Raw genomic sequence first — 70,665 nt, 5'->3', positions numbered from 1 at the left:
AAAATAGTTCTGATATAAAATCAATTGCAAACATATGTGGAAGAAGTTTTAATAGTTATATCAATTATATAACTACGAAGTTATATTTACTTTTAGTCGTTGGATCATTATTATTAAACTGTTGTGATTAATTTAAAAATTAAATAAATTATCTGTAACGTGTGTTGTCAAAGAAATTCGGACAACATCAAATAATTGATAAATAATGGATATTCGAAAGAAAATAGAAAATACTCTACTTAGAACAGCGAGTATTCAAAAGAAGCAATCTTTACTTGGTCGCAAGAGAAGGCTACTTAATCATCGCATATATCCCGATATATGCGCGACTTGTATAAACCTTTCTTGGTCCTGCTTATTTTATATTACGCAAGGTGTAATATTGTGACTAGATTCTGTCATGGTCACATCCTCCCGCAAATTCAATTTAAGCTAGGTTAATTCTAAAGGAGCTCATTCTTGACAGCTCATCAATCCTCTAAGAATATGATTCCATGTGGTAATTTTATAGAAGTCTGATCTACACATTTTTAATGTAATCATTTATATATATACCATGTCCCATTGCATGATAATATGTATTTATCATTTTTTTTTACAGCAATAAAAATGTACAATTAAGATGCTTTCAAACAAAAAATGTACAATTAAGATACTTTAAAAAAAAAATGTACAATTAAGATGAGCCATGCCAAGTCATAAAGTGCCGCAAAATCATCTACCAATTGGGTTTAAATAGCATTGACATCACTCCCCCACCCTTAACTAACAGCTGCATCAATAAATAACACTTTCTCACCTTTAACACCATATTGGGTTTAACAGTTGTCAGAATTGTCGCCTTATGTATCCACTTCCTTTTTTCTTTATTTTCTTTCTATTTTTTCTTAAGTAAAAAAAAATGTCCAAAAAAAAGACAATATAATTACTGCATGTAATACAAAAATTTAACATTTTCAAACAAAAGAAAATCCAAGAAGGAAAAAGTTTCAATGGGGATAAATTCCATCATATTTTCTTATTCTTGCTTGCTTATATATGAAGATTTATGAACTTTAATTGATTGGCAAACACCTTTCTCCAACAAAAAGAAGAAAGTCATCTTTGTTCACGATCAAAAAAATCATGGAAAAAGATTGCATAATTAAAACCTTTAGCTTAAGATCAACCCCATCATTATTTCTCACTTTCATTGTCAATTTTCAAGTCATGAATTTATAACCCATAAAATAAATAATAAGTGAAAAAGAAAAGAAAACACATTTAAACAATTTCCTAATTGCCATTGCCGGGACCCTCACGACGGCGCCACCCGTGTCTTCCGCCGGAATTCGCACTTCCGAGAGTGCCACAAATTTCTAGTCAGTTTTATTGTTTTTTCCCCATTTGACAAAACGACTTGTCGTTTCAACCTCGTTTACAAGATTGAGGACGGAATCCAAACCTGTCGTTCTTCAAATCATATTCTACATAATAATTCTGTTGTTGAAAACTACCCAAGATGATGGCCGGTCCGGTGCTGATTTCTGGGCCGGCCACATTGTTAGTCACCATCGTTAAACATACAATGCCGGAGCTAGACACCAAGGCAAAGTAATTCTCTACTGGCAAAGCCATTTTCGCACCGCCTTTGAATTGGAAAACCAATTCCGGGAAATTCACCGATTTTTCCCGAGAAATATCGAAACAGGGGCTTAAACCGGTCTGATTTTCTACTTTGAATTCTCTCTTGTAATGACTCATTTGTTTAGCGAATTCCGCCGTTACGGCTTCGTAAACAGGCTTCTCTAAATACGTGAACGTTGACCCTGAATCAACTATAGTACCGCCGTTACCGTCAGATCCCGGGACCAAGTACTTGTACGGAATCTTAACTCTCTTACCGCCGACGACGATTTTTCTTATGAGTACGTAGTAGTACTCTTTAAATGCGGGGTTTGAGGTTGATGGGTTCTTCTGAAACGGGCTGTAGCTGATTCCACCTTCTGTTTTGTGATCGCCGGAACGGTACAGAACAAGATCACTGCTCACTGAAGTGTCATCGAACTGGCGAGAAACTAAGCAGTGAGAGAATTTGGTGAGACCCAATTGGGAAGGAAGCGATTCGATTCCGCGGCCGAACCCGGCGATTCCAGATGGCTGACGAATCGAGAGAAAGGAGCAACCGATAAGAACATTCGTGAAAGCTTTTTCCGGGAAAGAAAGTGTCTCGGAAAGTAAAAGCCCGGCTGTTGAACCGGAACCGTACTGGATTATATAAGCAGGGCAAGTCTGTGAGCAGTTTCCTTTTTGGTCGCAATTATTGCATTTTACATTAGAGCCGAGTACCCATTTGCATTTGGGATTTTGACAGCCGATGAGTTTGGAGGAAGAAGAAAGCTTGGGCATAAAAGTTTGGATCTTTGACGGGTCAATGTTTGGAAAGTTACACCTGGAACAGAGATACCGAGAGGTACAAGGGAGCCAGACCAAACTACTACCCGTGTCCATGACGAAGGAGGTGGTTTGTGGGGGTGAACCGAATTTGAGAGATATAGAGTAAGCTCCATAGCTCCGTGGAAAGAGAGGTGTTTTTGTGACTAAGGTGGAGTTGGATTTTGGTTTTTTTAGATGGTGAGCTCTGGAGATTGATGCAGAAGCTAGGAAATTGAGAGTTTCAAATGGATCTGAATGTGTTTGGGGATATACGGAGAGAGGAATGGTTATGGAATTTCCTGAAGAAGAAGATGATGATGGCAATGGTAAGAGGAAAAGTGAGAAGAGAGTGATGAAAGAGAGAAACGAAGAAGCCATGGATTTTGAGTCCTTCTTCTTCTGATGCTCAGATAGAAAGTGAATTCAAGGCCAAAAGAATTGCCTTTTTGTACTCTTCACGGGTCTAGTGTCCTCTAGTCTAGCCTATACTGTGAAATACAAAAGAGAATAAGTATATTTATTTATTTTAAATAAATAAAAAAAAAAAAGAGGTAAAGGGACGCAACGGTAGACAGAGAGAAGAGTATCATGTTCGATTTGATCAACGTAATTGCAACTCGGATGAGTCAAATTTACCGGAAATGCCACTGTCTTTTCAAAACGTAACGCAAGTGGGGTGAGGGCAATTTTGGTAACTCGAGAGTCAATTTTGTGGAAATTGTGGCACGGAAATTGTTTAGGTAATTGTAGCCGTTTTAAGTACGTACGTAGTTTTTTTTTTGTTTGTAAAGCTCATGAATGAATGATTGTGAGTGAAATGTGAAGAGTAAAACAATCCCGTGGTGGGATGGCATGGTGGGACCCATAAATAAGCAGAAGAAGAACTAAAAGCCACTGTACAGTGTGGAAGATATGCCAATGGAGTGGGATGGGGTGTTGGGGTTTACTATTGACGGTCCACAAAAAAGGTGGAAACTTGGAACTCAACACGTGATTTATGGCAACCATTCTATCCTGCATTGTTGTCGTGTCTCTCTCACGTTTCTCGTACCCTTTTTCTTTTGCAATCTAGCTGCTACTACCAAAAATTTATAGGAGTAACTTAGAGCAACTCCTCCTTGGGATGTCTTCAACAATGTTAGATGAGATCAACATATTTTTGTTATTTTTTTAATAGATACTTAGTAAAATAAATGCCAAATAAATTTAAAGAGTTTTTTTATTTTTACACTTTAAAGTAATTTTTTTTTTTGTATTTTTATAGAAATTCATATAACAATTAATGGAGCAACTTAAATTTCAATTAAAATCTAAATAGCAACTCCCATAGAAATTATTGGAGCAACCACCGACCGGAACAACTAAAACCGTAAATTTAAAGAAAAAAAAATAAAAAAATAGTGTATGAAATAATTTTTTAAAATTAAAATACTTAAAAATGACATTCTTACTATTTTATCTATTTTTTTTATTATTATTATTTTCATAAAGAAAATTTAATCCCTTAGTATATATACATTAAACAATAATACACTATTATTTTAATAACAAAATTTTTATCATTAAAATATATTTTTTTTTATCAAGAAAAAAGAAACTTCATTAAAATATCGAATTAAACCAGGGGTAGGGGTCGATACCCAGTTGGTCTAGCTGCTGTAACTCAACGACCGCATAGAAAAATCAGCCCAACTGAAAATAGATTTCACCACATTGTGAGAGTAACGTTCCAAAAAGAGATGATTATGACTTTCGTTAAAGTTGTCACAAACTGGACAACTTAGAGAGCTTAATTCAATGTAAAGCCTACTTAACATGTCACAAGTGAGCATGTTTGTGTTGATAGTTTGCCAAAGTATGAAACGATGTTTAGGTATATTTAATCCACACCAAACATCTCTGTTATAGAGAACCGGAGGCTGAGTGATAGTGGAAAAATATAATTTTGAAGCTCTAAATTTACCTTTTTTAGCAGCAGCTCGTATCTCTTTTTGAGTGAATTTTTGTCGAACCTTGCAAAGCTTTTTCCAACTAAGAGGGAATAAGAAGTATTCTCAAAAGAGATCATTACCCAACTAATAAACTTTGAAGGAAAGCAGAGAGCCTTCAAGAGATCTTCAATAAACATCCAGTTGACTGTATTATAGGCTTTTCGGAGATCAATTTTAATTGTGCACCTTAGAGAAATGTTCTTCCTACTATAGCATCTCAAGATGCCTTGGAGAATAAGGATATTATGGGCTATGGAACGACCTTGAACGAATGTTCTTTGATTTTCTTGCACTATTTTAGGGAGGACCGTGGAAAGTCTTGAACATAAAAACTTAGAGATGCACTTGTACATAGTATTATAGCACTCAATTGGCTGATAATTGGCTGCTAAAGTAGGACAATCAACCTTAGGAATCAAGGTAATGGCAGTACTATGAAGCTCCTGGAGGATCTGATTAGTGTCAAAAAAATGACCAATGGCTGAACAAATTTCCTTCCCCACCTCAGGCCAAATATTTTTATAAAAACCAGACCCAAGTCGTCCCAACTTGGAGATTTGTTGCTAGGAATACTGAATAAAGCTTTTTTAATCTCCTTTTGTGTAAAAGGTTTCAAAAGAGCAAGTTGTTGGTCAAGCGAGAGCACTAGACCCATGGCTATGCAATCTTTATTCACTTTTAAAGAAGGTGTGTCTGAGCTCCCCATGACACTTTGAAAGTGACTAAGAAAATGAGTAACTACTTCAGTAAAATTATCCACCACTGTGCCATTAGTATCTGTAAAAGTAGCAATGCAATTTTCTTCTTTCCTCTTTTTTAAACAAGCATGAAAAAAGGTGGTGTTATCATCACCTTTTTGCACCTAGTTGATTTTACTCCTCTGCCTCAAAAATTTGTGGTACATTTTTTCCTGAGTTTGAAAGAAAACAACAATTTTTTTCTCCTCTTACAGGTACTTGATGTTGGGTTTTATGCCCTAAATAAAACTCTGTTTCAATGTAATCCAGATTATTCAATATCAATAAAGTAACAGAAGTAATTTTTCATTCACTTGTGTATGTTTTGGTTCACTTAATCAATTACTTGTCTATTTGATTTATAAATTCATCCAAACCCCTTTTTCACATACTTGATCGTGTTTATTGTGTTGTCAACACAGTGGAAAGTAAACATGACTATGTGAATAAAGTATTCCTAGATTTATCAGAACACTGGGTTTTACTGATATGACAATCTACAACAGAGTTTACTTACATTTGGAGAAATGTTATGTTCTTTCCAGAACATAGGTTAAAGTAAAGCTCAGGTTGGATGCATGGAGTATGCATTGGAATGGACCGATATTGAACTTTGAATTAGATTTTAAAACTTACCGTAAATATCTATTCAATTCAATATCATAAGTTGATCCTAGATCACATGATCGAAATCCTGATATGGTTAGGCTCAATTTCAAGAGTATTATTCGTGTTCTTTGATTTGTTAGTTAAGCCTAATCTTTAGTCTGGGCAATACATATATTTTGGGAACACGGTAGTGCAATTGAGTGGGAGCGCTAACATAAATATGGAATCTATAGCTTCTATCTGGCGAATAGTAAGCAAAGGGTGATTTCCTTCGAGCTTAACCAAACGAGATAAATGATTGAGTACTCATTTCACTTAGTTGAAATATCATTTATACAGGGTCAAGTGTTTTAAGGATAAAATACATTGTAGGGTGTTACGGTAATTTAGTCCCTTTACAGTGTAAATCATCCATATAGAGGATCATTGATCACATTAGGATTATAACATTGGATAACTAATAATGTGTCTATATGGTGGAACATATAGAGCATTCTATATACTGAGAGTGCAATTCTGAGTTCTATGTGTGGATTCAACGAAGAATTAATAAGTCAGTGAATTTAAGTGGTAAATTCTAGATCTGGTTATTGGAAGCTCGGATATATAGACCCATGGTCCCCTCACTAGTTGAGATGATATTACTTGTAAGACTCATTTAATTGATTTTAATTAATCAATTAAAAATTCTCAAGATAGACTTGTCTATTTGAGAATTTATCACTTATTAAGGGCAAAACGAAGAATAGAGATTTTGAAGGGCATATTTATTAATTAGGAAACTTTAATTAGTTTCATTATTAATAAAATAAATGACAATATATTATTTGATAATTAATTTTAATTATTAAATAATTAGATTTGACATTTATGTGGTTGAACAAAGGAATTGACAGTTTTTAACAAAACAGGAAACTATCAGTGTAGGAAAAGGAAAGTTGGAAAAGTGGCAAGCCTTGTTTCCACAATGCCTAAGCCGGCCACTTAGCTTCCTTTTCTCTTTGATTTTTTCAATTCCAAATGTCAATCATAGCCCTGGGTGGTCTTCTATAAATAGAAGGCAAAGGCTTCAGAGTTGAACAGAACTGTACAACCTTTTCACAACATTATTCTGAAAGAATTTTCTCTCAGAAAATTCTCTCTGAGCCGCCACCCTCTCTCTCTCTTCCTTCACTGTTTCGAAAAGTATAAGTGCTAGAGTAGTGCCCACACACATCAAGTAATACCTCAATCATAGTGAGGAAGGCTGTGTAGAATTCAGAAACAACAAAGAAGGACTATCGGGCTCAGATCTTGATTATACTCTGCTACAGAAAGGAATCAAGGGTTAGAGATTTGAGTGGGAGGAGACATATATTCCGCTGCAATCACTGTAAGATTTCTGATACTCTTATGTGTTTAATTTCCTATCGTTTTAGAAGTTCATATTTAGGTTGTTAAATCAACATACTTGTGAGTAGATCTAAGATCCTAGTAAAATAACTTCCAACACTTGATGTCTCTTTAGTTCGCCTAGACATTGAGTTGGGACTTTTTATACTCATCTTTGGCTTACTCATAGATCTCCCCGATATCACCAATGAACTGCCTATTAAAAGCTTTCAGTTTATGTTTAAGTCTCATTGTCTTTAGCTAAATTCCTTCAAGACCCTTACAAGCCATTGATTTCCTCCAACTATCGGTAACGGTGAGCCTAAACTCTATATGATTAGACCAAAAATCAAAGTATCTAAAAGGTTTTACCTAGGGATGCACACGGGGCGGGGAATTGGCGGGGAGTGCTCCCCCCGTCCCCATCCCCGTTAAGAATTTTAATCCCCATCCCCGCTTATTCCCCATCAAGGATGGGGCGGGGAATCCCCTAATGGGGCGGGGACGGGACGAGGAATCCCCTAATAATAAAATAAAGTTTATAATGAAATTTTTAATATACAAAAATATTAAACTACATAAAAATTAAAATATTACACATTAATTATTATTTAATAAACTAATTATTATCCAAAATATAACTTAAAATTCATAAAAAAGATACTAATATACTAAAAAAATGCAAACATAAATTATAAATTATAAAATATTATTAAAATATAAGATAAAATACTAAACGGGTCCCCGTCGGGGCAGGGAGTGTGATCCCCATCCCCGCCCCGTTTAACATTCGGGGATAAAAAGTGATCCCCGTCCCCGTCCCGTTCCCCATTTAGACGGGGAATCCCCGCCCCATTAGGGGCGGGTCCCTGCGGGGCCCCATCTCCGTGGGGGAAATGTGCATCCCTAGTTTTACCTCTATTTTTCAGTGATACTAGAAGCCACAACACACAGGTAGTGATCTGAAGTTGTCTCTCAAGAAAAATGAGCTACTGATTGCGGGAAGATGTCAATCCAATCTTCATTATGAAAAACATGATCTATTCTCGAATAGATCCTAGCTTGCCCCTCTTGATTGTTAGTCCAAGTATAATTTGATCCCGTCCTTTTCAGCGATCCCATTAAAGCTTGGGTGAGCCAATTAGTAGAATCAAAAATCTCAGCAGTTGTGACTTTGTTCCCTCCACTTCGGTCATCTTGAAAAAACACTGCATTGAAGTCACCTAGCACCATCCAAGCTTTAGTAGGAAAATTCAAGCTTCGAAGGTCCTGCCAAAGGTTTCTTCAATCGAGTTAGCACCATAGACAAAGGTAATACAACAATTATTTTGTTGCCTAACCATCTTGACATGGCAGTGTATTAGTTGAGAAGTTTCCTTTTTATGATGTTCACCTTAATAAAATCTTTCCTCCAAACTACCAAAATTCTACCATCAATTATAGCACTAGAATAAAAATTCCAGCTAGTGAATTTATTCATCATGTCTCTAACTCTATCTCCTTTTAATTTGGTCTCAAAAAAGGCTCCAATCCTAACTTTATTCAAACAAAAGATATCAAAAACAATCTGTTGTTTATCTTTATTATTCAACCCCCTCACATTCCAACTTTCTATATTACAACAATCCATTAACCCAACATGGACAAAATAAATCCTTCCTCTCTTATCCCCTCCTCATGCCTTACTATAAGAGCTTCAAAAGAATTCTTAGTGGCATGGTGTTCCTCTACATAACCTCAAGTAGTACTCTTAGGTTTAGACACAACTTTCTTTGGCGTTTTCACTATTTTTTGGACACTGGATTCCCCAACAACATGATCTAGCTTATTCGCATCCGGACCAGGATCAACTATCGAGCCTCCTTCAGTAGCTTGATTTCCACTTTTTACTAAATCTTGATCATTATCTTTCTTCTTGACTTCCTTATTCAGATCAGCCTTTTTCTTGCTCACCCCTAGTTTTTTCTCAAGTGGTTTCTCTGTCTTCCTACAATCTGCATGAATGTAACCAAATGAGCTGTATTCTTGCATTTAGCAGGCAGCCATTCATAGTCAATAGCCTGATCTACAAATTACCTAACTTCATTAAAGTACCACACGGATGTCGGAGGGCTTTCTAAGATATCCATTTTGACCAAAACTCTTACAAATTGGATTCGAGTCCTATCTTTGGTAAATTTGTCTACCATAATAGGATTCCCTATTGTGCTAATAAGAGCACTGAGAGTCTTGCTTCCCCAGTATTGCAGGGCAAGTCCATGGAGCCTAATCCATAACAACACAAATTTGACTAATCGAACCGTATCAAGATCAGATGACCAAGGCCTCACTATAATAGGTTTTTTGTCAAATTGAATCATGTCGAGTTCCAACACCTGATCACGAGTAGTATCATCATTAAACTTCACCATTGTAAGCCCCATTGTCATTATAGCCATTTGAGTAATGTCAAGATGACCCCAGATTCTTCGAATAAAACCCTCAAAAATTAGTGCAGGAACATTGGCTCCAAGAACCATACGAATCACAATCGAACTCCAGTGCGCCTCTTCAATCTTTGCTTCCTCAATATCTACTTTAGCGATTTTTAATCCATTCATAGCCAAAGGTTTTGTAAAAGAAAGCTTAGGGTCAGAATAGAACAGCTTACCATCTGTGAATTTCTTCCATTGATTCTGAGCACTTGAAAGAAAATCCTCTTCCCGATCTACTTCCTCTACCCAATTTAAGCTTCTTTCAGCCTTAGCATCTTCATCAACGTACAGAGCTTTCTCCGAATCTTCATCGACGTCAATCTCTTCTGGTTGATTCATGTCCATAAAGACATCCATGACTTCGTCCTTGGCTGGAGCTCCACCATCCTCGATTCATACTGCATGTTTCTCACCTGAAATCAGCTTCGACGATCTCGTGATCGACTTTCTAAGAACTCTCTTCTTCTTCACCATGGAAAGAGAAAGAGAGAAGCTAGATTAGCCTTTTCAAAAAAAAAAATTATTAGAACAAAAAACACAAAAATAATTTGAAAAGGAGATAAAATAAATTAGATTATTTTTAGATAATATGAATATTTTTGACGTGTCACTACTGAAGATCATTTTATAGGAGTGTCATCATGTAGCTACACATGAATTAATTTTGCATGCTCTTAAAATGAATAAACTACTTCTACTATTCTTATTTTATCTTAAATATTTAGACTTTCTAACTTGTATGGCACTATTTGTGGCATACGTTGCATCTGTAACTGAAATTATTTAAATTATTTTTTAGCAAAAAGAAATACTGAATAGTGTTAGTATCCATGTTCTACACTCTCTTAAGTGTTGATTGAGTTAACATGTATCATTTTATGATGAGAATTGCTAAGGAGTATTATTTTAATGTGTCAAACATTACGAAATATGCAATACTAGTGTATTTGAATATCGTATCCCACGTATTTAGATTTAATAAATAATATAAAAAATTACTAACTAATTATAAAATGTCACTACATATAGTATTGCACACCTCAGTGTGAGAATTATAGATAGAAAATTCATAACTTTCTGATAAAAAAACAAGAAATTGAAGGCTTCTTTCTTGGGGTGTACCTTTTTTTTTTTGTTGCTAGAGACTTTAATTATGTAGTCTATAACTTGGCCAAATGGGCAATGACCAATGAAATTTCTGTGTTCACATAGCAAGCCCTAAAAGTTGATTGCAATGGTCTTATTGCCAAACTAATTTGTTTTATTATTTAACTAGAAAATACTACCGCATTTCGAATGATTTTTATAAGAATTGAGAATTTCTTGTATTAAAAAATATATTTTTTTATATTAAATATTACATATTATATTGTTTAAATTAATAGTTATTTTATAGTTGTGATACCACTTAAATTATTATAAAAATAAATAAGTTAATATATTGTTTCCTGATTCATAGTGGAAAGAATTAAGTCACTAAGGTGCCGTTTGGTAACACTTTTGTTTTTTAATTTTTTTTAATTATAAAATGAAAGTAAAATTTTTGTTTTTAAAAATTTATTTTTGAAAAACAAAAATGCGTTCTGTAACCACTTTTATTTTTCAATTTTAAAAACAGAAAACAAAAGTGCGTTCTGTAAAGTTCATTTTTATTTTTATTTTTTGATTTTATTTAAGTCGGATCTAGGTCCGGGGTCGGATTCGGGTTCAAGTCAAAAGTCGGGTTCAGCGCTAGGGCCGTGGGGAGGGGATTTGGGTACGGGTCTGGTCGTAATCTAAAAGATTGATTAAGAAAAAAAAAACTGTTTAAAAAAATATTGAAAGTAATTTTTTTGGTTTTTAAAATTTTGATTTCTAATTATAAAATTGAAAAGTAAAAACAGTTTTATAGAACATGTTTTTGAAAAATATTTTCACTTTTCTACTTTTAAAAACAGAAAACTGATTAAAAAAGTGTTATCAAACGCCACCTAAACTATTACGGATGTAAAATATTCCTCTAAATTATTTTTATACTGAGTTGTGACCTTCTCATACACTCTATCTTACATGATTAATAAAAAATGATTTTGACACTTTGACGTGTTTTTATCAAATAAATATACATAATAAATAAGTATTTTGTCTGTTATCACTAAATGTGTTTTGCGCAATTTTTTAGCAATTGAGAATTACATTATATTTAAAGAATTTATATTTTTATATTAAATTTTGTATATTTTACAGTTTAAATTTCTAACTAATTTATGGGCCAATAATTTTAAATTACATTAGAAATAGGGAAACTTACAAAAATACTAGAATTTGGGTTAATTTTTACAAAAATACTGTCACACAGAAATTTTTTCAAAAATATTATGTTTTTATAAAACACCAGTAAAACACAAAGCATAACAACTCAAAACAACAGTAAAACACTAGTAAAACACTAGTAGAACATCAGTGAAAACTTAACACATTATACTGCAGTATGAAACTTATAAAAAAATACAGTAAAAAAGTAAAAAATACTGCTAAAAAAAATAGCAAAAATTAGTATACCATGTAAATTTCCCTTAAAAATATTAAGAGTTATATAAAAGGTGAGACTTTTTCTTTAGAAATATTAATATCATCATAACTGATTTATAATTATGTCTCTTAGCTATTTATAATTTGAGTATATTGGTGTCCACCAAAGTTGCATTATATTTTAGGTAATTAATTATGTGAGATAAATATTTATTAATGTAAAAAATTTGTTGTAAAATATTTTTGGTTTATGAAAAGAAATTTTATAGATTTATAAAGAAAATGAATGAGGAATAAGCTTCTATACTCACTGTTATTATGTAAAAGTATATATAAGATTTTATAAACATTATATATACATGTAGTATATATTCAAACAGCCTATCATTGTTATTATATTTTTACAGTTTATTGAATTGATACAAATACATAAATATATTAATTTTAACATTGTGTGATTAATCTTGATGAAGCAACTTTAATGCATTGTATTTGACAATATCATAGTAGAAAAATTTATTAGCGTGAAGTTTTTTTTCATTATTAATAAAGGTCCTAAGTGATTATTGTACTTGGTTGAATTTTCTTAAAAAAATACAAATATATTTTGTAAAAAAAAAAATATCACCATCTAATTTTTCCTTTATTTATATGTTATAGGTATAATTTCTACTTTTATAAATTTGATTTGTCATGGCCAAAAAAATCAATAATTAAAAAAACTATGCGGTATTGGTAATGTTATGGTTAAATATATTTTGATAACCAAACACATACAATAATTCCACTTCTAAACTCTGTTCATTTTCCAGTTTATACTACTTTAAGAGTAGATGATTTTAGCTAAACAAAATTTGTGTCATTATTTCAAACTAAAGAAGGTAAGTAAGAAAGTTGACCTAACATCCACAAAATTTCAAATTCAAAGTAGCTTTCTATGTCTTTCTTTCCCAACAAAACATACTCCAACCCATGAGATCTTCCTCTATATAAAACCCTAAACAATCCTCAAACACCATAAACTCAACATCCCAATCAATCATTACACACAATTCACAACCATTGTGCTTGAAAAATCTTGAGTTTTGATTTGCATAATGGCCTTAAACAATTGTTTCACCTTAGTTTTATTCATTGCTTTTGCCTTTATGAGCATTGATAATGGGCTTGCAGCTCGTAATCTTCTCCAATCAACAGGCCCAAATTTACCAAAGCCCAATATCCCTTCCATACCATCTCTCCCGCAGCCCAATTTGCCAACTTTACCAAATGGGCTAACTATGCCTCCGCTTCCAAGCTTGCCCATTGGGCCCACTATCCCAAAACTCAGCTTCCCACCTATGCCAAGTATAACCTCGCTTCCAAACATGCCCAATATCCCATTCACAATGCCAAACATTCCATTCCTTTCTTCTCCACCACCATCCTAGATTTCAAAATTTTCTAGTCCTTGAAGATGATGAACATGTTTTTATAAAGTCTAAATGTTGTCTCTACCTTGTAGTTAGTAGAGACCATATTATTTTTATTTATACTTTTTGTTAATTTAGATATGTTTGTGTTATTATTTAATTACAAGAAAATGTTGGGTTTTTTCTCTTGTACTCTTGTCTACTCTGAGGAGGTGTGTTTTTATTATTAGTCTTGTATTGTCATATACATATACATATAACAATGAAATTTGAAATTATTTGGAGTGTTTTGTAAGCATTGTATGCTGTCCCTTGTACTGCATTAATATCCATTTATATACATTAAATAGAATAATGCCATTTTTTTTAGTATTTTTATAAGGGTAAATATCATTTTGGATCTTATATTTTGCAAAAGTTACAGATTGGACCCTGTGTTTTGTTAAATGACAAAATGGACCCTGTATTTTCTAAAATAGTAAAAATAGGACCCTGAGCTTAATTTTTGATAACTTTTTTTTTTAATACAACCAACTTGAAGACAATGCTTAATACGAACAGATACAAAAAATATAAACAGTTTTGTCATATAGTACTTTTAGATCGGATTATAATTAAACTTTATTTTGACAAAAAATCAATTCAGGATCCTATTTGTACTATTTTAGAAAATACAGGGTCCATTTTGTCATTTAACAAAACACAGGGTCCAATTTGTAACTTTTGTAAAACAGAGGGTCCAAAATGGTATTTACCCTTTTTATAAATTAAAAAAAATATATATCACTATAAAAAATAAGAGGAGTGCTAAGGAGACTCTCTTTTGCACTCTCTTTTGCACTCTTTCTATCAATTAGTGACAAATGTCATCTTTTGAAATTAGTGTATTTATACTTAATAATTAGGCATAATATTATTACATTATTACATTTATGCCATTACAATAAAATTATCTTAAATATTTACTTATTAGAGTTGAATATAAATATATATCTTAAACAAAATTATAACACCGTTAAAAAAAAAACAAAATTATAACGTATGTTTAGAATTTATTTAACAATTTAAATAATCATATAAATAGTAATTGAAGCTATTTTATTTATATGCTTTTTACAACACTTATTATTGTTATTATTATTATTATTAGTTTAATTCAAAACACATATATCACTTGTTTTGTTTCAATGTAAAAAGAAAATAAATCAATATATAACTATAAATTGGACACTAAATAAATTAGAAAATAAAAAAAAAAAAAAAAAAGAGGAGAAGAATATGAATTGTTTGAATTTAAATTTATAATAATTGGTTTGATAAAAAATTTATTTAATTAGACAAAGTAAACAGATATAAATAGAAAAATAAAATAATTAGATAAAGTAAAAAAAATTGATGAATTAAACGGATAAAAATAGAAAAAATATAATAATAACATTATGACAACTATTAATCCGCCAATTGAAAATCTTTTTAATTTTTTTAAGAAAAATAATATAAATAGAACATGTTGCCCCTGAATTCGCCCAAAATACGTGGACCAGTCGAATAGGGACACGTGGATCAGATAACTTGTAAATATTTGATAAGTCTTTGTACGCCACAAGGGAGCACCCTGGGCATAGGTCCCGGAGGAGGCACCCGGAGTACAAGGTACTCCCAGAAGCTCGCATAGGACGAAGCCTCTCCGGGATGTGTCAGGCCTCTCCTGAGCAATCAAGTCGCATTTAATGCCGCATGGGAGGAAGCGTGTTGGGACTGTAACACGCAATAAAGTCTGACGGCACAACCCCCAAACAGCAGCGCCACAGTAATGATCATTTAAGTCTAGCGACGGCTACTCTGCGAAGAGTCGCGTCAATCACAAGGCAAAAAGGACATTCCTCATAAAAAACCCTACATCACCTAGGGATTTGACCATGCATCACCCATGGTATATTCATTGGGAATACCCAACTTTATGGATACTTACAGATACATTTGTAAGAACAATTCTAGGGATTACCCCACCAAAACACTATAAATACCCCCTCAAAGCTCATTTAATGGGGTCGAGAATCTTGGGTTGCAAATAAGCAAGAAGAGCAAATACTCACCAAGAACATTCTCTGTATTTATGAGGACAACCTTCCCTCAAGTGTGGAATCTGTATTAAATACATCCATTAATAACAAAGACTCGTGGACTAAGGCTCATTAACGCCCCAACCACGTAAAAATCCTCATCTCGCTTTCTTACAGCTCACTACTATAATCATATTTTAATAGTTGCCGAAAATCTCGGTCAACATTTTGGTGCTTTCATTGAGAGCTGAGGAAAGCTGCTACATAACAAGCATTTGACTTCACAAGAATGGTGGAGACAAGAAGTACACGTCAGCCTCGCCCTCTGGAAGATGCTCAAGATCCAAATGAGGAAGATGTGGCCTCAAGAGCGGCAGAGGAGTCCGAGGAAGAAGAAGAAATAGCCCCCGACGAGGACTACGAGGGGAACCTCGACGAGTATGCCTATGACGAGGGAAGTTACTCAGAACTGGTGTTCCTCAGACAAAAAGCTATCGATCATGAAGCCGAGATCGAAGCTCAGAAAGCGCAAAACCAAAAAATGCAGGAAGTAATGCTAGCCATGCAGAAAGCCATGGAGGCAGCTGGTATTCACGTGCACCCCAAGGCAATGACCGCTGGGCTCAACAGAGAGCCAGCGACGTCCTCGCCTAATTCCCAGCAGCAAAAATCTAGGGAACCTAGCCCTATAAGGTACCCTGCTGAGGAAAATCAAACAAAAAACCCTACTTCTACCCATGGGCGAAAGAAAAAGGTGCAGGATCCGCGAAGGGTCCGCTCGGATTTCCCGAAAGGGAAAGGTCCGCAGAGGGGCAAGCCCCATAAGGGAAGTCTTGGCCCTCAGGATCGAGGGGACCGAAAAAGCGTTTCTGTGCACCAGGAACCAGGGGGTAGAGGGAGAAGAGGACAGAGAGGTCCTCCCATTGATCTGAGAAATCAAATCAATGGGAATCAAGGTGACCTCCGGGATCACCTTGACCAAAAAAGATACGGGCCCGTGGTTTCCCCGGGTACGTTAAACGAAGGGATTATGGCGGAACTCGCCATACTTCGAAAAGACATTGCTCGAGTCTCCCGGAGGCAGAAGGGAGACGACTCCGACTCGGACAGCGAGGATCGGGAGCCATGTGCCAAGCACATCCTGGAGGCGGAGCTCCCTAAAAACTTCAAGATGCCCGAAATGGCGGCATATACCGGGAACTCCGATCCCAGTGACCACCTGTCGCGGTTCAACCGTGTCATGACAGTCATGCGGGTCAGCAATGATGCCAAATGCCTGTGCTTCCCCCTCACTCTGAGCGGGTCAGCGGAGGAATGGTTCAAAAAGCTGGAACCAGGATCTGTGGGCTGTTGGAACAAGCTCCAGACCAACTTTCGGAGACAGTTTGTCGCCGCCAGAAAGGTTAACTTGGAGGTTAGTGCCTTGACCAATATCAAGCAACTGCCCACCGAGACCTTGAAGAATTACATCAAGAGGTTCCGGGAGGAAGCCTCAAAGACCAAGAAGGTTGATGACGGACAACAGCTTGCCGTTCTCCAGGCAGGAATCCGCACTGGGACTCCCTTCTGGAATGAATTGCAACAAGAGGGGGCTGCTAGCCTCCAGGACTTCCAGAAAAGAGTCCAAAAGTATATCAACCTCGAGGAAGCCCAGATCGTGGCTTATGGAGGCTATTATCCCACCGGGATAGCAGGGTACATGCCCGGAGTATCGCCCTCGGGTACTACCCCGGCCGCAACTCCACAGGTGAGTGGCATACAGTTCTCTGCTACCCCCGGGTACAGCCAGGGCCAAGCTTTGGCGCCAGCATCTTCCCATTATGGCAACCCGTCCGGAGTGAATGGACAAGCTCCTTCACAGGCTGCCCCGACTGCTAGCTTAACAGGCCCTACCCAGGGGTCGAGGAGCAAAAGGTCCTCCAAAGGCAGCACCCGAATGGGAGAAAAGTGCCAGAAGATGGGGTACACACCCCAATATACTCAGTACACGGAGCTATCGGACTCCCAGGAACGGGTGTACTTTGCCACTAGGCAAAATACGCACTACCGGAGACCACAACCATTGTACAAAGACAGCTCCCGGAGAGATCCGAGTAAAAGATGCGAGTACCACAACGACATTGGTCATAGCACCAATGAGTGTAAAAATCTCAAAGACGAGATTGAAAACTTAATCCGTTTGGGCCACCTCTATGAGTGGATCAAAAATAGGTTGCCCCACCTTAATCCGGGGCAGGTGGTTGGGGGTATGCCTCCGGGAACACCAGGGGGTACAGCAGGAGTATTGGCTCCGGCTGCTCCCACAGGTGACGCCCAGCATATTCCCGGGCTGCCGCCCCGGCCTAATGGGCGGGTAGCTATGATCTCCGGAGGTCCCCATATCGGAGGGAACACTCGCAAGGAGCGAAAACAATACGCCGAGGCCGCGAAGCACAATGAGGTATGGGAAGTTACTCAACTCCCAGCTCAAAGGCCTCGGCTGATGGACCAACCCATCACGTTCACGGAAGAAGACGCCAAGACGGTGCGTTTTCCTCATCACGACCCACTGGTCATAGAGACCCCTATCGCAAATAAAGTGGTGGCTAGGGTCTTAATTGACAATGGGAGTTCCGTGAACCTGCTCTTCAAAGAAGCCTTCACTGCGATAGGGTTGACCGACCGGGACCTCTCGCCTAGTGGGTCACAGCTCACAGGGTTTAACAGGACGACGCTTATCCCGATGGGAAAAGTAAGGCTCCCGGTTACCCTGTGCCCGGATACCCCCCAGAGCACATTCAAATATTGCACCTTCGTGGTAGTAGACTGTCCAACAGCCTACAACGCGATCCTCGGCCGACCGGCCCTAGTAGACTTTGGTGCAATTACTTCAATCCGACACTTGTGCCTAAAATTCCCTACCCAGGAAGCCGGGGTTGGAACTGTAAGGGGAAATCAAGGAGAAGCCAGGCAATGTTACAATGTTGCCACCCACCTACCCGTACTCATGGTCCGGGAGTCCCCTGAGATAGAGAAGGCTGAAGAGGATGAGTTGGATCCTCGCATAGGATCCGAAAGGGTCGTGGAACCAATGGAGGACGTCGAAGAAATACCAGTGTGCGACGACGACTCCACCAAAGTACTCCGGGTAGGGAAGAGCTTGGATCCGGAGCAAAAAGACAAAATAATAAAAACACTGAAGGGCGCCATCGACATCTTTGCATGGCGCCAAAAAGACATGACCGGCATAAGCCCTCATGTCATCACACATGTACTCAATGTCAACCCGGACATGCCCCCTGTACAGCAAAAGAGACGCCCGCTCGACTCGGTGAAAGCCGGGGCCTTAGAGAAAGAGGTGGACAAACTTTTGTCCAGCGGCATGATCCGCGACGTATACTATCCGGAATGGCTGGCCAATCCGGTCCTGGTGCCCAAGCCGAACGGGACTTGGCGAGTTTGTATAGACTTCACAGATCTAAACAAAGCTTGTCCAAAGGACTGCTTCCCGCTACCCAGGATCGACCAGATGGTAGACGCCACGTCCGGATTTAAACTGCTGTCTTTCATGGATGCCTATGCTGGTTACAACCAAATAAAAATGCATACGGCAGACCAGGAGTGCACTAGCTTCAGGACCGATAAGGGGGTATACTGCTATCTAGTCATGCCTTTCGGACTGAAAAACGCCGGAGCAACCTATCAAAGAATGGTTAACCGGATGTTTAAAAGCCTCTTGGGACGAAACATGGAGGTATATGTGGACGACATGCTCGTCAAATCCAAAGCATGCAACAGCCATGCAAGCGACTTAGAAGAATGTTTCGAAGTCGTCCGGAGATACGGTATGAAGCTCAACCCAAAAAAGTGCACCTTTGGGGTCAAGTCAGGAAAATTCCTGGGCTTCATAGTCAGCCAAAGGGGGATCGAGGCAAACCCGGAGAAAATCCAAGCTCTCCTGGACATGCCATCCCCCAAGAAGCATAAAGACGTGCAGAGCTTGACCGGAAAGGTAGCCGCACTGAGTCGCTTTATCTCACGATCCACGGACAAATGCATACCCTTCTTCAACGTGCTAAAGAAATGCCAGAAGTTCGAATGGTCGGATGAATGCGAGGAGGCATTCAAGAGGTTAAAAGACCACATGGCCAAACCCCCTATCCTATCGAAACCCGTCCTTGGAGAAGACTTGTTTCTTTACTTGGCCGTCTCCGAGCACGCGGTCAGCGCTGCCCTGGTCCGGGAGGAAGAGAAAATTCAGCATCCCGTGTATTATGTCAGTAAGCGCATGATAGGGGCTGAGACAAGGTACCCAGTCATTGAAAAATTAGTATTCTGCCTCCTGATGGCGTCAAGGAAGCTGAGGCCGTACTTCCAAGCCCATCCAATCAAAATCCTAACCAATCATTCGCTCCGACAAGTTCTCCAGAAGCCTGAAGCATCCGGAAGACTCCTCAAGTGGGCGATGGAGCTAAGTCAATTCGACTTACACTACGTCCCCCGGATTTCCATAAAAGGCCAAGCCTTGGCAGACTTCATTACTGAATGCAATGAAGCCAAGGCAACAGTAAATACGCCGGCACCACCAATCCCCACCTGGAGGGTATTTGTAGACGGAGCTTCTAATGAGAACGGTTCAGGAGCCGGAGTGGCTATGATATCACCAACTGGACTGCGGCTCCAGGCAGCACTCCGATTTGATTTTACAGCTTCAAACAATGAGGCCGAATATGAAGCCTTGATAGCAGGACTGAAATTGGCAAAAGCTGTAGGAGCCAAAAGAGTAGAAGTCTACAGTGACTCTCAACTGGTCGTAAACCAGGTTTCCGGAGAATACCAAACTCGTGGCGAACGGATGGCCGCGTACGTAACAATAGTCCGAGAACTGCTCCACGAGTTCGCGGACTATAAAATAGAAAGGATCCCCCGAGAAAAGAACGCTCACGCGGACTGTCTGGCTAAGTTAGCCTCGGATAGCGAAATCGAAGAGCTGGGGGTAGTACCAGTGGAACGCTTGGCAGAGCCAAGCATCAAAATAAAAGAGACCACACTAACGGTTGGGCAAGAACCCAGCTGGATGGTCCCCATCATAAAATACATAACCACAGGTGAGTTGCCCCAAGAGAGGGCACTGTCTCGAAAGATTCAGTATCAGGCTCATCGTTACGTAATGATGGACCAAATTCTCTACCGGAGAGGACTCAGCATGCCTTATTTAAGGTGTGTATCGGACCCTGAAGCTAGACAAATCATGCTAGAGGTCCATGAAGGGTTCTGTGGAGATCATACGGGAGGACCCAGCCTCTCAAAGAAAATATTGAGGCAAGGGTACTTCTGGCCAACAATGAAAAAAGATTGTATAGACTATGTCCAAAAGTGTGACTCGTGCCAAAGGTACGCGAACATACCGAGAGCTCCTCCAAACGAGATCACCCTGATGACCAGTCCCTGGCCCTTCGCGGTCTGGGGAATAGATCTCATCGGGTCTCTACCTACAGGGAAAGGAGGGGTAAAGTATGCAATAGTAGCAGTAGACTACTTCACCAAATGGACAGAGGCTGAGCCTATGAAGACAATAACTGCCAAGAAGACATTGGACTTTGTTATCAAAAACATAGTGTGTCGATACGGCTTGCCTCACAAAATAGTCTCGGTACAATGGAAAGCAATTTGATTGCGAGGAATTTTCGACTTCGCAACCAACACGGAGTAGTGAAAAGCTTCTCCGCGGTAGCCGTGCCTCAAACAAACGGCCGGGCGGAAGCGATCCAATAAAATCCTAAAGGTCACCTTGAAAAAGAAGGCTGGCCGTCCGCAAAAATAATCGGCCCGAAGAATTGCCAAGGGTATTATGGGCCTACCGGACGACCCCCAGAACCACAACCGGCCACTCGCCCTTCTCAATGGCGTACGGTTGTGAAGCAATGGTCCCGGTAGAAACATTATTCCCATCCCACAGGAGGACGACTTACGATCCTGCCACTAATCAGGCACTGCTCCAAGAAGCTTTGGATCAAGTCGAAGAACTCCGGGATGAGTCTCAAATACGGATGGCTGCTTATCAAAAGAAGGTGACCAAGTATTTTAACTCTAAGGTTAAAAACAGAAAATTCGCTATTGGGGATATGGTCCTAAGAAGGGTTTTCCCAGCCACCCAAGAACCCGGAGTGGGGGTACTTGGACCAAATTGGGAAGGACCATATGAGATCGAGGACGAGATCGGCTCCGGCACTTACAAACTAAAAAGAATGGACGGAACCACCGTCCCAAGAGCCTGGAATGCCGATCACCTCAGAAAATATTACCAATAGCGAAATAAAACTTAGACTTTGTTCAAAGGGTTTGTACCGTCCAAATGTATACCTCCTCTATATTAAATAAAACTGAGTGCCTTAAAAACAAAGTTTCTATGCCACTCAGGGGGGTACTAGGGTATACCGCACGGACAAACAGAAAAACAAACTAAGTAAAATATCCTGACCCAAAGGGCAGGTCAGAAAGTATGCACAAAAATAAAAAGCATAAGCATAAAAATCCTGATCCAAAGGACAGGTTAAAAAAACATAAGTGTGACAAAAGAAAGATCACATAAAAAATATCCTGGCCCAAAGGGCAGGTCATATACATATAAATGGCCCGGGGACAGGCCTTAAAATATAATTGTCTCCCCTTCGAATAAAAACTGCTACCTATATATATATATTGTTCTAAGGCAGCAGCAAGTATGTACAAAAAAAAAGAAGAAAAGAGAATAATAAAAGAACCGGGTGGAATCTTGGTTATACTGGGTCGGTTGTACAGCAGCTCAGTCAGCCCGCGGAGGAAGGCGAGGTCCGATACGTGCCTCTAACACGGCATCAAGCTTCTTCTTCTTTTCCCGAAATTTGGCAATCATTTCCTCGGGTTTGAGATAAAAAGTAAGCTTGATATTTTGGTCGTTGGTGGATCAAGCCATGTAGACTCCATCGTCAAAGCGCTTCGGACACCGGGCGCAGGAAACAGGAGAGAGGAGCTCGGCTCTTTTGGCCTTCTTGATGGATTGTTCTTTGAAGTCCCTAAGCTCCTTCAGCTCCGCAGCTAGAGCGGCCTTGGACTCTATGTTCGCCTGGTGAGTTTCCTCTAAAGATCTCACCTTGGCGACCATTTCATCCAAAGCCTCCCTGGCCTCCCGGAGGTCTCGCCTGGCCTTATCAGCAGCCTCGCTTTGAGCCCTCAGTTCCTCCTGGTGCTGGGCCTCCATCCTGTCCCTCCGCTGGGCCTCGTCCCGGATCATGGCTTCCGCCTGAGCCTCCCTCCGTTTGGCCTCCTCTTCCTTGGCCTTGGCAGCCGCCTCCTGGCGCTCGGCAGCTTCCTGGTAGATCTGCCTCTCCGCTGTGAGGTCCTGAAGGACCTTCCTGACATCGTTCATGTCCCCAAAGTCGGACAGAACGAAGCCATGATTTATGATGTTCTTGGAGAGGCGGCCAGCCTCAGCAGCAAGCTGAACCATAATGCAAGGGTAAGAAGGAGAAGTCTCTCAACGAGAAAAAATAAAAGGAAAAGCAAAATTGCGAAGTACTTACCACCGTGAGAGAATGACTGAGGTCCTGGACCTGGAAGATGGAGTTCAGGGAAGCACAAGTGGCGAACCGCTTAGGCGCGCATCGAGTGAGCTGAGAAGCGAACTCGCCGGTCATCTCCGCGGCAAAAGGAGCCAAGGTGGGCCCTAGGAAGCGACGGAACCAGTCCGATAAGGGGTCCAGATTAAGGTCCCACGGATCCTGGTACTCCGGGTGGTTGATGCTCGCCTCAACCTCCGCCCGCAGAATCCTCCTAAGGGCTTCCACTTCGGCGTACCCCCGGGAGTACTCGTCCATAGCATAGTTATGCTTGGCTATCCGAAGCTCTTGCCTCACCTCGTCCCCCGGAACCGGGGTAAGCACGATGTTGGGAGGAGCAGGATTTTCGTCCATGGGGGAAACCCCGCCGTCAAGACCATGAGCAGGAGTGTCGGCTCTCCGAGGCTTCTTGGGCTCATCCTGGGCAATCATTTTGCCCTTGCGCTTACGAATCAGAGCCACCTCAGGCTCCTCTTCGCCTTCCTCAGCTTCCTCCGGAAGGGCTCGGGGCTCTCCCGTACCATCAGCAACTTCCTCCGAGAAGTCCCACTGCTTCCCTTGGCCTTCTCCCGGAAGCACCTCCTCGTCATCCACTAAGTCAATAGTGTCGGGGGGAGCGCTGGAAGAAACCTTCAGGGAAGGGGCCGGGGGGGAAGAGGTAAAGGCCGGAGGAGCCACGGGAGTATGAACTCCGGCAAGCTGTTCCAAAATGGCATCCATGGAGACACCTGTTTCACAAAATAAGCAAGTGTTAGATGTCCGTGAGGAACCACTTATACAAGATACAACAAATAAACTACTCCTACCCGAACTTCCTAATTCGGCCCTAGCAAAGTCCTGAACTTTAAGGCTGGCAGCGTCATCTCCGAGATAACTGTCCGAGGGCCGGAACCAGCTGGACGTTATGTAAGCTGAAGGACCTAAGGGAATAGGTTCCGGAGGGCCGGAGCCCATCCGGGACCGACCTAGGTAATCTCCTAAGTTCGAAAAATAAAATTCCTTCAAACGATCCCCCCACCGGGTCGATGGCATCCTAAACCTACGAAGACGCTCGTCGAACCCTACGGGCCTATGACTGGCGTATTCACCAACGGAAGGAACATAACGAATTATCAAAGGAGACTTACCGCCGGCACCGGAGGTGCTAGCACCATGAGCCCTCGAGTTTGGCTCTGGGACCGAAGGCTGTGGCCGGGGAGTTTGCTTCTCAGAAGAATCTTCAATACGAAGGGGCCTCCTGGCAGGACGATCCCCAATCTCTTCTTGAAGAATCTTGTCAAAAAATTTAGCTTCGGACTTCCCGGCAATCGCCTGACTCCTCCGCACCACCGGGCTCCCCACGCGAAGTCCCCTCCCAGAGGCAGCCTGGGCCTGAGAGTATGCCTTCTCCTGGGCCTTCCGGTAGAGATAATCTTGGTATTTTTTCTCCGCCGTGGCAATAAGCTCATCCCGGAAGGCCTTCTCCGCGACTGGCGCCCTTACGTTGGGACAGATGACCCGTGAGAGGTTGGAGTCCTCCACAGACTGATGAGGAAGGATAAGTTTGGCCTTCCTGCAATTCTCCGTGGTGACCAAACCCCCGACATCGAGATCGGCGCGGTCGTAGGAGGCAAAGGCTTGGGCCCTCCGGAGGAAGGTCTGAGTAGGGGGCGTCCGCTGATAGGGTGGGATCCACACCCACTCAGTAAGGAGCTCCGGGTGGTCCACGGCCCTGAACCCGGAGGAAAAGAAAAAGCGATGGCGATACTCCTTAACGTGAGTCTGCCTATTGTACGGAACCACCCCCTCGTTAGCGGGATGGATCCGAAACCCGTAGAAACCGTCCTTAAGTTTGTCCCCTTTCTTGGGGACGGATACAAGTTCATAAAAATACAAAATTTCCGCCGGGCTGGGAGATCCCCATCCGCGGGCGGTATAAAAAATAAACAAGCCTGAAAGCAGGCGATAAGCTTGAGGAATGAGTTGATATGGCGCAAGGCCGACAAATACAAGGAAATTAACAAAATAATCTTGAAGCGGGAGCATGGCACCGGCCATCAGATGAGTCTGACTCCAAGCCCCGAAGCCGTCATAATTGTGATTAGGCGTCTCCGAGTCGCGAGGTGGCCGGTGATAGGTCCCTGAAGTGGAAGGTTTGATCCCAGCAACGTCTATAATATTCTCCAGCTGGTGAGGACAAGTTAGGGTGGAACGAAGCTCAGCCGCTTCCCACCCGGTCGCTCGGGATTTGTACCCCTCCTGGGCAACGGGTCCCAGGGAAACCTCCTCCAGAGTGGCCATGCCTTTTCCGCTCTTCTTCGAAGATTTCGAACCAGAAGCAGACATTTTGTATTCTGTGAAAAACAAAAAAAAAAGAGAGAAAGAGAAAATTCCAGCAGTTAGGTCCCGTACCAAACCCTAAGTCAAGAAAAAGGGAGTGGGGGTCCCCTAACCGCTGGAAAGAGGCCCCCTCCGGACACGTGTCACATGGAAAACCCTAGAAAGATTCCCTGAACAAGTGTCGGGTGCAGTAAAATCGCAGAAAATGGTTTTACAGAGTAAAAGAAATAGAAGGGAAAAGACCCCATTCTATGCCCTAAGCAACCGTCGAACGAAGAACCTATGGCTCTCTTCAACAAAAATGCACGATTATAACAGAGGCATGATAATGGCGGTCCTACAACTAAAGCAATAGACACAAAACAGAACACCTGAAGAACCTAAACACTTGCATACCCAGAAATCTCAAAGTACGAACCCAGAAAAACAAACAAAGCAAGTAAAAGCATGTCGCTATCAAAGGATGCAAGAAACTTACAGTAAATTGTTGAACTGGGGGTCCTGAGTATGGCCGAGTAAAGTTGAGAAGAACTGATGATAGCAAACACGGAAAAACTGGAAGAAATGGCGAAGTGTGTTGTGATAAATCCAACTCGCAAGTATACGTATCGTTTTAACAAGTAATACTCAGGTAAGTGAGATCGTTCCCACGAGGACTGTAGCTAAGTACCAATCAATTGAATTCTTGTTTCTATTTGGCAGAATCAATAATAAGGTCGAATAATTAAATAACTAAAAATTAAAAAGCAGGATAATAATAATAAAAAGTGTAATTAATTATGGATGAATATTTAGGGAAAAGAATCCTGTTGATTTAATTACCCAATTGTTAATGCTAATTACTATTCTCTTTCTCAATGTGAAAGACAGATTATAAATTAACCTAACTCTTTTCAGATCTTTTAGGTTCTAAATAATATGTTCTCTAATTAACTTCTTAATTAGATCAACACAAAATCAGCATTAAGCAATAATCTATTGGTCACTAGGCTATGTAAATACTTTCGTTTTACATCAAAACCTAGACTATCCAAATTTTAGCATTCCTAATTCTCACTTTTCAGATTTCGAATTAGGATCATAGAGCATGTAAAAGGTGATCAAGCTTACACATGAGATTCAACACAAATAGAGATAGTATTCACACATAAGATGAAGGAATGGCAATTATTTTATTAACTAGGCATAAACTTAAACAACAATCATCATCCTCCCTTATTGGGAAATTTAGTTCATAATAACTCTAAAAACATCCATGATTAATTCAGAAATAAAAACAAACATAAAGATGAATAAAAAGGGTAAAAGAAAGAAACTAGAAGGTGGTATCGCTCCGGGTCTTCAAGATAGCTTCCTCTCCACTTTGCCTCCACTATTAGGTCTGTTTTTGCTTAGATCTGACCTTCAATGTCGTATTCCTTATATAGGGATGAGTGGTGAGCCTCCGATTGAGTGAAAAATCAAAATTAGGTCAAATCTGCGATTTCCGTACATAGTCGCGACTAGCAATTAAGCTGGTCGCGACTACAGGCAAAACTCAAAAAACCGAGTTTCTGCCTATCTTACGAAGTCGCGACCAGGGTCGCGACCAGGAAAAAGGGTCGCGACCTGGCTCTCTGGAGGTCGCGACTACTGATGCTTCAGGAACCGAATTTTCTAATTTTTTTCAAGTTTGTCCCAGTTTTTCGCCATTTGACTGAATTCGAACTTTAACACCCCGAGAACCTGAAATAATGAAAATCAAGCGTAAAACTGCTCCAAAAGACACCAATAGACGAGATAATGCTAACTTTAAAGACCCGAAATATAGGTTAATTATAACCTAACAAAATCCCCCAAACTAGATTCTTACTCGCCCCCGAGTAAGATAAAAAAAACTAACTACGCTATCAGATAATCACTACACTGCTGACTCATGCTCTGTTTTCTTCCTTGCATAAACTAGAATTTTGATCTTACTAACTCTAACAATTAACTCGGATGCTCAACTATAATCACTATGTACAACTGCAACAATCGACTCAAATGTGAAACATTGTTATAAGAGTTTTACTCTTTCCATTAGTTCCACAACCCGATAACTCATAAGCTTGCATGCTTACCTTTCTCCACTAATGTTGACAGTATTCTTTGGAATCATTAGGTCTTTTCAAGGTTTAGGTAATATGGCTCAGATATTCAGGGATAGGCAAAAAACAATTTTGGCTCAAAATATCATAAGCGCACAAACAGAACCCACAAGCTTCTTACTTTTCTTTTTCAATACCCCATAGTGTTCCCACATCTACCAAGATTGAGAGAAGATATCTTTACTATTTTCCAACATCACTGAAATCATATACTTTATTTATTTATTTAAATTTTTTTCTTTTTTTTTGAACACATATTTTTACTTTTTCATTGTGTTTTTTTTTCATATTTTTTTTTTCAGTGACATTGAATTACACAATTTTTTTTTTCCTTCTCAATCTTACACAAATTTTTCTCCCTCTCACTATTTCGTCACACTAAATGTTTCTTTTCCCCCAAACTAATCATATAGCTTATGATATCATGGATAATCATGGTGAGAATAAAAATTAATAGTGTGGTTGCAAAATGTCAAATCAGTGGGTGGAAACACAACAGGTTAAGGCTCAAAAGGGTAACTAGGGATACACATTATGGTAGGCTTGAAAGGCTCAAACTATCCAACAAATGCCTAAGTCATATTCCAATTGAACACTATCAAGGATTTCGCCTCAAAAGAATAAACATGCAAGTTCTAAGCTATCCTGTCAATCTTACCACAAACCATAGTAAAACATTTATAACAATTTTCACAACTTGAGTATTTGCAGAAAAACACAGGTTTCTAAGCATCCAAACTAATCCAAAGAGTTAACAAAATCAAGCACACAGTTATTTTGCAGTTTCAGATCACATCACACTAATCAGCAGTATACAACTATCCTCTAGCTTATTGCCATTCCTTAACTAAAACAAAAAAAAACTAAAACAGAAAATTAAAATGCAGAAAATTTTAAAAAAATTTAAATCTCTCTCCCCAAACTAAATATGACATTGTCCCCAATGTGACATTAAAGAAAAAGGAAAGGAAACTTACCTGAGCGCCACATCAACAAGCGGTTGACGCCCGTAATAAGCATCATGCTGGACAACTTGAAAGTTGTTTTTAAAAATGCCCTCAAGCTTGGCATGTAATGAGTTTGAACCAAAAGCCGCACCAACAACACAAGACTTTCGATGATGAGCTTGGGGAGAAGCCTTTCGTAGCTCGTAGAGGATATAATATGGTGTTGATGAAATATATGGATCCATTGGTATTTTGTTTGTCAATATCATTGATGCAGTTGAATCAATGATGTCATGTTCTTCCTCATCCTCCAATGTCACAGTTTCAACACTTTCATCTAACCACCCTTCTTCTTGTTGCTCACTCTACACTTGGCTATCCATACCCTCACTTATGATTTCATATTCAATGATTTCTTTTTCACAAGGATCTTGATCTTCAACTGTAAGCTCATTATCTTCCTTGTATTCAAATAATGACCCTTCTTCATTGTACCAACAACTCTCATAACTTTCATCATTGGAGTTATTACATTCTGAATCATGAGTCATTGAATTATCACATAAAGATCTCACCATGTCAGTTAAGCGATTAATCTCTCCTGGAAGTGATTGTAGAAGTGATAGTAGTTGCTCCTCTTTTTCAGTTTGTTGGGATAAATTTGGGCAATAAGGTGGGTATTGGTGACTCCAACCCTGAAGTGATGGATTCCAATGCCAATCGTAATCAAAATCTGCCATATCATTCAACAGATTTATTACATCATAGCCTCTCATTAATAAAGGCGCTCCAGTTGCCTCTGCTCCATAATCAACCCAGCTTCTTGTTTCATCGTTAAGTCCATCATACAAGAGCCATGTAAAACATCCACTTGAGAAAGTGGGATAACATCTCTCTCCAAGCTCTTTAAATCTCCTCCAAGCAGAATAGAATGGTTCATTGTGTTGTTGGACAAAATCCTCAAGATATAGCATCTGGATTTATCTTGCAGTTCAAACTCATAAGTAAAACATTTATAAACTTAAATAAAAAGAAACCAAATTAGAATAGAATTCAACTATATTGATATTAACTAAAACAGTCCCCGGCAACGGCGCCAAAAACTTGTTGTGATAAATCCAACTCGCAAGTATACGTATCGTTTTAACAAGTAATACTCAGGTAAGTGAGATCGTTCCCACGAGGACTGTAGCTAAGTACCAATCAATTGAATTCTTGTTTCTATTTGGCAGAATCAATAATAAGGTCGAATAATTAAATAACTAAAAATTAAAAAGCAGGATAATAATAATAAAAAGTGTAATTAATTATGGATGAATATTTAGGGAAAAGAATCCTGTTGATTTAATTACCCAATTGTTAATGCTAATTACTATTCTCTTTCTCAATGTGAAAGACAGATTATAAATTAACCTAACTCTTTTCAGATCTTTTAGGTTCTAAATAATATGTTCTCTAATTAACTTCTTAATTAGATCAACACAAAATCAGCATTAAGCAATAATCTATTGGTCACTAGGCTATGTAAATACTTTCGTTTTACATCAAAACCTAGACTATCCAAATTTTAGCATTCCTAATTCTCACTTTTCAGATTTCGAATTAGGATCATAGAGCATGTAAAAGGTGATCAAGCTTACACATGAGATTCAACACAAATAGAGATAGTATTCACACATAAGATGAAGGAATGGCAATTATTTTATTAACTAGGCATAAACTTAAACAACAATCATCATCCTCCCTTATTGGGAAATTTAGTTCATAATAACTCTAAAAACATCCATGATTAATTCAGAAATAAAAACAAACATAAAGATGAATAAAAAGGGTAAAAGAAAGAAACTAGAAGGTGGTATCGCTCCGGGTCTTCAAGATAGCTTCCTCTCCACTTTGCCTCCACTATTAGGTACATGTTTTGCTTAGATCTGACCTTCAATGTCGTATTCCTTATATAGGGATGAGTGGTGAGCCTCCAATTGAGTGAAAAATCAAAATTAGGTCAAATCTGCGATTTCCGTACATAGTCGCGACTAGCATTTAAGCTGGTCGCGACTACAGGCAAAACTCGAAAAACCGAGTTTCTGCCTATCTTACGAAGTCGCGACCAGGGTCGCGACCAGGAAAAAGGGTCGCGACCTGGCTCTCTGGAGGTCGCGACTACTGATGCTTCAGGAACCGAATTTTCTAATTTTTTTCAAGTTTGTCCCAGTTTTTCGCCATTTGACTGAATTCGAACTTTAACACCCCGGAACTCGAAATAATGAAAATCAAGCGTAAAACTGCTCCAAAAGACACCAATAGACGAGATAATGCTAACTTTAAAGACCCGAAATATAGGTTAATTATAACCTAACAAAATCCCCCAAACTAGATTCTTACTCGCCCCGAGTAAGATAAAAAAAACTAACTACGCTATCAGATAATCACTACACTGCTGACTCATGCTCTGTTTTCTTCCTTGCATAAACTAGAATTTTGATCTTACTAACTCTAACAATTAACTCGGATGCTCAACTATAATCACTATGTACAACTGCAACAATCGACTCAAATGTGAAACATTGTTATAAGAGTTTTACTCTTTCCATTAGTTCCACAACCCGATAACTCATAAGCTTGCATGCTTACCTTTCTCCACTAATGTTGACAGTATTCTTTGGAATCATTAGGTCTTTTCAAGGTTTAGGTAATATGGCTCAGATATTCAGGGATAGGCAAAAAAACAATTTTGGCTCAAAATATCATAAGCGCACAAACAGAACCCACAAGCTTCTTACTTTTCTTTTTCAATACCCCATATTGTTCCCACATCTACCAAGATTGAGAGAAGATATCTTTACTATTTTCCAACATCACTGAAATCATATACTTTATTTATTTATTTAAATTTTTTTCTTTTTTTTTGAACACATATTTTTACTTTTTCATTGTGTTTTTTTTTTCATATTTTTTTTTCAGTGACATTGAATTACACAATTTTTTTTTCCTTCTCAATCTTACACAAATTTTTCTCCCTCTCACTATTTCGTCACACTAAATGTTTCTTTTCCCCCAAACTAATCATATAGCTTATGATATCACGGATAATCATGGTGAGAATAAAAATTAATAGTGTGGTTGCAAAATGTCAAATCAGTGGGTGGAAACACAACAGGTTAAGGCTCAAAAGGGTAACTAGGGATACACATTATGGTAGGCTTGAAAGGCTCAAACTATCCAACAAATGCCTAAGTCATATTCCAATTGAACACTATCAAGGATTTCGCCTTAAAAGAATAAACATGCAAGTTCTAAGCTATCCTGTCAATCTTACCACAAACCATAGTAAAACATTTATAACAATTTTCACAACTTGAGTATTTGCAGAAAAACACAGGTTTCTAAGCATCCAAACTAATCCAAAGAGTTAACAAAATCAAGCACACAGTTATTTTGCAGTTTCAGATCACATCACACTAATCAGCAGTATACAACTATCCTCTAGCTTATTGCCATTCCTTAACTAAAACAAAAAAAACTAAAACAGAAAATTAAAATGCAGAAAATTTAAAAAAAATTTAAATCTCTCTCCCCAAACTAAATATGACATTGTCCCCAATGTGACATTAAAGAAAAAGGAAAGGAAACTTACCTGAGCGCCACATCAACAAGCGGTTGACGCCCGTAATAAGCATCATGCTGGACAACTTGAAAGTTGTTTTTAAAAATGCCCTCAAGCTTGGCATGTAATGAGTTTGAACCAAAAGCCGCACCAACAACACAAGACTTTCGATGATGAGCTTGGGGAGAAGCCTTTCGTAGCTCGTAGAGGATATAATATGGTGTTGATGAAATATATGGATCCATTGGTATTTTGTTTGTCAATATCATTGATGCAGTTGAATCAATGATGTCATGTTCTTCCTCATCCTCCAATGTCACAGTTTCAACACTTTCATCTAACCACCCTTCTTCTTGTTGCTCACTCTACACTTGGCTATCCATACCCTCACTTATGATTTCATATTCAATGATTTCTTTTTCACAAGGATCTTGATCTTCAACTGTAAGCTCATTATCTTCCTTGTATTCAAATAATGACCCTTCTTCATTGTACCAACAACTCTCATAACTTTCATCATTGGAGTTATTACATTCTGAATCATGAGTCATTGAATTATCACATAAAGATCTCACCATGTCAGTTAAGCGATTAATCTCTCCTGGAAGTGATTGTAGAAGTGATAGTAGTTGCTCCTCTTTTTCAGTTTGTTGGGATAAATTTGGGCAATAAGGTGGGTATTGGTGACTCCAACCCTGAAGTGATGGATTCCAATGCCAATCGTAATCAAAATCTGCCATATCATTCAACAGATTTATTACATCATAGCCTCTCATTAATAAAGGCGCTCCAGTTGCCTCTGCTCCATAATCAACCCAGCTTCTTGTTTCATCGTTAAGTCCATCATACAAGAGCCATGTAAAACATCCACTTGAGAAAGTGGGATAACATCTCTCTCCAAGCTCTTTAAATCTCCTCCAAGCAGAATAGAATGGTTCATTGTGTTGTTGGACAAAATCCTCAAGATATAGCATCTGGATTTATCTTGCAGTTCAAACTCATAAGTAAAACATTTATAAACTTAAATAAAAAGAAACCAAATTAGAATAGAATTCAACTATATTGATATTAACTAAAACAGTCCCCGGCAACGGCGCCAAAAACTTGTTGTGATAAATCCAACTCGCAAGTATACGTATCGTTTTAACAAGTAATACTCAGGTAAGTGAGATCGTTCCCACGAGGATCGTAGCTAAGTACCAATCAATTGAATTCTTGTTTCTATTTGCGTAATCAATAATAAGGTCGAATAATTAAATAACTAAAAATTAAAAAGCAGGATAATAATAATAAAAAGTGTAATTAATTATGGATGAATATTTAGGGAAAAGAATCCTGTTGATTTAATTACCCAATTGTTAATGCTAATTACTATTCTCTTTCTCAATGTGAAAGACAGATTATAAATTAACCTAACTCTTTTCAGATCTTTTAGGTTCTAAATAATATGTTCTCTAATTAACTTCTTAATTAGATCAACACAAAATCAGCATTAAGCAATAATCTATTGGTCACTAGGCTATGTAAATACTTTCGTTTTACATCAAAACCTAGACTATCCAAATTTTAGCATTCCTAATTCTCACTTTTCAGATTTCGAATTAGGATCATAGAGCATGTAAAAGGTGATCAAGCTTACACATGAGATTCAACACAAATAGAGATAGTATTCACACATAAGATGAAGGAATGGCAATTATTTTATTAACTAGGCATAAACTTAAACAACAATCATCATCCTCCCTTATTGGGAAATTTAGTTCATAATAACTCTAAAAACATCCATGATTAATTCAGAAATAAAAACAAACATAAAGATGAATAAAAAGGGTAAAAGAAAGAAACTAGAAGGTGGTATCGCTCCGGGTCTTCAAGATAGCTTCCTCTCCACTTTGCCTCCACTATTAGGTCTGTTTTTGCTTAGATCTGACCTTCAATGTCGTATTCCTTATATAGGGATGAGTGGTGAGCCTCCAATTGAGTGAAAAATCAAAATTAGGTCAAATCTGCGATTTCCGTACATAGTCGCGACTAGCATTTAAGGCTGAGTCGCGACTACGAGCAAAACTCGAAAACCGAGTTTCGCCTATCTTACGAAGTCGCGACCGTGGTCGCGACCAGGAAAAAGGGTCGCGACCTGGCTCTCTGGAGGTCGCGACTACTGATGCTTCAGGAACCGAATTTTCTAATTTTTTTCAAGTTTGTCCCAGTTTTTCGCCATTTGACTGAATTCGAACTTTAACACCCCGGGAACCTGAAATAATGAAAATCAAGCGTAAAACTGCTCCAAAAGACACCAATAGACGAGATAATGCTAACTTTAAAGACCCGAAATATAGGTTAATTATAACCTAACAAAATCCCCCAAACTAGATTCTTACTCGCCCCCGAGTAAGATAAAAAAAACTAACTACGCTATCAGATAATCACTACACTGCTGACTCATGCTCTGTTTTCTTCCTTGCATAAACTAGAATTTTGATCTTACTAACTCTAACAATTAACTCGGATGCTCAACTATAATCACTATGTACAACTGCAACAATCGACTCAAATGTGAAACATTGTTATAAGAGTTTTACTCTTTCCATTAGTTCCACAACCCGATAACTCATAAGCTTGCATGCTTACCTTTCTCCACTAATGTTGACAGTATTCTTTGGAATCATTAGGTCTTTTCAAGGTTTAGGTAATATGGCTCAGATATTCAGGGATAGGCAAAAAAACAATTTTGGCTCAAAATATCATAAGCGCACAAACAGAACCCACAAGCTTCTTACTTTTCTTTTTCAATACCCCATAGTGTTCCCACATCTACCAAGATTGAGAGAAGATATCTTTACTATTTTCCAACATCACTGAAATCATATACTTTATTTATTTATTTAAATTTTTTTCTTTTTTTTTTGAACACATATTTTTACTTTTTCATTGTGTTTTTTTTTTCATATTTTTTTTTTCAGTGACATTGAATTACACAATTTTTTTTTTCCTTCTCAATCTTACACAAATTTTTCTCCCTCTCACTATTTCGTCACACTAAATGTTTCTTTTCCCCCAAACTAATCATATAGCTTATGATATCACGGATAATCATGGTGAGAATAAAAATTAATAGTGTGGTTGCAAAATGTCAAATCAGTGGGTGGAAACACAACAGGTTAAGGCTCAAAAGGGTAACTAGGGATACACATTATGGTAGGCTTGAAAGGCTCAAACTATCCAACAAATGCCTAAGTCATATTCCAATTGAACACTATCAAGGATTTCGCCTCAAAAGAATAAACATGCAAGTTCTAAGCTATCCTGTCAATCTTACCACAAACCATAGTAAAACATTTATAACAATTTTCACAACTTGAGTATTTGCAGAAAAACACAGGTTTCTAAGCATCCAAACTAATCCAAAGAGTTAACAAAATCAAGCACACGGATTATTTTGCGCTTCGTATCACATCACACTAATCAGCAGTATACAACTATCCTCTAGCTTATTGCCATTCCTTAACTAAAACAAAAAAAACTAAAACAGAAAATTAAAATGCAGAAAATTTAAAAAAAAATTTAAATCTCTCTCCCCAAACTAAATATGACATTGTCCCCAATGTGACATTAAAGAAAAAGGAAAGGAAACTTACCTGAGCGCCACATCAACAAGCGGTTGACGCCCGTAATAAGCATCATGCTGGACAACTTGAAAGTTGTTTTTAAAAATGCCCTCAAGCTTGGCATGTAATGAGTTTGAACCAAAAGCCGCACCAACAACACAAGACTTTCGATGATGAGCTTGGGGAGAAGCCTTTCGTAGCTCGTAGAGGATATAATATGGTGTTGATGAAATATATGGATCCATTGGTATTTTGTTTGTCAATATCATTGATGCAGTTGAATCAATGATGTCATGTTCTTCCTCATCCTCCAATGTCACAGTTTCAACACTTTCATCTAACAACCCTTCTTCTTGTTGCTCACTCTGCACTTGGCTATCCATACCCTCACTTATGATTTCATATTCAATGATTTCTTTTTCACAAGGATCTTGATCTTCAACTGTAAGCTCATTATCTTCCTTGTATTCAAATAATGACCCTTCTTCATTGTACCAACAACTCTCATAACTTTCATCATTGGAGTTATTACATTCTGAATCATGAGTCATTGAATTATCACATAAAGATCTCACCATGTCAGTTAAGCGATTAATCTCTCCTGGAAGTGATTGTAGAAGTGATAGTAGTTGCTCCTCTTTTTCAGTTTGTTGGGATAAATTTGGGCAATAAGGTGGGTATTGGTGACTCCAACCCTGAAGTGATGGATTCCAATGCCAATCGTAATCAAAATCGCCATATCATTCAACGGATTTATTACATCATAGCCTCTCATTAATAAAGGCGCTCCAGCTTGCCTCTCGCTCCATAATCAACCCAAACCTTCTTGTTTCATCGTTAAGTCCATCATACAAGAGCCATGTAAAACATCCACTTGAGAAAGTGGGATAACATCTCTCTCCAAGCTCTTTAAATCTCCTCCAAGCAGAATAGAATGGTTCATTGTGTTGTTGGACAAAATCCTCAAGATATAGCATCTGGATTTATCTTGCAGTTCAAACTCATAAGTAAAACATTTATAAACTTAAATAAAAAGAAACCAAATTAGAATAGAATTCAACTATATTGATATTAACTAAAACAGTCCCCGGCAACGGCGCCAAAAACTTGTTGTGATAAATCCAACTCGCAAGTATACGTATCGTTTTAACAAGTAATACTCAGGTAAGTGAGATCGTTCCCATGAGGACTGTAGCTAAGTACCAATCAATTGAATTCTTGTTTCTATTTGGCAGAATCAATAATAAGGTCGAATAATTAAATAACTAAAAATTAAAAAGCAGGATAATAATAATAAAAAGTGTAATTAATTATGGATGAATATTTAGGGAAAAGAATCCTGTTGATTTAATTACCCAATTGTTAATGCTAATTACTATTCTCTTTCTCAATGTGAAAGACAAGATTATAAATTAACCTAACTCTTTTCGCATCTTTTAGGTTCTAAATAATATGTTCTCTAATTAACTTCTTAATTAGATCAACACAAAATCAAGATTAAGCAATAATCTATTGGTCACTAGGCTATGTAAATACTTTCGTTTTACATCAAAACCTAGACTATCCAAATTTTAGCATTCCTAATTCTCACTTTTCAGATTTCGAATTAGGATCATAGAGCATGTAAAAGGTGATCAAGCTTACACATGAGATTCAACACAAATAGAGATAGTATTCACACATAAGATGAAGGAATGGCAATTATTTTATTAACTAGGCATAAACTTAAACAACAATCATCATCCTCCCTTATTGGGAAATTTAGTTCATAATAACTCTAAAAACATCCATGATTAATTCAGAAATAAAAACAAACATAAAGATGAATAAAAAGGGTAAAAGAAAGAAACTAGAAGGTGGTATCGCTCCGGGTCTTCAAGATAGCTTCCTCTCCACTTTGCCTCCACTATTAGGTCTGTTTTTGCTTAGATCTGACCTTCAATGTCGTATTCCTTATATAGGGATGAGTGGTGAGCCTCCAATTGAGTGAAAAATCAAAATTAGGTCAAATCTGCGATTTCCGTACATAGTCGCGACTAGCATTTAAGCTGGTCGCGACTACAGGCAAAACTCGAAAAACCGAGTTTCTGCCTATCTTACGAAGTCGCGACCAGGGTCGCGACCAGGAAAAAGGGTCGCGACCTGGCTCTCTGGAGGTCGCGACTACTGATGCTTCAGGAACCGAATTTTCTAATTTTTTTCAAGTTTGTCCCAGTTTTTCGCCATTTGACTGAATTCGAACTTTAACACCCCGGGAACCTGAAATAATGAAAATCAAGCGTAAAACTGCTCCAAAAGACACCAATAGACGAGATAATGCTAACTTTAAAGACCCGAAATATAGGTTAATTATAACCTAACAAAGTGTTAGGACGGTTCGTGATGTTTTGAAGAATTTTCTCTCTAGGAAATTCGAGCAAACATGGCAAGGAATGGAAAGTAACCAAAATGAAGGAAAGATGGTGGCTTTTATAGGCAAAAGTGCATGAGGAACAGGCGTCACCACCTACTAATCGTACGGTGGGGGAGATGTACGATTCGAATACCCAAAGATCAACGGATCAGATCGAGCTGCCATAAAGGCGGTGGAAACGTTTGAGTATCCGTCTGACACCATTAATGCGCCGCATCAATCAAAGGGCATGAAACGAATCGACCTCTGCAGGAAAGCGAATCGCTGCATTTAATGCCATCATTAGACACACCCTCACGCGCCCCAAGCTCGTGTCAAGAAACCGAGGAGGCAGCCGGAGACATCTCGGCAAAAAGCGAATCGCCGCATTAAATGTCATCATTAAATGTGCCCTCACGCGCTCTGGGCTTGAGCCAGGGAACCGAGGAGTCAACCGGAGGCACCTAAGCAAGCCTTGGTTTATTTTTCCAAGTAAACAAGGCTTGGGGGTAAATGTTGCCCCTGAATTCGCCCAAAATACGTGGACCAGTCGAATAGGGACACGTGGATCAGATAACTTGTAAATATTTGATAAGTCTTTGTACGCCACAAGGGAGCACCCTGGGCATAGGTCCCGGAGGAGGCACCCGGAGTACAAGGTACTCCCAGAAGCTCGCATAGGACGAAGCCTCTCCGGGATGTGTCAGGCCTCTCCTGAGCAATCAAGTCGCATTTAATGCCGCATGGGAGGAAGCGTGTTGGGACTGTAACACGCAATAAAGTCTGACGGCACAACCCCCAAACAGCAGCGCCACAGTAATGATCATTTAAGTCTAGCGACGGCTACTCTGCGAAGAGTCGCGTCAATCACAAGGCAAAAAGGACATTCCTCATAAAAACCCTACAGCACCTAGGGATTTGACCATGCATCACCCATGGTATATTCATTGGGAATACCCAACTTTATGGATACTTACAGATACGTTTGTAAGAACAATTCTAGGGATTACCCCACCAAAACACTATAAATACCCCCTCAAAGCTCATTTAATGGGGTCGAGAATCTTGGGTTGCAAATAAGCAAGAAGAGCAAATACTCACCAAGAACATTCTCTGTATTTATGAGGACAACCTTCCCTCAAGTGTGGAATCTGTATTAAATACGTCCATTAATAACAAAGACTCGTGGACTAAGGCTCATTAACGCCCCAACCACGTAAAAATCCTCATCTCGCTTTCTTACAGCTCACTACTATAATCATATTTTAATAGTTGCCGAAAATCTCGATCAACAGAACATAATAAATAAAACTAATTTATTTTTTTCTAAACAATTGATTGGACAAATTATTACATCTTCTCCTTTTGTTTTCTTGCTAAAATTTTTTGGGAAATTTCAATTTTTGCCCTTAATAATATATCTTATATCAAATTTTATACCCCTTACTAATTTATACAAAACAATTCCACTATTTTCAAATTCTACCCAAAATACCCCTTCCATTTAATTTTCCCACTCTCTCTTTCCCACTCTGTGTTTCCCTCTCTCTCTGTCTTTCCCACTCTCTCTCCGACTTTTCCTCTTCGTCCCTGCCCAAAAACAAAACAACCGAACAACGAAATCTAACCCGACGACGACGACCACGCAGACGCCGAACCCAACAACCCTCTTCTTCCCACTCGATTTTTCCCTCTCTCTCTCTATCTATCTCGGTCTTGAATTCGACCCGTGCTCGTGAAAACCACCACGAACGGCCGCCAACACAGCCGTCGCCGCATTCGTGCTCGTCCAAACCCAACACAGGCCATCGCCACCACAACCACGGACCGTCGCCACCACCACAAAGCTCAGTCAAAGGTAAGTTTTTCTTTTTCAAAAAAAAATTAATTTTTTAATAGATTTGGATGTGAAATATTGCATGCTGTTGAAATTAGTGGAATTTTTGTATATTTTGTGCTCTTTCTTGTGATAGGTTGTATATGTTGGATATGTTTCAATGGTGTTTGTGTGTTTTTACGTAGTTATCGATGAAATGTCGATAGGATATCGATAGGATATCGACATATATAGGTTTCTGTTTATAGGTTATCGATATAATGTCGACAAGATTGGAAGTGTTTGAGTCTGTGTTGTTAGTGTATGTCGATAGGATATCATTGGTATGTCGATAGGATGTCGACCTTATTTGGAGTAAAAGTGGAGGTCTATAATATCGATAGGATATCTACCTTATGTCGATATCTTGTCGACTATTTTATGTAGTTGATATATGTTAGTGTATGTCGATAGGATATCATTGGTATGTCGATCGGATGTCGACCTTATTTGGAATAAAAGTGGAGGTCTATAATATCGATAGGATATCTACCTTATGTCGATATCTTGTCGACTATTGTTATGTAGTTGACATATGTTTGATAATGTCGACAACATGTCGACAGGATGTCGACAGATTGTCGACATGTTGTCCACAATGTTATTTTAAACTGTTTCTGTGATAATGTCGACTACATGTCGACAGTATGTCGACTGTTTGTCGACCAAATTTTTTTGTATACTTATCGTTTGATAATGTCGACAGAATATCGACATGATGTCGATGTTATGTCGACTATTTTTTAAATTTTTGTGGCGCTTATATTGATTTGTTTTTTGTTTTTTCGTATGGCTCCCGTACTCATTATTCCAAAGACCCGAGCATTTCACTGGCCGCGTCACATATAGGGGCACTGGAATTTTTGCCAAAATTAAAGCTCGGTTTGAGGAGTTCAACCTTAACAACACGGCGAAGGAAAGCCGTTTCGGGAGCTTCTGGAATGCCGTACCACTGACATTCTCCTCGGTGTTATTTCACCAGCTGATGCTCCACAAAATGAAAGTGGGTGCTCAGGAGGAGTTGAGGATGAGGTTTTATGTTGGTCGGAAGGAGGTCCGATTCGGGGTGCTGGAGTTTGCACTCATTACGGGTTTGGACTTCTCCTCGGGGCCAACGAAGAGGAGAAGGCCGCGCAGTCGCGCGCTCGGGGTCAGACCGATTGATCAACAAATATTTCAACCGGTCTGATAGTGTGAAGACAGAAGCACTCCAACTTCGCTCACAACCGCCGTAACCCGAAGACTTGTACAAGCTCGGCTTGTGCTTGTTTGTGGAGTCAGTGCTTCTGGGCCGCGAGGCCAACGCGCTGATCACGCCTCACATCATTAGATATGTGGAAGACCTCGAGTTCTTCTTCCGGATTCCTTGGGGGAAGCACTCATTCGCCAGACTCATGCACTCGCTTCGTAAAGACATGTTGAAACAAGGCCAACTACGAGAAGAAGCCGAGTTCGGATGTTCAAACACGAGTGCAAATACACGAGATATGGCTTCGCACCCGCAGTCCAATATTGGGCGTACGAGGCCATTTTGGAGGTTGGCAAGAGGTATGGCACGAACCACGGGATTCGGTTCCCCTGTGATGCTTAGCCGGACGAGCAAAGGCGATATTAGGAAGAAAGACGTCGGCCGCATTATTTTCTAGACGGTATGATTTTCACTTATGTTCGAATAATTATTTAACATAAATGCTTGTAATAAATGCTAAATGGTTTTATTTTGATATTTGTTAAACCATAAACGAGAACTGGAAGTGGTGAAGGGGCTCCTTCCACGGACAGAGGAGGAGGCATTTGTGAGGACAATTTCTTACGATGGTGTGGAGAACACGGTTGATGATGCCGTGGATGACACAGAGGCCGAGGCAGTAGTCAGTACCGTAGACTCGTGTCCCGTACACTCGGGAAAGAGACACTCGAGTACCAATTTTTGGAACTTTTTTTTATGTCTTCATTTTTTATTATTTTTGTTTTGTGATATTTGTTACATTGTGGAATTATCGTATGCTTACCGTATTTTTTTGATATATATATTTTCAGGCCACTGGTTCAGAACCTCAGCCCAGTGCACCATCTTCATCAGGCGTTCGGGGTGCCGAGTACACTGATTTAGTGGCTCGGTTGGATAGGATCGAGGGTGACACTCAGGGTCTGTATGCTGCTCATGTCGAGCTGAAGAAGGCATACGAGACCAGCCATGTAGAGCTGAAGGGTGGTCGAACGTAATTATGGAGCAGCCTCGGTAGACATATTGGCCATGTTGAATCGTCCGCCAACGACGGCTTCGGCACGGAGGCCCCAAGCAGATCCATCTACCCCACCACCACCGCTTCACCCCCAGTAGAAGAGGATGAGGTCTTCCCCGACGATTACGATCCTTATGAGGGAGCTCCAGCGACTCCGATCGAGGCACAACCTCTTATCCATGTACATGACACCGAGTCGCAGGGTGAGATTCTGTCCATAGAGGCACAACCTGCAGTGGTTAAGAGTCGGAAGAGGAAGAGAAAGCCTCCTGTATGGTTCGTGACTATACGGAGATGAAGAGGAGACATAGGCCATCTTCGACTTTTGATCCCCTGGAGCCACCGGACGAGAAATTGTTAACCACTTTCCGAAAGTGGTGTGTTGGACTCATTCCGAACCACCGACTTCGGGATTTGAGAAGTGGTGATTACGGTCCAGGATTCTTTTGGATAATGCTCACACCAAAGGAATGGCTTACAGATGACGTAAGTAAAGTATTTTATAATATTACTTCACTTTACAACTTTATGTGCAATTAATATATTTTTTTGTGTAACTGACATTTCCGTTTATTGGCAGCATATAGATGCAGCAATGCATATGCTGAGGAGGCGACGCACCGACTATCCACTGACATTTCCTCAGAAGGGTATCATTCTCTCCACATTCGTGACCGCCATGATCAGCAGTGCATGGACGAGCCACAAGGGTCCGAGGAAAAACTTTAAATGGGAGGAATATATCCTGGACTACTGCACAGGGTTTCATAAGGTATTGTTTTAGTAAGATTTTAAATGTTAATTGTTTGGGAAGATTATTATGGTTTGTTAATTGTTTCGTTGTTCTCTGTAATTACAGTCCCAAGTCTTTGAGAGATGGAGGGGTAACGAGTTTATTTACTTCGTTCTGCACCTTCCCACGGCAAGACACTGGGTCACAGTTGAAGTGGACATAGAGCTGTGGAAAATTAATGTCTACGACTGTGATTCCAGCGTCTGTCATTGGACCGCCATGGAACCCATCTTGAAGGTTTGGTCAGAACTGCTGCCCTCGCTAATCCTTGCAACCGGGGAATTTCCACATAACAACCAGATCATGGCGTTAGCTAACGGTGACATCACGGTGCTTCCAAAAATGCACGCGAGTCGAGCCACTCACGACTTAGTTCCGAAGTCAGCAACTGTACATAGCGATAAAAAAGTACTATAGTATTAAAATATGTTTTACGTTAGACTGACTTTACATTTTATTTTGCATTTAGTGGTGATTGTGGCGTGTATTGCATTGAGTATGTGGAGCATCTCATGATGCAGCGTGGATTGACCGATGTGACGCCAGACCGGATAGCCATGTTTCGTCAACGGTGGTGTGTCGATTTATTTTACCAAAATGTCGGCTGATTATATTTTTAATTATTGGGACATTGTATATTTTGTGTAATTAACATTACAGTTATGTATATATAGATTTTCTTTTCGTTCAAATTTTGATAATTATACGTGGTTTCAAATATAAAATATCAACATTATTCAACAAAAATAACTATTAAACCTAAAAATAATTAAAATATTTGAAAAATATTCAACCTCAACAAAAATAACTATGACAAAATATGCGTCATTACAATATATCAAATTTCCCAACGAATACGTACAAGACGCCTCAGATGCGGGCTTTGCATGTTGCTCTGTTGTGGCCTGAAGCACCACAGCGGCTGCAGTTTCGTGGTACAGAACCTTTTTTATCACTCGCACAGAAACGGTTCTCCCGTCTTCTTCCAGCGTTGCTTTTTCTTGGACGACCTACAGGCTTCTTTTCCACAGGTACCCCAACTTTCATATTCTTGATGTGTTCTGGGAGAACCCAATCATCCTCGTCACCAGCGAGATTGATGGTATCATCGTAAATCTTCCTCCACGTTTCTTTTGAATAATAAGGTGAGCAAAGCGTGTACACACTTGTGTTCGTTTTCAATGCCGCGGCACATGCATGAAGGCAAGGGAGTTTCAATAACGTGAACACGCCGCAGGTGCATGTTTTTTCAACTAGATTCACATCACCACCTCTTTCACCGTTAGGTCCCCTACCAACGTTATACAAATTGGCTCCATTTCGTTGGACGCGCCTGTACCTTGCATTTTCATGAATTTTTGCCAAGTTTTTTTCGAAGAGCGTGGCCAAAGGGGTGGCACATTTGTCAGCATTTTCGAGGCGATCAGCGAACCACGATTGGAGTGTGAACCTGATAAATTCAACCAAAGTAGTTATTGGATATTTCCTGAACTCTTCTGTGACACTATTGAAGCTTTCAGCAGCGTTGCTCGTCATGATGTTGTATCTATCGCCCAAACAATAAGGGTGAGCCCACTTCTCAAACCCTATACTCTCCACATATGCAGCGATGGCCGGATTCATCTTTCTAAGCTTCTCGAACTCTCTATCGCATTCAGTCTTCGACCATGCGTAAGCAACATTATATATTTGGTTGTGAAAAGCATCAGTCTTGAATTTGGCGTTCACGTTCATAACAATGTGGTGATAGCATGCACAGTGGACTGCTTCGGGAAAAACGAGTTCAACAACATGATCAATGCTTTGATGCCTATCTGACACAAACACTAAGTTCTCAACCACGCCAATTGCTACCCTCAACTTCGTAAGAAATACGTCCAGAGTCGTTATTCTCACCGTCAACGATACCATAAGCAACCGCAACAATTGGTTGTTCGCATCGTATGCCACAAAGAACTAACATTATACCGCCGTACTTCGTCTTCAAGAAGGTGCCATCGATACTCAAAACAGGACGACAAAAAGAAAAGCCCCTTCTACATGCACCGAGTGATATAAAACAAGACTTCGAACCGCTCATCCTCTAAGTACAAGTCGGTAATGGTACCGGATTCTTCGTTCCAAAGCATGTACAAGTACCCGTGAAGCTTCATGTATGAAAACTCGTGCGTACCCCTAGCATACGTAAGTCCCATCTCCCTGCACCTCCACGCCTTCACATAACTCATACTGATACCGTAGTTGTCAAACATGTCCCTCTGTATGTCTTTAGCCTTGTACTTAGTTCCGTCTTGGGTGTACTTCCCCTTAATAAGGTGGCCAACTACCCATGGTGCTGCTTGACGGTGATCTGAACGTCTCGCATTCAAGTTACATGTGTGTTCATTGTGAAATACAGTGACCTCAAAGTTGTCAGAATGCATCTTCTTCCTCCCCCTCAATCTCCATTTACAATCTGGAGCCTTGCATGTAACGTACAACACATCAGGGGATGACTTCTTCACCATCCACTCGAAATTGTTATTAAGGGCAAACCTACCCACAACTTGTCTCAATTCTTCCTTGTTTTCATAAAAATTACCAAGCTCTATCACCCCTGCTTCCTTACTTTGTAAACAAGTAGTTAGCTCATGATTTTCCATTATATCTTCCTTTGTCCACATGGGAGCTTTGAACTTGGTACAAACTTCGAAAGAGGAGAACGTTGAGAACGTTGCATGACGAGCATGTTCTTCGCCCGCCCGGTCGACTACTGCTAGTTCCAGGTGTAGTGCGATTTTCACTACGAGGTTGTCGTTCTCGCTGTGTACCTTGGTTACTCGGTACACACTCTAACCTCAACAATGGTCCCGCTACGGGTTCATCGACTGCTAAATCATGGTCATCGTCCATATTCAAATCTACAATAGGATCATTATTGTAGAAGGGTGTATCGAACTCTTCAAACTGATGAAATCCTGTCGCTTCTTGTTCTTGCCCTACATTGGTCGGAACATCAAAATTGGTCGGAACCTCTAAATTGGCCGGAACCTCCTCATTCACACCAATCCCAACATCTGTTTCGGGAACGCAAGACCCTACCACACTCCGAGGGAGAGGATTAGTAGGCGGCGTAGGCTCCGAATTCCCAACTTTTCTCACCTTGGTCACGAATAATGGCATAAACTCTGTATTTGACATTGTTGCCCTCATCTCTAAAAACGTTCTCAGTTGGCGTTCTCTCTTAATAACCTCTGGCGCAACCATTTTTCCCTTCATGTACAAGGAACAAATCTCCAACTTTAAATCATACGCTACCGGATCAACTTCCAACTCTTCATATAAAATTTGTCGCAGTTCTTGTAGGGTTGTCTCGGTTGTAATCGTCAACGTCAAAATGCTTTATTTGCTTTGTAGATCCAATTATAATTCTCACATAACCAAACACCATCGTACGATACAACAAGGAACACTTTGTCTCCTGCAATTGCAAACCAAAAAAACAAGGTGAGTAAAGGAAAAAACACCAAAAAAAAATAAACATCGACATCCCATCGATATCAATAGACATAATGTCGAGAAGCACAATACCAGAAATTAGGGCACTGATTGTCGACATTGTGTCGACATAATATCGACATACAATCGACAACAACAACAACCATGCTCGTCATCGACATACTATCGACATACCATCGACATTATATCGACAATAAAAACGGTTGCACATTAAATGTTAATAAATTTTACATACGTTCCCAACAACCCTCCCCAACTGAAACGTTGCATGTCAGACACGTGTCCTATCGACAACATATCGACATGAAGTCGACATGTCGTCGACAAATGTGTTAGCAGTGACACTAAATTGGCATGTTGTCGATAAGATGTCGACATAGTATCGACATTCTGTCGACAAATACGCCATTTCATGCGTTTTCCCCTGTACAGTTACGCATTTAATGACCATTAAATTTTCATACATTCCCAACATTTTTACTGCTCTATAAAAGCAAAGGGAAATCTTATTCATAAGTGCTCTTGTATTCTACCTATCTCTTACTCTTAAAAATTTTCTCTTATTCTCTTAAGTTTGAAATATGGCCCCAAGAAAGAACGGCAAATTCCCCATCCTAACTCCTGAGGAGCTGAAGCAGGAGGAGGATGTTGGCATAGTTACTCCTGCAATGCAGAAAGTTTTGGACGCCGCTCGAGCTTTCGAAAGAGAGCGAAACGGTAACGAGTTCAGGTTCATGCAACTTGAAAGAGAATTTGCAAAAACTGGTGAATGGCCGGCTCCACCACCTGGGTTCCCCGAAGGATGCCGTCGTTGCAAACTGGGCATCTTCAACGGTAAACCGGTGAAGCCTGGAACATTATGCAAGTATTGCAAGGCTCACCCACAAGCCAAAGAATTTAAAAAAAAAATAATTTCTTATGTTATGGTTTCAGGGGTTTTATTTAATGTTTTTTTTTTAATTTTTATGAACTTTAATTTTCTGTTTTTTTTTTTATGTTTTTTTTTTGTTATTTTTAATGAAGTTTATTTTCTGTCAATGTTATGTTTATGTTTATGTTTTATCTACGGTATTTTTCCATTGCATCGATATTTTGTCGACATGATGTCGACAAAATATCGACAACTTCTCAAAAACAACAAAAAATGCTTGTTGTCGACATTCTGTCGACAAACATGTCGACAAAATGTCGACAAATAGTTAATCCCAAAGTTGGTTGCATGATGTCGACAACATGTCGACATAACGTCGACATAACGTCGATAATGGTCGTCACTGACCTTTCCTTTATAATCATCGACAAACCATCGACATATCATCGACATATCATCGATAACACAGGAAAACCCAGAAATCAACTGAAAACCAGATCTGCCAGATCTCAACAATTTCAGACCAAAAAACAGCAGTTCCAACAATAAACACACGTATAACAATTTTAAACTACATAAAGTCAAACAAAATGCTTAAAATGCAACTTACCCATTATAATGGTGTAAGATTCTTGAGTGATGTTGTATTGTGCTTCGGTTTTCCACCAACACCCACCGAGAAAACAACCATGCAATGTGCAAAGAAATAATATCGTGTGGGACGGATTTCAGCTTCGGTTTTTCATAAATTTTTCAATTTTTTCCTAGAGAGAGAGAGTGGTGCACGAGAGAGAGAGGGAAGAGGGAAGAGAGAGAGAGAGAAATACACTTTCAGATTTTAGCTTTTTTTTTTTTTTTTAAAAAAAAAAAGGGTAAAATGGGAAGTTCATGTAATTAATGGACTAAATTTGTACAAATTATAAAGGGGTATAAATTTTGATATAGGTTGTATTATTAGGGTCAAAAATTGAAATTTCCCAATTTTTTTAGGTCATATTACAAATATCTTTATATATTAAAAGTGTCTATCTAACGGCAATTCCTGGTTTAACAGAATATGCTTTACAAATAAAAGAATATTCTGTTAAATTTAACCCCAAACCCAAAAATAATCGTCCCAAAAATAATCGTCCACCATTAATCGTTTTCTCACTCACCATTAATCGTTTTCTCACGCATTAATATAATTCCTGGAACAATCATTATTCGAATCAAGCCTGCCTTGCTTCGTTTTCAGTGTATTTCATTCGGATCGGATCGGAAAAACTATGGCTGAGCACACTGAGAGCGCGGAGGCAAAATCGGAGTCTTTGATCGAGAAGATCCATGGTCATGGCGACTCTTCATCCCCCTCATCCGACTCTGAATCGGAGCAAGTGAAACCGGAATCTCCGTCTTCTGTTAAGACCAAGATTTTCAGGCTTTTTGGGCGTGAAAGACCAGTTCACCAGGTTTTCGGTGGAGGAAAACGTAAGGATCTCTTTCACTATTTTTATCTTTTTTCTTTTTTCAATCCCAATTTGCTTTGTCAGTAATTTTTCTGAGGTTACTTGGGTGTCCTCTCCATGTGTTTACCTTCTGGTTAAGGAAGCAGCTTCTTCAACACGAAATTGTCCTCCCAACCAATTTGTATTCTTTTAGATTACCTAACTGGCCGCTTAAAGAAGATTTAGTGGAGTGATAATCTATTTGAGAATAGTTTCTAAATCAATTGATAATGATAATTTTGCAGATAGTGTTTGTTAAGTAAATGCTATTATACCCTACCACACATCCACACAAAGATATTACTTGAGTTCTTAAATAATGTGTATAACTTTATTGAATTAATGCTTGAATCTTGCTTGTTATAGGTTTAGTTGTGGAATTTGGAAACTATCAGGCTCCATTTGATGAATCTCTACTTTACCCTATTTAGTTTATTTGGGTCATGGAAACTGTTGATGCGACCACTTTTGTTTCTTTTAGTAATTTATATTGAAGGATATACTTTTGTTATTTTGTTCTGTAAATCAGGAACATAAGTTCACTATTTTATTTATTTATTTATTAAAATTTTATTTAAAGAAGAAGAGGTAGATGTTTTGTTTCTCATCATTAACAGCTTTTGGCAAATGACATATGGCATTTGATTTGGCTTACTTAAGTGTAATTGATACTATTGCAGGTTAAGTCAGAAAAGGTTAAGCCATATTTAGAGGGGCGCTGTTTATATGTAGTCGGTGAGTTTCTCTCAATTTTTTCTCTCTGAGAAGGTTATTTAGTAGTCATTGTTGTTTGTTAAAAATTGTGATTTGTCAAATGTAGGAATGATGGGCTCTGGGAAAACAACTGTAGGAAAGATTTTGTCACAAGCGCTTGGATATTCATTTTCCGATTGGTTTGTATTTGACCTTAGTAAGCTTATCACTGCAAAATCATCACAATCCGATTAGATCATTAGATTTTCAATTTTTACTTGTTTGCCATATATATCTTTACTCCTAAGGTTCATTTTAAAGCTTAATCAGTGTTTGAGCAACAAATTTTAATTGCATTGAACTGCTAATAAAATTTCTTCAGAAAAGCTAGCGTGGTATTTGTGAGACTATGACCTTGAGAAATCTTAGAAATTCTTTGCCCATTGAATTTCTGAGATTTAATTGTGAAATTTGGTTGAACTTGTCTTGCATGTTTGCATATTTCTTTTCTACTGCCTTTGTCTAACATCCAGTACATATTACTTTATGCTGAATGTTCTGTTTCTGTTGTCTTTCTTAATGCCCCAGCGACACTTTAATAGAGCAGGAAGCTGATGGAATTTCGGTGGCCGAAATTTTTAAGCTCCATGGAGAGGGCTTCTTCAGAGATATGGAGGTTAGTTAGTTGCAAACTGTTTCCATTTACTCTTCAGATATAATTCTTAAGTTTGTAATGTATTTTCTACAAGTTCTTCATGGACTTTTTTGATTTTTGAGTAATAGATTCCTGGTAATAACCATTTTATGTGCCCATAAATGTAGATTATTGTGATAAAATTGATGTGTGCTTTATTCTATTTGGCTGTTTATCTTAAAAACTTTCATTTGCCTATTGGCTACTAGATTAATTAATTTTTGTCGAAGCACAATAATAATTTTGGTTGACAAAATTAGTCACCACCCAAATTTACTTTTGAATTCAGAGATGTGTATTATGTGTCCATGATTTTTAATTTTACTTGCTTATAGACGGAAGTACTGCGTCAGCTCTCATTAATGCGCTGTGTTGTTGTTTCTACTGGTGGAGGTGCAGTTGTTCGTAATATCAACTCGGTATGTTCTAGAAATTTATTTTCCTCTTTTGTTAGTGTAGTTGATCTCAGTTACTCATGTTACTGAGTAATAAATTAACTCATTATTATTTTGGTGTATCAGGAAATATATGCAGAAAGGTATTACTGTTTGGCTGGATGTGCCTTTGGACGCATTGGCTCAAAGAATTTCTGATGTTGGAACTGGTTCACGTCCCCTTCTGCCTAATGAATCAGGCGATATTTACTCCAAGGTACAGTTAAGAAGAATTTTTTTCTTCTTTCATATTCCTCTGAAGAATTAGGAATTTCTTGAAATGCTAGGGATCATAATTGGCCACGCAAAATAGTTTTCTCACGAATTCGAATTTGGTGTCCTTTCAGACTTTCATGCGCTTGAAATTTGATAGATAGATTTTTCTGTTTTTCTGTTTTTGTTTAAATATGAATTTGAATTAAATATATATTTTTTGTATTAAATAAATATAAATTTGTTTTCTATTTAAAAGTTATTTGAATTATATTTAAATTACTATTTTTTATTTTTTATTTTTTGAAACAGCTAGATATTTTTAGTTAGGCCTATAAATATCACCATGAATTAAGGAAGCAGTTTTATAAGATACATTATATTATTCAAGGTCCGTAATATTTATATAAAACTGGACATAAAATTAAACATAGCTTTATATACTCTTCTGTCATTCACTAGACGTTAGCATTGATATTATTATTGTTACACACTTGGCCATCCTTCTTCCTCAGCAAAGCTCTTATTTGAATATCAAAACTTGGTATATATCCTTGTGTGTCTATACCAACATTTCAAATTATTATTTTCTATTTTATTACTGTGTACTACATTACTATTTTCTATTTTTTCTTAATGCAATCAATGATGTTCTTTAGATGTTTCGTAATCATAACAAATCTCCACAAAATCGTACCTTTTGATCCTCTCTGTTTTTCCTTTTCTTTTTTGATTCTTGCAGAAAATTGTTATATTGAATGAATTTGACCATTACAGAGTAGGGGTAAACCTAAATTTAACCACTTTCCCAAAGTGGTAATAATTTTCCATTGGTTGTTTGACTTTCTATATTGATTTTACTTTTACGATTTGAAATATTTTTATATATAAGGAGATAGATTAACAATAACATGAAAGTTTTCTGCATATCTGGTAGGTGGGTAAGTGGGTTCACATGGAATGAGTAGAAATTTATGTTAATCAGCTTATTGAGTCTTAAAGTTTAGAACTTGATTTGTTTAATAACTATATATAACCAAAGACAAGTTTTTTTTTAACACATTGTGTCTTTCACCATGTGACATTATCTTACTAATATATTAGTGAAAAATTGTCTGAAGTTACTGGAAACAACCCAATAATAATGGGAACAAAGATGATTGTTCAAACTAAGAGAGGTACTTATATACTAACTAACACCATATATATTTCTATCAATTTCGTACACTTAAATATTCTGAAAATATTATTTTCCTACAGGACTGTTGTTGTCAAGCCGTGAATCAAGTACAATCGAAATCAATCCTGACAATTACGAAGCAACTACTCTTCATCAATGGTACGACTCTTAAACAAATTGATTGTGAAAATCCAAAATGCGGAAAAAGATGTCTTCCTACACCGCTAGAGCACATTATAACTAAATTAATATTTGGGTTTCTTGCATATTCATACTAACCGTTACATATTCTGTATAAATTATTAGTGCAAGGACATATGTACAACTCGACGATAGTACAGAGTTGCTAGATGCTGTGATGTTCGGTGATGTTGCAGAAAACATATTCTCATGTACTGCAGTTCAATTAAGATCATATTCGGACGAGGTAACTATAAAAAAATAAATATGTAAAATTTATACATTTTCGTACATAGAAATAAATTAAAACTTATAACTAATCATTTTTTTTTACAGAAACATAAGTTGTTTGTCCAAAAAACTACGAAGCAATTATCAGCCAAAAAATGGAGAATTCAGTTGTACGTAGATGCAAACCGAACAATGACTTCAAAGTACAATCAGTTCACCATTCAAGCAGTTGAACCAATGGAAGATTAGGAAGAAGTTACTTTTTTTTTTTTACAGTAATTTTATTTTATTTAGTGTTGAGACTTTTCTTGCTGCCGAGCTTCTTTTTCTTTCTCTTGACTTGTTATTTATGGATTTACATGGAGTAGTGTATGCAAGTATTTCATATACCCAGTTTTCTAAAAGTAAATAATAAGTATTATTTTATTATGATTTATATATACCTAATTATATTTACCAACCAATTATAATAGCACAAATATTAATTTGATAAAACAAATTATTCGTATGATCATACCTTTACATACAATCTAAATAAGAAGAAATAAAAAAAAAAAAAAACTAAACTTTACCTAAAACTAATCTTTACGTGCCTCGGCACGTAACTCCTACCTAGTATATATATATATTTATATATGTATGTATAGATGAAAGTAAAAATAAATGCTTAATTATCTCTTAGTCTATATTAGTTGGACATATTTTTTTTTAATAAATAAAATAATAATCACATATTGTTGTGACTATTCATTTTGCTAAATAATTGTAAACATGTGTTATGATTTTGTTTTAGAGATTTTATTTTAATATTTATTCAAGTTTAAAGCCATTTCCAATTACACTTTAATTAAAAACTTATATTTAGTGTAATTTTTCCAATAAAATTCTTCAATTTTCTTTTTTTATTTAATTAAATATTTTATTTATGAAGTAAATATTTTTATTATATTAATAAAATAACATTATAATAAAGAATATAGATTTTAATGTAATTTTTAGTGTTGTGGTTGGAATTGGAAAAAAAAATAGTGCTAAAATAGTACTCTTTTAGTTTGATTTAACACTAAAATTAAGTTTTGGCATTAGAGTTGCCTTAAGAAAAAAATTAGTAAGATAATTTTATTGTGATGGCATAGTTGTAATAAATTAATAATATTATGTCTAGTTATTAAATACAAATAAAGTAATTTCAAAGAATGACATTTGTCACTAAATTATAAAGAGAGTACAAAAGAGAGTCTCCTTAGCACTCCTCAAAAAATAATATGACTATCTAAAAATATATCACTGTTTAAATTACCAAAAAAAAAAAAAAAGACAAATATATCACTATCAACATTAGTGGTGGTGAACAAACTGTTTGTTGGAAACTAGTTGCTGCAGAAAATAAAAGGAACTGAATTAGAATCTAGGTTGAGTCGTGGAATAGGTGGCTCTTTTTAAGACGTTCACAGCACTGTCTAAATTTGTACAAGCAGACTATCAGCCTCGTCATCCCCAGGATAAAACAGTCCAGTGGAACACACTGTATCGAAACTCTATTACACGATAGAGTACCGTCGAAATACTACACCCAAAACCGACTACTTCTCGAAAATATAAATACTTAATCTATTTTCTTTAGATATACATATAAAATAAATAAGTCATAATATATTTTCCAAAGCAGCAGTCAGCGGCCGAAGCTCCCTCACCCAATTCACCCTTTCTTCTCTCGCCGTCCCCCACTGTGAGTCTCTCTCTCTCTCTCTCCCTTCATGTCTCTTACCTTTTTTAGTTTCGTCAAAAGGATCGTTTTATTTTGAAATGTCTTAGGCTTCACTCTCAATTATTCAATTGATTTAACTTAGAAATCGCATATGATGTTATTCGCCTTTTAGCCCTAGAAGTTGGTATTGGGGTTTTTTCCTTTGAAGGGTACTTCGTTTTTCGTAGTTTTAGGTCGTCTTGAACGAATTGCTTGTTAAAGGTTGAAACTTTTATTTCGAGGAACGTCTTACATTCACACTAATTACACACCATTCTATTTTCAGACTTTTGTGATAGTTTATGATCTTTCTCCTTTGATGATTGTTGTGCATTCTGTTTAGGTATTTTTTCTGATGGCAGAGGAAAAGTTGGACCCAAATGTCCCATCTGAAAAAAATGGGACTTTAGAGCCAGAAAATGCCAATGATGAGCATGCTGAACAGGTTCCAATACTCCAAAATGATGAAGATGATGAAAAAGATGAAAAAGGTGATTTTTTATTTTATTTTATAATATTAGAGCATTGTTTTCAAGTAACAGTCATTTTTTTTGTTGCTGTGGTGCATTATGATCTAATCATTGACATATAGTGTTAAAATGTAATTTATGATTTGTGAGTTCACCTTTCTATTGAGTAATATCGTTTTTCCATTTCTATTGCAGAAGCTACAAAGAAGAAAAAGAAGAAAAATAAAAACAAGTGAGGAGTCTTTTGTTAATTAGAGAAGATTTAATGATTATATTTGATGTAAAGTTTTTATTTTGAAACTTCTATTTCTTCTCTTATAAATAGGAAAAAGAAAGCTCCATCAGAGCAGAGTAATGCCCCATCTGTGCTTGCACAGACTGATCCACCATCTATTCCTGTAGCTGACCTTTTTCCCTCGGGAGAGTTTCCTGAGGGGGAGATCCAAAATTATAAGGACGAGTGAGTATGCACTATTTCTATACTATAGCAATTTTACATAACATATTATATACAGTGTATACTGTAGTTTCTTTTGGAGGCTTTAATGAAGCATGGAAATCCTCAGTCTTTTCATGGTCGATTTTTTATTTGGTTAAAATTTAATTTAGGATGATCTGTTGGGGATGCTTTTCCATTAAAGGCCTATCTGCATCCCTCTCACCCCTGTTGTACTTTTCTTTTACCTTATTGAAGTTGGTATTGTTTTCAGTAACTTATGGAGGACTACCTCTGAGGAGAAGAGGGAGTTGGAGCGCCTTCAAAAACCAATGTATAATTCAGTTCGTCGAGCAGCTGAAGTTCATCGTCAGGTTGCCTTTTGGGTTTCATATAAATAATTAAATTCTTGCATAATTGCATTGCTTTTTAAGTGAAATGAAAAACTATATCTACCTGGAAATGACTTTTAATGTAGGTTTTCTTTACCGTGACTAGGTTAGGAAACACATTAAAAGCATTTTGAAGCCTGGAATGTTAATGACTGATATATGTGAGACATTGGAAAACACAGTCCGCAAGTTAATATCTGAAAATGGTTTGGAAGCCGGCATTGCTTTTCCAACAGGATGCTCTTTGAATTGGTGATTTTTTTTTCCTGCTTTATGCATATTTCACGTAGTAGCCTTATTTGCATTGTCATCTCATATTCAAAGGCCTCTCGCATCGACAGGGTTGCTGCTCACTGGACTCCAAATGCTGGAGATAAGACTGTACTTCAGTATGATGATGTGATGAAATTGGATTTCGGAACTCATGTTGATGGTAATATCAGCTGTGCGTGTGTTGCACATATTTATTATTATTTTTTTTTTTCATATTAGTCTTTCCAGTGTGTTTGTGTGTGTAATATTTTATGTGCTGAGTGTGTTTATTTGTTTAGAATTTTTTCCCTTTGTGGCATATGTTACTCTTGGCTGGAGGTATCACACACTTTGTTGTTTGATTAACAGGATTAATTGTTGACTGTGCTTTTACTTTTGCGTTCAACCCAATGTTTGATCCATTGCTTGAAGCCTCGCGTGAAGCAACCTATACTGGTATCAAGGTACTGTTACATGGTGCCAAGAAAATTGAAGAGAACAACTTATATTATCGTGCATAGTACTGTATAGGATGCCAGGTTCAAGTGTAAATTATTGGAGCCCATATAAAAATTCAAGATGATACCTACTGTAAAAATTGGAGATAGTTTTTAACAGTAGCAGTATGTTAATTTAAAAACATTGGATATATTTATTGTCTCTCACCTTTCTGGATAATCTGTATCTTTATTCTATTACTTAGCTGTCCTTGTTGGTAACTTTTTGTATTTTGATTTCTTAAACATGAGTAGTTATGTATGGAGTTGTGATTCATGTGCTCTGTAGTTTTTTTGTTTCCGAAAACAGGAACTTAATATGCAGTACTTTTTATTTTCTATTGATTATGCAGGAGGCTGGAATCGATGTTCGTCTTTGTGATATTGGTGCCGCAATCCAAGAGGTTATGGAGTCTTATGAGGTTGAAATTAATGGAAAGGTGCATCAAGGTATGATATCTAATGATACTATCCCAAGTTGTACCAACTGTTAGCTAGGAGAACACGTTCTCGTTCTACTTTTCTAGTTCTTATATTAGTTTGGTGCTCTAATTTGTTACTGCATATGAATTCGTTATTTGCACCTCTTAATCTACATTCCTTATGTATATGTGGATTGCAAGTAAGAATATGGTTAATCTTGGCAGTTAAAAGCATTCGAAACTTGAATGGACATAGCATTGGACCCTACCAAATACATGCAGGAAAATCCGTTCCTATCGTGAAAGGTGGAGAGCAGACAAAAATGGAAGAGGGTGAATTTTTCGCTATTGAAACTTTTGGGTCAACAGGTAAAAGGTCCTTTCATTTGGTTTTCCTACATCGACACCCTGTTCTTTTTTATAAAAAAAAAACCCCTCTGGCTTATATTAATGTGTTTGTCATGCTCAGGGAAGGGATATGTCAGAGAAGATCTAGAGTGTAGCCATTACATGAAAAACTTTGATGTTGGCCACATGCCCCTGAGGTTGCCGAGGGCAAAGCAGTTACTTGCCACAATTAACAAGAACTTTTCCACATTGGCTTTCTGCAAAAGATATCTAGACCGTCTAGGAGAAACCAAATATCTTATGGCGTTAAAAAATTTGTGCGATGTCGGTATAGTGCAGGTATTGCCAACATCTTTTTGCTCCTTTTGTTTTGAGTTTGCTAAGTGGGAGTTGATGCATGTGAAAGCTTTTCTGAGTTTTGCCATTGTTTTTGCAGCCTTATCCTCCTCTATGCGATGTTAAAGGCAGCTATGTATCTCAGTTTGAACATACAATCTTACTCCGGCCAACCTGCAAAGAGGTCATTTCCAGAGGTGATGACTACTGACATGGAAGTTTTAAATTTTGCTCTTGCATGCATGGCGGCTGTACAACATATTATTAAAAGGAAAAAAGAAATATGAACTTTCTCCTCTTAGATTTTATACTTATGTATGTTTCTTATTCAGTTTTGTTGAACGAGTACTTGTTTTATAAGTGGTATTATACTCTTCTGTAGTGGAAATGTTGAATTGCTAAATTTAGAGGGAGTTCAAACAAACTGATCCATCTGTTCTTCACTGCTATTTCGAAAAAAAAAGAGCCTGATGATAGAACTAACTTGTGAGTGGTGAGAATTATCTGCTCTTTATTTCTTCCTTAGGTAGATAGAAGTGATCACTCCTAGTAGTTGATCAGAGGAATACAATATTATAAGAAATTATACTGTGACTTATATATAGCATATTTTAGAAGCTCTATGTGCCTTTCTTTTATTTAGTTAAGCAGTTTCAACAAGTAAAGAACCTAGCAGAAGAGATTATTTCTAGCATCAACACCAAATTGCTGGCAATAGTTGCGGTACAAGTCGACCCTAGCTTGAACTTTGGGGCGGTCTTTACCATCACATTCAACAACACCATTGATTTTTCGAATGGTTGCTCCAAAGCCTTGGCTTACAACAGGACTAACATTCTCCATCCAGAACCACAAAGCTGCTTTAAACGAAATGACAGGATCATTGGCCACTGTTTCAGGGGAATTTATCCCGTCGAAGTTGTTAGCTTTCCCGGCTGCTAAATAGTTGTAGTTCCATGTCAGTTGGAGTGGGCCACGCCCATTGTATCTCTTATTAGGGTTGCATGCAGTTCTTGGATCACAATACTTTTCATTTTGGTTTCCAGTTTCTTCCTTGAAGCAAAAATCTGCTCACAAAGTAAAAGACTTGATCAGTACAATAATACACACTTACACAGAAAGGATGAGGTAGCAAGGTGAAGGAGAACAAGAAGAAGAAGAGGAAGTTTCTTACAGCCAGTCTCGTGAGTCACATGAGCAAAGAAGGCTGCAATCTCACGTTTTGAATCATCAAGGGAGCCAGTTGTGGCGAAACGAGGGTATGAGTTTAGAGCATTGAGAAAAGCCTCTCGAGTGTAGAAGTTCTGGTTGGGACAGTTTGGAGCAGCAGCCTTGTTCTTTATCTGAGTGAGGAATTGTTGTGTCACAATGTTAGCCACCGAAACACCATTTGTTGTGCAGGGGCCTGCTTTGCAATTTGCACCACAATACTCAGTCCCACGACCGCAGAAGTCGAATTTGCTACAACATTCACCAGGGGCACATGTCTTTGATCCACATGGTGTTTGAGCCATCACACTTGCAGCCAGAATAGCTAAAAGGGTTAGGCTTAGTAGTAGTATTCTCACTTTTAGGGTTAGGCTTATTGACTGATAAGTTCAATTGACTTGTCAAAGAGACAATAGCATTGGCAAATATCCACTTTCTATCCCAAAATCAATGCTTTTGTCAATATTTATTACTCGGTCCATGGACCATGACTGCAAGTTGGGCGCTTTCTACCCTTTTTTTTTTCTTAGGAGGAAATTACGTAATTTATGATTTTGTTTTTGAAAATAGGAGTTTCTCAAAAAGTTTATTTTTTTAAAAAAAATATGTTTAAATAAGTTTATAAACATTATTTTTTTTAGAAATTTTTACACCAAAAATACAAAATACACACTTTATTACATATATATCTTCACACGGTTAAACCAATATTTATACATATTAACTTTATTTTATTACACTTTTACCACTTGCACACACAATCCATGCATGGAGCCACACACGTCATTGTCATTGATTGATGACTTATATCAATCACACCTTACATCACTTCCTTATCTTTTTCTCTTTTTTTTTTTTTTATTATTTTCAATTTCTTTTCAATTTTTTTTTTTAAATAAAACCTCCATAGCTGAACTCTTCTCATTCCCCTTTGCCAAATTAAAGTTCTAAAATGGAGTTGAAATCTGTAGCTAATAGAAATAAGACGATGACTCTGATTTTGCTCCTCAATTGTTGAAACGTTAGCGAGCTCCTCCTAAAAAAAATCAAAGGTTGCTGCCGAGGAAAAAATTAATCAAGATGATGCTCAAAAAATGATTAAGATGGAGCTGGTCTTCGATCTCAGGTTTGTTTTCGGTTTCTTTTTCGTTTCCCCCCTTTTTGAAACTTTTTCGTATTTGACATTAGTGTGTTTTGTGTTTATTGATTTTACTATTTTAGGTTTTTTATTTTAACATTTCTTCTAGTTTTGTTTAGTTTTTTAGGGTTTCTATTTTTTTAGTTTAATTTATTTGTTCTTTTTATGAATTTTTCATTTTTCGTTTGTTTAGTCTTAATTTCTATTTTATTTTGTTTTTTTTTTTCTGTTTTTGTTTTTCGAGATGTTTTATTGTTTTTCATTTCAGTTTCTTCATTTGATTATTTCTCATTTTGAAATAGTTTTTTCATAGTTTTTTAATAGTGTAAACACCTTCTGTATGTATTTTTTTAATATGTTTTTTGTCTAGTTGTTTTCTGTCCATTTTTATATCATCAATGGGTAACAATGAGATTTATCATGGATGTTGATGTTCAAAGAGTTTTTCCTGTATTTTAGTTTGTATACAGTTGTTTAGTAGTTTTATTATAGTTTTGCTACTTGTATATGTTATTTCATTAGGGAAATTTGAATTTCCATGCTTAAATAACCCATATATTATTCCCCTAAACTAAAACTATATATAATTAATTTTATATGACACTTTTTGTATTTTTCCCATAATACCCTCCCCACCTACATCTACCCACTCCAACCTTTTTCTCATCAATTCAACAAACATTCCACCCGAAAGCTTCCACAACCACCAAAAAAATTTTCTTCTCTTCACTCATCACTAAAAGCTACAACCTTCCACACTACAAGCTACCACACTAATCCACCACATTAGAAGCAAGAACACATACAAGCTCCATCAATGGGTAAGTAATTAATTTTTTTTTTTTCTAAATCTTGTTTGTTGTTGTCATATTTAATTAAGAATGTTGTGTTTGATGATTGATCTGTGGATTGTTGCTGTTATTTTGTTATTTTTTCTGTTATAATTTTTGCTGCATGTGAAAACTGGGATTTTGCTGTTTTTCTGCATTTTTTTTCGTCGGGCCCGATGGGGCCCGATGGGTGGCCCGACGTGGGAGAAAATTTGTTGACAGGGGCGAAGACCCGATGGGTCCGATGGTCCACCACTGGGTCCGATGGTCGGACCCTCCTCGGGTCCGATGTGTTTTTCTTATTTTTTTTTTATTTTGTGGAACAAGGGTCCGATGGTCGGACCATCGGACCCATCGACCCAGATAATTTTTTTTTTTAATTTTTTATTATTTTTTTTAATTTTTTAATATAAGGTCCGATCCATCCTTGTGGGTCCGATGGTCGGACCATCGGACCCATCGGCCCAATTTATTTTATTTTTTTTTTTAATTTTTGAATAAAATAAGGTCCGATCCTTGTGGGGTCCGATGGTCGGACCAATCGGGATTTTTTTTATTTTTGTAATCTATTATTATTTTTTATTTATTATTATTAATTTATTTTATATTGATTTATTATTTGTGTTATTAGTTATTATTTTATTAATCATTATTAGTTATTAATTATTATTTTAGTTAATGTTTTAAGAATTATTTTTTTTTAGTTATTTTATTAACTATAAATTATGAATTATTATCAACTATTGTTTATTTTTTTTAATCTATTATTATTTTTTATTTATTATTATTAATTATTATTAATTATTATTTTTTTAATATATTATGAATTATTATTAATTATTGTTTATTTTTGTAATTTATTATTATTTTTTATTTATTATTATTAATTTATTTTATATTGATTTATTATTTGTGTTATTAGTTATTTTTTAATTAATCATTATTAGTTATTAATTATTGTTTTAGTTAATAATTTAAGAATTATTTTTTTTTAGTTATTTTATTAACTATAAATTATGAATTATTATTAATTATTGTTTATTTTTTATGGTTTGAGTAATAATTATTAATTATATTTTATTATCAATTAATAATTATTTTTTAATTATTAAATTTTTTTTATTATGAATTATTAATTATTGTTTTATTATGAATTATTATTTTATTATCAATTAAGTATTCTTGTTTTGTTATTAATGATTAATTAAGATTTTTTTCGGTGAGATTTTTGTTGTAAATTATAACTGTGTTTTTTTAAATGTTTGTGACAGATTCAACTGTTAATGCGTATGTTATGTATAATGGTATTTGGGAGCTTGATGGTAGAGATTGGATTTATAAAGGGAGTGCCGCTTTGACAATTGACATTGATCCGAACCTAAGCTACTCAGGTTTGGTTGATGTTTTGTACGAAGAACTGGATGTTGACAAAGCGGAGTATGACTTGAAATTGGAAGTAAATTACAAGTACAGGAAAGGCTATGAGTATCCTCCTGAAGTTATTCGAAATGATAAGCGTGCAAGGTACTTTTTATCTACACTTGCGAAGAAGCCAGATGAATTTATTCCTTTGTTTGTGACTTTGTTAAAGAAGAATGTTTGCGTCGATCCTAGTCCCACACCAAGTTTTGTTAAGGATAATCGTAGCGAGGTTGGGAGTTTTGTTGGTCCAGAAACAAATCCAGAGGTGTTGGTTGCAGATGTATTACCTGAATTAAACAATATGATGCCGAGTGCTGATATTGTAGCACAAATGCCGTTCATCGATGGTTTTTTTAATGGTCCAGACCCTGAATGTTATGTTGAGGGCAATGATGGCGTAAGAGACGACCAAGGTGCAGAGGCCCCTGCTCCTGTACCTTTGAACTTGACTCCACTATCGTACCAAATACCACCGAGGCCACCGACACGGAAAAGAATGCCCCGTAGAGAAAATTGTCAAACACCTGGTACTAGTAGTAGTCGTCCAGGCGAAACCAGTCATGCTAGAGGAACTACTGACAGTACAGGTCCTAATAATGGTAGAGAGACCAATGATATTAGTGGTCCTACTGATGCTCGAGGTACCAATGTGACTGGATGGAGCAATCCATTTTCTTCTTCGACAAGTTACGGTAAATTCAAGGAGAAAATGTATACAAGAGAAGACATCGAGGATCATAGTCATTATATATCTACGGGTGGCACACCAGGCGGCGAGTTACATGTGGGAAAGTTTTTTAGAGACAAAGAGCATTTAAAGATGGTTGTCGTCCGTATGCAATGAAGAAAGGGTTTGACTACTACGTTAGGAAGTCCGGTACTGATATTTGGTACGTCACATGTAAGGATACAGATTGTGGGTGGAGATTAAGAGCGAAGAAGAACGTACTTTCTAACATGTTTGAGGTGAGTACATTTCATAATGTACATACATGTTCCCTTGATCTTCGAGGAAAAGATAACCGTCAAGCATCACCTGTAATAGTTGCCCATCTAATTAAGGATAAGTTCACAACTGACGGCTCGGATCAGTTGCCCTCTGATATAAGAAAAAGTATGCACAAGGATTACGGGATCCAAATGAGTTACGAAAAGGCATGGAGGTGCAGAGAGAAGGCAATACACCTGACTCGGGGTACACCTGAAGATTCGTACTCTTTATTACCTAGTTACTTGCACATGCTACAGTTGCGGAATCCAGGTACCATCACGGATTTTGTGGTAGAAGATGGTCGCTTCAAGTATTGTTTCTTCTCTCTGGGTCCTTCTATTCGGGGTTTTAAGTTTGTCGACCTGTTATATGCGTTGATGGGTCTTTCTTGAAGACTAGGTATGGTGGGCAAATGTTGTGTGCAGTGGCTTTGGATGCGGAGTCATATCTTTCCGATAGCTTTTGCTATAGTTGACGATGAAAACCACAATTCCTGGACCTATTTTATGAGAAAATTGAAAGAAACGATTGGTGATGTTGAGAACTTAGCTTTTGTTTCGGATAGGCATCAAAGTATTGTTCGTGCTTTGGATATCGTGTTCCCTGATGCACACCACGGTGCATGCTACCACCACATTATTATGAACGTCAACCACAAGTTCAAGACTGACGTCTTCACGAATCACATTTACACGTGTGCGTACACGTATTCAAGATCAGAGTTTCACAGAGAATTTGAGAACATTCGGGCCATGAATCTAGCGGTTGCAAAATATCTTGAGGAAATCGGATTTGAAAAATGGGTCCGGTCGTACTTTCCAGGGGTACGTTACAATGTAATGACGAGCAACTGGGCTGAGAGCTTCAACAACACAAATAAGGATGCAAGAGGCTTCCCGATCACTGCTACTGTAGCATTCCTGAGGTCCAAAGTCCAAAAGTGGTTTGCTTCAAGAAAAGAAAAAGCTGACAAGTGGACGAAACCCCTAGCACCAAAAATGGAGGAGGACTTGGCATTGCATTTTGAAAAAGGTCGGTTTTTAAACGTTGACTCATGCGGGCCTTACACGTTGCAGGTTCACCCTGGAAGAACAGTTCTCACCGGTGGCGTAGTGGACTTGTAGGAAAAGAGTTGCACTTGCGGCTTGTTCCAGTGCATGAAGTTTCCTTGTCCTCATGCATGTGCTGCATCTCAGGAGCGAAGTATTAGCGTGTACACACTATGCTCGCCATATTACACAACGAGAATATTGGAGGAGAACATACGAAGGAACAATTATGCCATTGGTGACGAGGATGATTGGGAATTACCGATGACATAAAGAACATGACAGTTGGAGTGCCTGTTGAGAAGCAACCAGTAGGGCGACCCAAGAAGCAAAAGGTTGGAAGAATTAAGAACAACCGAACTGCTTGTAATGGTGAAAGGATTATCAAATCACGAAAATGTAGCAAGTGCGGTGCCACGGGACACAACAGAAGCACTTGCACCTACCGAGGTTTAACATAAATTTTTAGTTTATTTGTATCGTGATGGGTTGGACTATTATGTATTGTTATTGAATTAATGTTGGACTATTTTAAACATTAGAATTTGTGATATTTTATGTTTACATAATTATTATAATTTGTTGCACGAAAGAAAGGCGTAAAATTTGTATGAACTCTTGAAAAAACATAAACATACCAATAAAAAAACCATTTACATTGTTATCTTAATAAATACCAAATAAAAAACATTTGTTCATGCTAAATTCGGTAAAACAAATCTACACACCACCGCTCTCTAAATTTCTTCATATTCTCATCGTGCACATTATCAAACGTAGTCTCCAACATACTATGCTCGATGTGCTCTATCACGTACATCCCGCAGTTACCGCTGTATGAGACAATAAAAAGTAAATGAATAAAAGTATGCAAATTAAATTCAAGTTAAATAACAAAAAAATCAATTGTAATTAAGTTACCTTGTCTTTGTCTGTGGAACAACGGCCCGATCCATGACTTTTGAAGTGAAATTTCTGACCTGGCTCTCTGAGGCGGTAAGTTGAGGCAAGAGGATCATGTCATGACTCTCGAATAGGCCGGCCCTAAAAAGCAAATTTGGTAGTAATTTTTCCCACATTGCCAGGTGACGGTTCAATTCGTTCGGGGAAATCGATCCGAGGCTGGAGTCAAATATGTTCAACAACCAATGATCCAGATCTATCTCTAATGCCACCCAATGCTTTGCTCCATCGAAGTAGAGGGCCATATATATTCTCTCCTTGTTCTTCCAACTGGCCAAGAATTGACTTTCATCCCCTCGAATCAAATCTAATATGCCCTCGTCCCACCGATAGTTAGCTTCGCTCATCACCCGCAAATGCCTTCCCACCGAGCAATAACTCCCGCCGGGAAAATACACGGCATTATGACACATCTATTCGGGTAGGACTCGGGATAAAAAGTGTTGCCGCCTCCTCATCAAATGGAATGCCGCATCCAAATGCTAAAACATGAAAATTAAATATGTCGCAGTTAAATAAAAAGAGTTAGATAAAGTCTTTAAAAACAAAAGCAGTAAAAAAATCTTAAAAACTTACATCGTTCCCAAGCCAAAATTTCGGAGTATGCAGTTCGAGGAACCAAGACGAATGGTATCGACCGGTGAAGCACTCTCTCGGGTAATTGTTCCCAATCTGGCCGAGTACCCAATTGTGAAAAGTCTTGAGCAGCTTCCGATCAACCACTCTAAGTGGGTCCACATTCACGAGGGTCGAAGTATCCCTAGCCTTCTTCTTCATTTCAGTGTACTCAGCGAACCACCTAGGCCGCCTTCTCTTCTTCCGGTTCTCCATGACTTCTGGAGCTGTCTCTAACACCTGCACCTCAGAATCCTGAGTATCCCCGATGCTGGTGATATTCGTCTTCTCAGGTGTACAGAACATGTCATCATCATCCGGTTGGTAATCATTTGGGAGAATGAAGTCATCTTCCGGTGTCCGAGCCTCCTCTTCCGGTTGTGGCTGTGGCTGTGGCTGTGGCTGTGAATCCGCTGCCGGCCTTCCAGGATCTTGCAGGAGCGTCATTATGGTCTTCAACTGATCCATAATCGCTGTTTGTCCTCTTAGCGTAGCGGCTCGCCCCTCTCCACAGTCTCCAACCTTGCCAAAATGGCAGGGTATACTGGATCGCGAGCCTCCGAGGTGCTAGGAATGGAAGCTGACGGGGGAACAAGAGGACCCTGTGACGCTGCAAGTGGGTCAACACCAGACCCATCAGGAACTGAAGCTGCAGATGGGTCAACACCAGACCCATCAGGAACTGAAGCTGGAGATGGGTCAACACCGACCCATCCGGAACCGGCGGCGGTGCACGTGGAGGAGACGGTGGAGGTGGTGTAGAGTCTTTACATATTCGGGCTGCCTCCGCTCGCTCTTCCAATGTGGAGGCAAGCTTTTCGGCCTGGCTTCGCAAAACATCCTGTGTTGGTTGCCCATCCTCACCCAACACAAGTTCCTCCAAGTCAACAAATAACGGAGGCTGACCCCCGGTTATGTAACTCACAAACTCAATCTCGTTCGGTCGAGGACATAACACGGAGTACACTGTCAACTGAAAATATAACAAATATATTAATATAATATATGGAAATTAACATGAATTCAAAATAAAGCGTAACAAACTTACATTTTTAGCAAATAATCTGGTGACTTCATCCTTCCCGAGTGTAGTTTTAGGCTTACTTTCCCGGCTGACCATTCTCGGAAAGCCATGCGACCTCCTCACCGCATACTCGTTGCCCCAAATTGTAATATGGCCTCGTATGCCCAATACCGCAACGCTCGCAAGATAGCCGTAGGCCGAGTATTTTGCCTCCTTCGAGTGACTCCCTTCTCAATCTTTTTTCAACATCTTATTCTTCACATCCAAGTAATCCTTGTTACAACTTTCCATCGGCTTGGTGTAAGAAATCTTTCCCTGTGGATACTCGTAGAAGAATGGAAGGTTATCAACCATTCTTATCACAAAAGGAGGAACTAGCCTTTTCTCCTCCTTACCGGTGAGGACGCCCATAACAAACAAGGCCATCCCCAACTTGTAAACATCATCGCCTTCGTGCAGCCTCTCAAAAACTCGCGCGGTTGGCCGAAGGTGATCGAAGCACTACCGTTGAAATATTCCCGAATCAACCTCGTAGCTTCCATTTTGTTTGATGTCTTCCTCGGTAAGTGGCCGGCAATAAGTTTAACCCTAAGTGACCAAGCCGAACTCCACCCTCCCAAATCTACATCTCTTCCTTCCCACATAGAAATGGACCTCGTCCAGCTTGTCAGATTTTATTTTGTGAAGCATCAACCGATGAAAAAATGCTCCGTAAAATTGTATGGGCGCTCTCTCGAAAATCGCTTGAAAGCGGGATTCCCTCACCTTCGTCCAATAGGTTAAATTCTTCAAATTTATCCTTAATCTTCGGTAGTAGTAACTACCCCCGCGCCATGTGACACGGCCTGTGTAATGGTCCGACACTGGAATTATTAGATGTGCACTTCCCGAAAAAAAAAAAAAAAACCAACAACGATAATTAATAATTAATAATACAAAAATACAATTGGTAATATACTTACATAATTAATAACCAACAACGATAAATAATTAATAATAAAACATAACCAATAATGAATAAAACAATAAAAAATAAAACAATAATTCATAATTAATAATTAAACAATAATCAATAAAACAATAAAAATTAAAAAAAATAATCAATAATTTATACTAAAAAAATAATACATAAGTAATAAAATAATAAAAGATAAAACAATAATTAATAATTAATAAAACAATATGTAATTATTACAAAAACAATAAAAAATAAAACAATAATTAAAAATTAATAAAACAATAAAAATTAATACAATAATTAATCATTAATAATAAAACAATAATCAATAAATAATAAAATTAATAAGACAATAAAAATTAATACAAAAGTTAATAATTAATAATAAAACAATAATTAATAAATAATACAAATTTATAAGACAATAAAAATTAATACAAAAGTTAATAATTAATAATAAAACAATAATTAATAAATAATACAAATTCATAATTAATAATTAATAATTAGTAAAATATTAATAAATAATAACACAATACAAATTAAAACAATAATTAATAATTAATAATAAAATGTTAATTAATAATTAATAAAAATTAATAATTAATAACTAATAATTAGTAAAAAATAATAAATAATAACACAATACAAATTACTACAATAATTAATACTAAAACATTAATTAATAATTAATAAAAATACAATAATTAATAAAACAATAAAAAATAATACAAAAATTAATAATTAATAATAAAACAATAATTAATAAATAATACTAAAACAATAATTACTAATTAATACTAAAACAATAATTAATAAAACAATAAAAATTAAAACAATAATTAATAATTAATAATAAATTAAAAATTATTACTTACCAATAATTAATTAAAAAATACTTATTAAGTCATTAAAAATAAATTAATACCTAAAACAATCACTAAATAATATAATAATAAATTAATACCTAAAACAATTACTAAATCATTAATATTAAAAAAAAAAAAATTAATATCGGGTCCGATTGGTCCGATTGGCCCGATTGGGTACCCATCGGACCCATCGGTCCAATCTCCCTGCCCATACAGCATAACAGTCCGACCCAACATCGGACCCATACACGAACACCCCAATCGGACCCGACCCACACCCCAATCGGACCATCGGACCCACCCCAATCGGACCATCGGACCGATGTCACACCATCGGGCCGGTCTTCTTCCCCAGATCCGAAGCCCATTTTTCAGTCGGAATCCGAACCCCATCTTCACAGTCGGAATCTGAATCCCATTTTCACAAAAAAACCTAAATCTAACCAATAATATCTCACAAACAATCTCAAACATAAGTAATCTTTAAATCCTTTCTAAAAAAACAAAAAGAAAAACATACCTTTGACATTGTCGATGTTGGCAGTTCGTCGAAGGGTGTCACGGGTCCGGCGAGCAACGAAGAGAGAGGAAGAGAGAGGGTCCGACTGTGTGGGTTTGGTGTGGGAAGTGTGGGTTTGGTGTGGGAAGTGTGGGTTTGGTGTTGGAATGGGAAAGGGATCGGCTGGTGGGGAAGAGAGACGAAGAGAGAGGAAGAGAGCTGATTACAAATGAGAGGGGTAGTTTAGGAAAATTGATAAAATGGTCATATATTACCAATTTTTATAACTTTGCATTTAGGAGACAAATTTTTAGGTTATTTAAGCATGGAAATTCAAATTTCCCTTTCATTATAAAACTAATATGCAACTATTTGCACAAAACTTACTATGTATAACTACTATTTCTTAGTCCCTGTCAAATTAAATTCCTGCATAATATATAAACTATCATAAAACGATAATGCAACTATAAGGCAACCAAAACAAAAAATAAACAGACTAATACGTAACTGGTTGTACCTTAATTCGAATTTACTCTTCTTATTGTGTTTCTAAAAAAATATATTTATATTGGAAACCAGTAATCAATTAATTAAAATGCAACTGTATATAACGTAGATGTATTATTCATGAGGTTTTTTTTTTTTTTTTAATTTTTCACATTATACATTGTTTTGGATTTGGTGGGAGCTCTAGATCTGTTTGTTACAGATCTACATTTCATGAATATAGATTTCGATATTAGGGGGAGTTATTTTGATCGAATACAACAGAAAACAAATGTGTAATTTCAGTTTCTTCACAATGTTTCTGATTTTTTTCGTCATTTTCTGTTTAGATCATTGCAGGTCTTCTTTTCCAGTTAATTTCGCCAGAATTAATAGTTGTATTTTCTAGGTTTTGGTTTTATTTTGGTTGTTTTGCGGTTTTGAAACGATCGAGGTATTTTCATCTTCATGGTTCGCTCTGTACAGCTGAAGGCTTAGTGCATGTGGTATTTTTGCAAATATTTGTATGTGGACTGTATAAATGTTTGATGGGCCGGCCCAAAGTATTTTTGTAATTTTTTTTTCTTTTTTGTATTTTTCTATTTTTTTTTCCTTTTTTTAATATAAGTTTATATTAATATAAAAATTATGTTTATATAGGATTTTTTTTTTAATATAAGTTTATATTTATACCATATTTTTTTCTTAGTTAAGTTTTTTTTTAAAAAAAAAAAATTGAGAAGCTACTTTGTAATTCATTTTTATATTTTTATTATATATTTATGAGGATTTCTTTTTGCATTATTATTCTTTATTTTTGAAATTATTTTTTCCTTCACATTTTTGTATATAAATAAGGATTTCTTTATAAGGATTTTTGTGGAGTTTTTAACATAAGTCACATTGTGCCAAGTGGCACTCTTGGTTTTGGTCATCTTTTTTAAGAGAGTAAGTTGAAAAATACCACTTTTATTAATCAATTAATCAAATTTACCTCTAATTTTTTATTTAATTGAAACATACCTCTTTTTATATGTATTATACCTAAAATACCCTGACATAAGAGAATCACATAGAGAGTATCTTAAAGTGACAGCGATAAAATTGATACAATCTTTAAAAAAAGAGGTAAAAATGATAGATTTTAAGAA

The 70,665-nt window shown here is 37.5% G+C and overlaps 7 protein-coding genes and 1 long non-coding RNA gene across 9 annotated transcripts; 5 read left to right on the top strand and 3 right to left on the bottom strand.

The window, feature by feature from the left end:
* Window positions 1-1,158: 1,158 nt before the first annotated feature.
* On the bottom strand, window positions 1,159-3,477 carry LOC115699079 (probable aspartyl protease At4g16563). Its single transcript, XM_030626296.2, has 2 exons — window positions 2,989-3,477; window positions 1,159-2,898 (listed from the first exon to the last, which is right to left on the bottom strand). The coding sequence occupies exon 2, from the start codon at window positions 2,791-2,793 to the stop codon at window positions 1,408-1,410; it is 1,386 nt and encodes a 461-aa protein (XP_030482156.2). The 5' UTR covers window positions 2,794-2,898; window positions 2,989-3,477; the 3' UTR covers window positions 1,159-1,407.
* An 18,986-nt stretch (window positions 3,478-22,463) lies between these two features.
* LOC133030185 (uncharacterized) lies at window positions 22,464-24,286 on the bottom strand. The gene is made up of 2 exons (XM_061102496.1): window positions 23,125-24,286; window positions 22,464-23,042 (listed from the first exon to the last, which is right to left on the bottom strand). The coding sequence occupies exons 1-2, from the start codon at window positions 24,190-24,192 to the stop codon at window positions 22,509-22,511; spliced, it is 1,602 nt and encodes a 533-aa protein (XP_060958479.1). The 5' UTR covers window positions 24,193-24,286; the 3' UTR covers window positions 22,464-22,508.
* Window positions 24,287-42,372: 18,086 nt separating this feature from the next.
* On the top strand, window positions 42,373-43,766 carry LOC133030184 (uncharacterized). The gene is made up of 3 exons (XM_061102495.1): window positions 42,373-42,767; window positions 42,862-43,053; window positions 43,141-43,766. The coding sequence occupies exons 1-3, from the start codon at window positions 42,555-42,557 to the stop codon at window positions 43,489-43,491; spliced, it is 756 nt and encodes a 251-aa protein (XP_060958478.1). The 5' UTR covers window positions 42,373-42,554; the 3' UTR covers window positions 43,492-43,766.
* Window positions 43,767-49,312: 5,546 nt separating this feature from the next.
* On the top strand, window positions 49,313-51,146 carry LOC115717693 (shikimate kinase, chloroplastic-like). Its single transcript, XM_061102494.1, has 3 exons — window positions 49,313-49,823; window positions 50,212-50,299; window positions 50,653-51,146. Exons 1-3 carry the CDS (start codon window positions 49,753-49,755, stop codon window positions 50,800-50,802), a joined length of 309 nt encoding a protein of 102 aa, XP_060958477.1. The 5' UTR covers window positions 49,313-49,752; the 3' UTR covers window positions 50,803-51,146.
* Window positions 50,846-52,316, top strand: LOC133030441 (shikimate kinase 3, chloroplastic-like). Its single transcript, XM_061103183.1, has 4 exons — window positions 50,846-50,968; window positions 51,707-51,780; window positions 52,069-52,142; window positions 52,225-52,316. The coding sequence occupies exons 1-4, from the start codon at window positions 50,846-50,848 to the stop codon at window positions 52,314-52,316; spliced, it is 363 nt and encodes a 120-aa protein (XP_060959166.1).
* Window positions 52,317-52,449: 133 nt separating this feature from the next.
* LOC133030183 (uncharacterized) lies at window positions 52,450-52,995 on the top strand. The gene is made up of 2 exons (XR_009684043.1): window positions 52,450-52,571; window positions 52,661-52,995. It is a non-coding gene; the product is annotated as an uncharacterized LOC133030183 (long non-coding RNA).
* Window positions 52,996-54,051: 1,056 nt separating this feature from the next.
* On the top strand, window positions 54,052-57,879 carry LOC115699395 (methionine aminopeptidase 2B). Of its 2 annotated transcripts, XM_030626782.2 has the most exons (12): window positions 54,052-54,284; window positions 54,646-54,793; window positions 54,968-55,004; window positions 55,098-55,232; window positions 55,483-55,582; window positions 55,707-55,852; window positions 55,942-56,033; window positions 56,222-56,316; window positions 56,703-56,799; window positions 56,997-57,140; window positions 57,241-57,458; window positions 57,556-57,879. In XM_030626782.2, exons 2-12 carry the CDS (start codon window positions 54,658-54,660, stop codon window positions 57,664-57,666), a joined length of 1,311 nt encoding a protein of 436 aa, XP_030482642.1. In that variant the 5' UTR covers window positions 54,052-54,284; window positions 54,646-54,657; the 3' UTR covers window positions 57,667-57,879. The 2 variants fall into 2 exon arrangements, with proteins under 2 accessions (XP_030482642.1, XP_060958476.1); XM_061102493.1 differs by having other exon boundaries at window positions 54,190-54,284; window positions 57,241-57,879.
* Window positions 57,880-57,946: 67 nt separating this feature from the next.
* Window positions 57,947-59,038, bottom strand: LOC115699396 (endochitinase EP3). The gene is made up of 2 exons (XM_030626784.2): window positions 58,630-59,038; window positions 57,947-58,522 (listed from the first exon to the last, which is right to left on the bottom strand). The coding sequence occupies exons 1-2, from the start codon at window positions 58,967-58,969 to the stop codon at window positions 58,125-58,127; spliced, it is 738 nt and encodes a 245-aa protein (XP_030482644.2). The 5' UTR covers window positions 58,970-59,038; the 3' UTR covers window positions 57,947-58,124.
* Window positions 59,039-70,665: the final 11,627 nt, after the last annotated feature.

The sequence above is a fragment of the Cannabis sativa genome, chromosome 8, assembly GCF_029168945.1.
Source record: "Cannabis sativa cultivar Pink pepper isolate KNU-18-1 chromosome 8, ASM2916894v1, whole genome shotgun sequence".
NCBI lineage: Eukaryota > Viridiplantae > Streptophyta > Magnoliopsida > Rosales > Cannabaceae > Cannabis > Cannabis sativa.
Note: the sequence above shows the minus strand (reverse complement) of the source record. Positions and strands in the feature narration are given on the sequence as shown.

What these genes read in the sequence shown, in the direction of transcription:
- LOC115699079 (XM_030626296.2), bottom strand. Translation starts at nt 2,793, where the DNA reads ATGGCTTCTTCGTTTCTCTCTTTCATCACTCTCTTCTCACTTTTCCTC.
- LOC133030185 (XM_061102496.1), bottom strand. Translation starts at nt 24,192, where the DNA reads ATGCCATCGACCCGGTGGGGGGATCGTTTGAAGGAATTTTATTTTTCG. An exon ending in TCAGTCATTCTCTCACGGTG is followed by an intron (nt 23,043 to 23,124) that starts GTAAGTACTTCG and finishes ATTATGGTTCAG; the next exon opens with CTTGCTGCTGAGGCTGGCCG.
- LOC133030184 (XM_061102495.1), top strand. Translation starts at nt 42,555, where the DNA reads ATGGTTCGTGACTATACGGAGATGAAGAGGAGACATAGGCCATCTTCG. An exon ending in AGGAATGGCTTACAGATGAC is followed by an intron (nt 42,768 to 42,861) that starts GTAAGTAAAGTA and finishes GTTTATTGGCAG; the next exon opens with CATATAGATGCAGCAATGCA. An exon ending in ACTGCACAGGGTTTCATAAG is followed by an intron (nt 43,054 to 43,140) that starts GTATTGTTTTAG and finishes CTGTAATTACAG; the next exon opens with TCCCAAGTCTTTGAGAGATG.
- LOC115717693 (XM_061102494.1), top strand. Translation starts at nt 49,753, where the DNA reads ATGATGGGCTCTGGGAAAACAACTGTAGGAAAGATTTTGTCACAAGCG. An exon ending in GGATATTCATTTTCCGATTG is followed by an intron (nt 49,824 to 50,211) that starts GTTTGTATTTGA and finishes TTAATGCCCCAG; the next exon opens with CGACACTTTAATAGAGCAGG. An exon ending in GCTTCTTCAGAGATATGGAG is followed by an intron (nt 50,300 to 50,652) that starts GTTAGTTAGTTG and finishes ACTTGCTTATAG; the next exon opens with ACGGAAGTACTGCGTCAGCT.
- LOC133030441 (XM_061103183.1), top strand. Translation starts at nt 50,846, where the DNA reads ATGCAGAAAGGTATTACTGTTTGGCTGGATGTGCCTTTGGACGCATTG. An exon ending in CAGGCGATATTTACTCCAAG is followed by an intron (nt 50,969 to 51,706) that starts GTACAGTTAAGA and finishes TGATTCTTGCAG; the next exon opens with AAAATTGTTATATTGAATGA. An exon ending in TTAACCACTTTCCCAAAGTG is followed by an intron (nt 51,781 to 52,068) that starts GTAATAATTTTC and finishes CTAATATATTAG; the next exon opens with TGAAAAATTGTCTGAAGTTA.
- LOC115699395 (XM_061102493.1), top strand. Translation starts at nt 54,658, where the DNA reads ATGGCAGAGGAAAAGTTGGACCCAAATGTCCCATCTGAAAAAAATGGG. An exon ending in CAGCTGAAGTTCATCGTCAG is followed by an intron (nt 55,583 to 55,706) that starts GTTGCCTTTTGG and finishes TACCGTGACTAG; the next exon opens with GTTAGGAAACACATTAAAAG. An exon ending in CAACCTATACTGGTATCAAG is followed by an intron (nt 56,317 to 56,702) that starts GTACTGTTACAT and finishes TTGATTATGCAG; the next exon opens with GAGGCTGGAATCGATGTTCG.
- LOC115699396 (XM_030626784.2), bottom strand. Translation starts at nt 58,969, where the DNA reads ATGGCTCAAACACCATGTGGATCAAAGACATGTGCCCCTGGTGAATGT. An exon ending in TGTGACTCACGAGACTGGCT is followed by an intron (nt 58,523 to 58,629) that starts GTAAGAAACTTC and finishes CTTTGTGAGCAG; the next exon opens with ATTTTTGCTTCAAGGAAGAA.